General features: G+C 49.1%; 1 protein-coding gene across 5 annotated transcripts; it reads left to right on the top strand.

Annotated features, from left to right (window-relative positions):
- Positions 1 to 40,605: 40,605 nt before the first annotated feature.
- On the top strand, positions 40,606 to 64,516 carry CTTNBP2NL (CTTNBP2 N-terminal like). 5 transcript variants are annotated; one of them, XM_076357889.1, is made up of 5 exons: positions 40,606 to 40,651; positions 46,301 to 46,408; positions 56,934 to 57,164; positions 59,513 to 59,620; positions 60,426 to 64,516. In XM_076357889.1, exons 2-5 carry the CDS (start codon positions 46,310 to 46,312, stop codon positions 61,905 to 61,907), a joined length of 1,920 nt encoding a protein of 639 aa, XP_076214004.1. In that variant the 5' UTR covers positions 40,606 to 40,651; positions 46,301 to 46,309; the 3' UTR covers positions 61,908 to 64,516. The 5 variants fall into 5 exon arrangements, with proteins under 5 accessions (XP_076214004.1, XP_076214006.1, XP_076214008.1 ...); XM_076357891.1 differs by lacking the exon at positions 40,606 to 40,651 and adding an exon at positions 40,745 to 40,765; XM_076357893.1 differs by lacking the exon at positions 40,606 to 40,651 and adding an exon at positions 41,078 to 41,099.
- The last annotated feature ends 5,994 nt before the right edge of the window (positions 64,517 to 70,510 follow it).

The following is a 70,510-nucleotide window of genomic DNA, read 5'->3' as shown; positions in this document are numbered from 1 at the left end:
ATTTGATACACTTGTTAATAAAGGGCCAGTGAATTTGGTTGTGATTGATTTAACCCTTCTTTGGGGATCTTCCTTCCAGGAGGCTGAGCATGACCGAGAGGGAGAGGAGCCTTCCTGCTCCGCCAGCTGGTTTCAATGGCCGTAGGAGAAGCTGGGGCTGGAGAAGACGTAGGGTTTTAAAATATTCTTGTACTTTGGCTGAGTGGGAAGGGCTGTCCCAGGCTTGGCAGGAATCCCTCTTGGCCAGTTCTACAAAAGGGAATGCAAGGTGTCTAAACTGGCGCACGTCCGTCCTCCACCTGGAAGGACAACTGTCATGTTGGGCATGGAGGAGCATCCCAGTGCTCACCCCCCTGCCTGCCTCCACTCGCAGAACCCCATGAGGAGGAGACAGACGTGCAGAGAAGCCTTTCCTGCTGTCAGCACCCCGGGCAGGAGGGCTGCAGCCCAGCCTGCCTGTGTCCACGCTCGGTGGCAGTCACGCCAACAAAACCAAGGGGCAATGCCACCCCATCGCGGGGCTTTCATCGCTGCCAGTAATTTGCACGGGCAAGAAGGGGTGAACAGGCAGCCCCAGGCACTTTGTTACGATGGAGAACTTAGAGCATCTGCCCCGCCGAGTGGCACCTTGGCTGCTGCAGACGCCACAGCTCCAGCTGTGGGTCTCAGTGCCCCGAGCTCTGCTCGCCCATGCTGCGGTGGGTTCAGCCTGCTGACCCTCGTTAGCAGAGCCCTGGGGGGGCACTCCCCACCTCTCCCCCTTGCAGGTCTCTGTCTCCCCAAGAGGCTGGGTCATGTTGAGGTTAGTGACAGGGCAGCAGGCAGCTGCCCGTGAAGCCACCAAATGGTGCCACTCCGAGGGGGACCGGACTGTGGCTGCAAATGCTGTGAATGGTTCACTGAAAACCAGTGGGGGAAAAAAATTGCTGATTGATTTCTTCCATCTTGGCTGGAAGAAGCTGGCACTGCCTGCCCTGATCCTATGAACCCATCTATCACTGCCCTTCGGTCTGAAGTTTTCTGAGCATCACTGAGAGTGAACTCACAATATGTTTTCTCCAAACAGTGCAAATGAGCCTGACAAATACGACTCATCACAGACTTTTGTTTCAAGGTGCTTAATTAATATTATCGAGTCTATGGGTGTGAGTCAAATTTGTCCCGTCGCTGCTGATCTTGGGGAGTGGGAAGGCTGTGATTCATGGCTCCTGAACTTTTGCTCTATATAAGTTTAGTGCAGCCCAGTCATCACCAAATGAGTTGTAATCGGCTATTCCAGCCTAATGCACAAAAACGTGAACTTTCAGGGCTAAAGCCCTGACACAAGTGTTTTCTGTCATCACCCTCAATAGCGTTCCCAGAAAAAATGTAAGCAGTCAGGTCAAGAGAGCCTTTGCCTCGCTGTCCTTGGACTGCCAAGCCCTCACAGCTTAAGAGATAACTCAAAGTTGTGCTGGTTTTCTGTAAAGTGAGAATGACCCTCATTTCCACATCCCTCCTTCCCCTTAATTGCTTCATTCTCTTCCAACCTCTCAGCTCGTTAAACCCAATGGTTTTGCTCTGTACATCACAAGCTGTTCCTGTTCTTAAAAGATTCAGTTAAATGCCTTTTGCTGCTTTTGTATTGGAAATTTATGCAAAATTTATAAACAAAAAAGTCCCGAGCAGAAATATCACTTTTTTTCTTTTAAAAATATTCAGAACAGGACTTGTGGAATATCAGGAATAATGATTCAATCCAGCTAGATTTCAACAGTAAGGAGAAAAAAAGAACCTCTTGAGAACGGCCCATTGAGAAATGGCTACATTAAATACAAAAAAGAAAAAGAGTGTGTAAAACTTCCTAACTTACTGAATTCCCTGCCACAGATCTATTAAATGGGATGTAAAGGAGCCACCGAGTCCTCACGGCTTCCTAGTAAATCCCTCCTCTCAAACGAAGCCACCGGGAAGGCGTCCGCCTCTGTCCCCGTGTCCCCGTGTGCCAGCGGAGGCTGGGGCTGGTGGCCAGAGGAGGGTGAGGGACCGGGCGTGTTTCTGGGCAGGGATGCAGGGGGCAGGTAAAGGTGACCCGCACACGGGGTGTTGTCTGAAACCATCGCAAGCCAGCCAAGGAGAGGCTGTATTGGCCCGAGGGGAGAAATACAGAACGCTATTCGAACGGAAGAGGAATGCACTTAGAAGCAAGCTCCACTTTTGAGCCAGCACACAGGGTGGATAAGCCGCGCACCAGCCTGCCGGGGAGCAACGAGCCTCCTCCACGGTGCCGCTGCTGGTGTTAGCGCAGCTAATTGCCGTGCTGTCATGGCTGGGGTTTGGCATCCAGACACACCTGCTCTGCTCCCGCTCTGCGGAGCGAGGGCTCCAGCCCCTGCGACTCCCAGCATCTCCTCTCCCCGCACCAAACCGCACCTGGTTATCCAACCCCTGAAGCTCTTTGCAGCATTCAGGTTTCTCACTCTCCTTGTTACAGGCTGCGTTTCAGCGAAGGATGCCTTTGCATTAGTCAGAGCACCTCTACCAATGTCCACCACACCAGATTAATTTACACAGGAGAAGAGAAACCCAACTAGTGGTACAATTTCCAAGCAAAAGGAAAGCCTGGAAAACTGGAGCACTAGGAAAACTTGTTAATTTTTCTTTGTTTTGTTTTGTTTTTTAAATTTTCTTGGCTTTTTACGATCTCTGTCATGATTAGTACGTATTGCTGAACCCAATCAGGCTGTGCAGCACCACACATCGCTAGAAACCCTCCTCTCTCACCTTGGCGTTAGTCATCAGTGTGCAATGTGCAGGAATATCACTCCTCGACGCTCCAGGCTTCATCGTGAGGAACCCCGGGAGAGGAAACAGCTACAGCCCGAGGAGAGGCTGCACAGGGCCGGGCTGGGAGCTGAAACCAAATGCCTCCAGAGCCGGGGCCGGAGCATCACTGCGGAGCCGGGCCAAGAGCCGTCCCACCCGGCACGGCCCCCACTGCTGTTTGCCATCCTCCTCCAGAGCAAGCTGCCTTGTCGCTATTCCTGGCAGGTGCCACACACAGGATATGGCAGGTTATTTATAGCCAGTTCGTTTTCATTTTCCTCGTAGCAGGGATGAGATCCTACACAGAGAATTCACTCCCGGGGGAATCTGTCTCATTTCCACTGCGGGAGCGCTCGGCACCTCCCGCAAATGAACGACTTACCGAGACGTGAGCCCGCAGAGGCGGCACGGGGACCCGCTTCCCACCGAGGATTCACGTCGTTTCAGTGCCTGCTCCTCCTCCCCAGTTTGCGCTGCTGCACACACAGTGTTGCAGCTGTGCCAGATGTGGTGTGGTGGCACGGCCATTCTCGTCCCTTCAACCGCTCAGGGCGTGCCACTGCTAAATGTTGAACAGATGTGTTGCTCCGTGAGCATCCTGCGTGCTCGCCCAGAAAAGCTCCATGAAGATTTGGGGTGTTTTTCATTTTTTTAGTGGCTCCCATGAGGCAGCCCAGACTGGGGCACCGAGTGTCTCGAGCTGCCTGGCTCCCGGACAGGGTTTGCTGCGGCCGGCAGTGCCCTGGCCAGGGCATCGCTCGAAGCCGAGTGCGGGTGCAGGGGGAGGCAGCTGATAGCTGGTGAAGGAAAAAGACAGCTTTTGGCAGCCCCTGCTTTCCTCCATCACCGAGCCCTACACACACCTTGCAGGGGTTCACTCCCCTTGTCCTTTGGCCAGGGCGTGAAATCTCTGAGGGCCAGCAGAGTGAAATGACAGGTATTTTGTCCCAGCTGCAAGGTGGAATATTACATTGGATAGGATAGGATAGGATAGGATAGGATAGGATAGGATAGGATAGGATAGGATAGTACAGTTGGAAGGGACCTACAACAATCATCTAGTCCAGCTGCCTGGTGGTGCTAAGTGATGCTAAGGTGACCCAGACTAGACATGCTCCAGCATTGTGAAGTGATGCTTTTTAAGGAGAAAAGACCCAGGTTTCTGCTGCCTGGCCCTTGGTGGCACTGGGTGGCACTTGGCGCCGGTGCGAAAGGCGACACACCAGGCGAGGAAGGCGAGCGGGAGCTGCCAGCTCGGCAGTGAGGTGCCGGCTGTCTCTGGCAGCAGAGAGGACCTTGAGGCCTTTCATTCCTCTGAGCAAGAAATGAGCAGAAACAATCCTCACACCAACACAAACCAAGTTTAAAAACAGGACTTATTTAAGGCAAAGATCTACCGTGCGCTTGCAATTCATGAACTGCTATTCATGTCTAACATTACCCTAAGTGCTCTGCCTGCTATATTTAGTTAACACGACGAGTGTAAGATGACATACAGCAGGAGCACCCATTTAAAACCCGCGGCGTATTTCAGGGCTGTGCACACACTACCTCGGCATGTGCTCACCAGAGAAGCAACCGGCCGGGAGCCTGGCGCAAACCCGGCGACACGAAGCCGGGCACCGAAACCTGGGTGCACCCGCGCTGTTGTGCATGGTGTGCGGCACTGCGAGCTCTGGCGCCGGCCAGCCTCGCACGAGAGCTCGGCGCTGTGGGCACGTCAGAATGTTCTCCAGCGTAAGGCGCCCATGGGGCTGATTTCTTCACCGCTCGCTGGGCAGATGTGGTGCTGCCCAAGCCCCGGGGCGGTGCGGCAGAGGGGGGTGCACAGTGCCCTCCCCCAGCACCCTCGCCAGCACCTCAGTCGCTCGGCTCCTCTACAATTACTATTAATGTGTTAATTAAAATGCATTATTTACCTAAAATATAGCAGTAATGGCTTATTAATTATACATAATGTTTCTCAATGACTAATTATTTTATACCCTGTACAAAGTGGGGGAGGTGTTTTTCAAACATTAAAAAGTCTGGTTCCTGATTTTATCCCAGTGTCCATTTAGGTTTTAAAAGGCGAATGCCAAAATAGGCAAAACATGCAAAAATGGGAGTGGGGCTGCAGAAAAGCCAATTAAATCCTTCATAACTAAAAGACTCTGCAAAATCAAATGCCAGCAATCAGTTAGGGATGCTTTGAAATGTTGCAATTTGGCAATGACAGAGAGGTGAACCCCAGGAGTCCCTATCTGCCTTTCCAGATAGGAAATATATATATATATATATATATAGGTTTCCAAGATAACCTCCAAGTTATCTTGACCAAAAGAGCACGCCATGGGCCCGATCCTGCAAAGACTGTGTGGGCAGATGCCTGGGCAGAGGCAGAGCCGGCTGCAGGAACCTGGGCTGTGTCAGGCACCAGGACAGCCCAGGGTTTGTATTTTATGTAGACTGGTGGTCAGGGGCTTGTGCCCTGCTGAGGATGTCACCTTCCCTCAGCCACACAAGGATTGTCTGGAGCAGAGACCCTCCGACTTCAGAGATCTTCATCTGGAACCTGAGCGGTGCCATGAACAGATCCCGCCTGGAAAATAAGAGGATTTGGGGGCTGCAGGATTTTTTTCCTTTATGGCAAAGTATTACTTGGGGCCAGTTTTTTAAACATCAGAAGATTCAGACAGGCACCTAATGGAGTTTTCAGAAGTGCCTGACTCACATCAATTTCATGCCTATCTACACCTTTCAGGGCTTAAACACATTTAAGGATCTGGCCGGAGGATCTCTGTTGCAGCATATTTTGGCAGGGCTTTCACTCGAGATGTCGGGCCAAATCCTCAGCTAACATAAATCACTGACACAAGTGGAACTATGCTGATTTGCACCAGTCACAGACTTGAAATTAAAATTTAATTGAAAACTTAAGCTGTCGTTAATTTTCAATGAATGGCTTTTGCAAGAATGCAGCCAGATCTCCACCAGTTCAGTCTCCTGCGTGGCCATCTCTAACGAAGGAATAAAGAAATGCTTATTACGACAGCCGTGTCTGATGTGTTCTGATCCTCTGTCTTTACCTTTCCCTTCAGTACTGTCTGCTGGCACAGTTTGTGTGATCCTTTATATCAGGAGATCAGTTATTCCCATGCAAATCTCATTAGTTATCATCACCCTCTCCTACAGTGTAATTGACTTTCTGGGACCTTGGCTGTATCATGGCTTCCCCAGCTAGGGATTCTATTATGTTGCATCTTCTATTAAGTGTTGCCCTAGAAATGAAAGCAAAAAGCAAGAATTTACAAGATGGGGGGGAGGGGGGGGTGTGTGCACGCACGCATGCATGTGCCCATATATGCAGGGACATACACACAAATATTTATGTATATACCAGTATATTTGTTTTAACAGTATAATGAATTGATTTTGACTTTGGACAGGGGATTCCCACATACTGCTTGTAGCACGTAAATATTTCATTTGGATTTCTTTTGGAAGTAGCTTGCAGTCCAGAAGAATTCCTGTCTACAAGTAACATAACATCCACACCTGCTTGCCAGGCTGACTCACTGTATGAATCAGGTTATGTGTCTGGGACTCGCAGTATAAGTACAGGATACTTTTCTTCCATAGATATAGGATTTCCTGACTTTTAAACTAAAGAGCAATCATATGATATAAGATAGCCACACACCAAACGATGGCAGAATATTGAGCATCATTATTGACTGGTTTTGATTTAAAACAGCTGCCAAACATGCAGGGAGAGTCAATAAATCTAACGCCAACAGCAACACCTGGTGATTTGGGGCTGGTTACTGGGAGCCTTGGGGAGCAGTCAGGCTGCAGAAGCTCTGCTGGACTCTAAGCTGATTTAGACTGCAAAAAAGTAAGTTCTGGAATGAAAAGCTTTTAAAGAAAGATTTATCTTGAATCTTTATCTGTACTGAAAGTATGAAAAAACTTTTCTGTCATTCCTCTTACAAAATTGTTTCATCCATGTCTACGCTTCTTTTGCATTTCTGTGCTAAGAATATACTAGTGAGCCAGTTTGCTAGCAGGAGCATTCATGGAAGATGGGATTATTTTAAGAGTGGGGATAATTTGCAAGCAGTTGCACGTGCAGGTATTTTCACTGAGTCTCAAGGAATTATCTTCTGAGTAAAATTTACTCACGTAACTGAGAAAATACAATCCTAAGGGATAGGTTCATCCCAAACAGAAAAGGCACACGTCACAAAATAGAAGTGGTTCCTATTCAAAGCATAAAGATTGGGCAGCTAAGCAATTGTATGCAAACTATAGAAAAGACTCAGACACTGAGGTGACTTAAAAAACAAAGACAGCATTAGCACTGGCTGTTAGCAGGCGGTGTCTGAAGAGAAAACTCCAGGATTCAGGTTATTTGCCGCCAGCCACCCCTGCTCCGCTCGGCAGTGCCGTCCCCACAGCAGCGGCCCGGTTCCCGGTGCCCAGCTCCTGCCACCCTGCTGCAGCAAAGCTATCTGGAGCATGAAGTAACACGGACTGCAGAATGATTGATGTAACGAGTGATCTAATTTCCCAATCGGTTAATCCCAAATTAAAATCCTTGTGGTAAGATTTAGGTCTTTGCATAGCATGAAGCTGTGGTTTAAAGAAGAGCCCTTCTTACAGTGAAGTGACTCCCATTAGCAGGGGAGGGCAGCACACACTATCCCTCATTAGGCGGTACCGCTGCTCCTGCAAATGAAGAAAAATGCTTTAGACAGGATGTAACCGAGCACAGAGAGGAGACGGGCAGCAAAGGTACCAAAGTCAAGATGACTTCAGAGAGACGCAATTCCGTGCAGCAGCAGCACGCAGAAGCTATGCTGATGAGGCTTTAAAATAACACAGAGATAAATTTGTGCTGAAATCTTCATAGATGGGAAGTATTTCTCACCCCCAAAGTCTGTTGCAGGACTAACTTAATGTTAATATAAGCTTCAGAGAAAGATAGATGTTGAGAGGCAGAGGTCACGAGGAAGAGCTCGAAGATATGAACTGTGAGGATAACTGGAGGAGGAGGAGGGGAAGCCGACAGCCGTCTCTGATGAGATGCTGTGGGCACGGTGCTGCCAGGGTTGTCTGGATGGATGGATGGAGGGGAGGAAGCGGCCAGGATGTCCCCAGCCCTCTAACAGGAGAGCCCCTGGGATTCAAGGGATATGGGGAGATGAGGCTCCCCTATTTTATCGGCTTGTAAAGTGTGCTGAGTTATTTAATTATTAATAATGTGTTAGTTTGCCTGGAATGGCTTTCCAACAGCTGCATTTACAAACAGCAGGCTTGGTCTCTGTTGTACGGTTTTGTCAGACTCTTTTGGCTCAGGGAGGCAGATTTTAAAGATGCTCTTGAAATGATGCAGTGGTGGGGAGCCAGGGCGGAGGGGCTGCGGTTAACAGGCAGCCAGCAACACCCTGCTAGAGGCTTGGTGTCCACTGAGAGCCCAGTCTAAACCCGTACTGTGTGCTGGTCCGGTGAAGTTTTCCAATGTGCAATGTGTGAAAATGGACCCTCTGTGTCAGCAGCTCCCCGTGGGGTGGTCTGACAGCGGGTGAGACAGGGAGGCTGCTTGGCTTTTCCAGCGGGTTTGTTTCTAATTCCATCCCCAGCCGTTTAAAGCTATCGAGTGAACAAACTAGCAACTGCAGCGAAGTATTAATTCTGCAGCTTGGCTGTGAACTTCAGGTACTTGTCTTGTGACTTCCACTAGGAAAATGCTGAAGCGAGGGTAACCTTTTGCAAGCATCGGTTGTCTGAAAACATGACTTTGCTCCCCTTTTACAAGAACAAATGGCAATGTGATGCGGGCAGGCAAAAGAGCAAACCTTTCATGTGCTTTCTGCAGTGCGGTGCCCTGCTGCCTGACTCTCCGTCACCCGGGGCTGGACCGCTTTGGGCGAGGAGCTGCTCAGCAGATCCTGGCAATGGGGCCCAAAGGTGGCCTCAGACACAGAATCCAACTGATCAAAAAAAGGGGGGTTCTGTAAACAACACAAGTGATGCGGTTTGGTGTGTGAGGGTGCAGCCACCGGCACTGCCTCTGCCCTGGACCTCGCTGGGGGAGATGGGGCATCCCAAGGGCTTGGGGAATAACACAGAAACCAGCTCTGGATAATTACAAAATATGTGAGAATTAAAAATTATGCCAGGGCAGCCTCTTCTTGTTCTCTTCTTTAATATTAGAGTTGCTTGAAGTGAATAATTTATAATGATACTTCTCCTGTCGCCAAATTTAGGTATCTTTGGCCAAATTTGCTGTAGATTGTGCCTGGGCTGCTGTACTGGTGTGTTCATTTCCAGCAGGAATGGCTTGTCTAATTGTATCGTGATTTAAATCTCACCCTTCCTCGCACAGATGCCTCTTTCCCTCTCTGTCTTCATTCCTTCATTCCTGTTCCCACACTTCTTTGTCCTCGTTCACTCCTGAGCTCTGCTCGTCCCCAGCCAAGCGCTCCTTTCTCCACTGCTCATCAGAAATGCCTGTTTGAGCTGTTCTGCTCTCCAGTACGTCACAGTGATTTTCTAAAGGCTTCTGCGTGTGATGTTTACTGTTTCTAGCATAGAGAAAGCATCATCACCCAGTTGATAGGCTGATAGGGTTCAGGTCCGGGCACTGGAGGTCCATTCTTGGCCTTTCAAGGTTTATTGCAAACAAGGTCTGTAATAAGTTCAAACTCACTCTGGCTGTCTCTATACCTGGACAGTGTGGAAATGCAGGAAATTAGCACAGCCTGCAGACTACTCTGTTTCCTCGATGGTGGGAAGTGTCCACAGGCAGATGCTTCTCTGTGGCTTGCCCTGCGATTGCAGGCTCTGTGCAGGACAGCAGCCGATATCAGATGGGCTGAGCCACCAGGGATTGTGTCATCTTGATTCATGCTAAATGCAGAGTAATCAAACATGATAATAGCCTCAGAAAGTGCTGTGTCACAAACTGTTTAAAGCACATCTCCTTTGGATTCATTTTCACGCACTGACAAGATAGGGTCATTGAACTGACAGCAGCAGTTTGAAGGCAGAAGGTGATGTGCCTTGGTTGACCACACTCCTTCCAGGCTGTCCTGCTTCTCCCCTGGCTGCAAGACGAACTCCAGAACTGCAACAACCATCTCCAGATGCACGAAGCTTCAGTCACTCCCCGCAGCAACTGCTCGAGCAGTGAGTACTTCTGTCTTCCAGTTCACGCTGGCTTTTCCGTGCAATCCATTTTCTACTGGTGCCCACTCTGGAAGGCAGCTTTAGGATCTTCATCATTAGCGACAAACTGTGCTGAAGTATATCCGAGAGAGATAAAACACCATTGTCTCTCCCTTTGATCATCTTAAAGGGACTAAACTCTGTTTATAAACTGTCACTCATTTCCCTGTGTGACTTGAGAAGTTCTGATGAAATGCCTGGAGGTGCTACCAGAGAGATGATGAATGCGGGAAGCCAACAGCTTGGCTGCTTTTAATGCAGAGATTAATTAGGACCTAGTAAATGAGTGCTCATTTCTAAAACAAAAGAGAGAAAAATAGGGAACGAGGAAACATCTACCTGCTCCACAGCATGCTACGAGCATTCGCTACCGGTGTTCAGCACAGCCTGGAAGCTCGGTCTGGATCAGCAGTTCCTTGCAGGGCTGCTGCATGCATGGAGTCGCTTTATCCTGTAAGATCTTCAGAGCAAGGAGAGCCTCTGAGAAATCACATTACATAGAAGGGAAAGTGAGGTCCTAGCTAACAACCTCCCAAAAGCACAGAGGGAATGTGGGGCAGAGGCAGGAACAGATCACAGCATTTTGGAGTCTGTGCAGCTTCCCAAGACATCGCTGTCCTCTGTTCTCCCTCTGCAGATCTGCTGCGCACTGTCTCGGAGCCTAGAAACCCTCTGTGCCACAGCGCTCAGGCTTTCTTCTCCTCTCTTAAATTCGTGGAGGCATTTCAGCTGTATTTCTAGTGACTTGACTGTCAGTTTTAATAAACAGATTAAACAAACAGGCATGTGCCAACCACCCTTAAAGCCTCTCGTTTGCTCAAACAGTTGTCAGATTTGAACACTGGGTGATGAATTTAAGTGAAGCATATCTGCTGATTTATTAAGCACAGTTGCTCACGAAATAGCTCGGCTGGAGCAGCAGGCAGGGCGGAGGGGGGACATGCAGGCAGGGCAGGCAGCACGGGGGATGCGAGGGCTCCTGCAGCCGTGGCTGGTGCTCTCAGATGCTTTGCCCTTTGTGGACAGACTGTGCAGCTCAGTTCCCCTGTCTCATCAGTTGCAATCAATAATGCAAATCTGCAGGGACCCTGGTGATGGATCCCCATCTGCTGCAGAGACTGGGACTGGTTTTACTGGTTTGTGGCGGTCAGTGTGGGAAGCCGTGGGAAGCGCTGTGCCCCCCGTTACAGCTCTGCTGCATGCCTCTTCGGGGTGAGAGTCGGTATTTGGGAGGAGTGATGGCAGGGGAAGGGATTCAAGGTCACAGTTAAAGCCAGCGGGGAGCTGGTGTATCAGGATTATGTATAGATAGCTCAGGGCTTTCACCCGAAGGTGGTGAAGCCTGTCTAGCTCATTCTGCATAACCTGAGGTACTTAAACAGCGGCAAAAGTGAGTCCTGTGAGATCGAGATGGATGGTCAAGTCCGCTGGCAAAGAGGACTGAAGAGGGAGGTGACTGGGAGAAGCGGGTCAGGATGGGATAAGATCACATCTACACTAATGCAGAACTTAACGTGCCGCCTCCTCGTGAGGCTTGCAGCTCGTTTACTTTTCAATCAGAACAGGCCTTAAATTTCTTCTTTATCTTTTGCAGTACATTCATAAATTGTAATCTGAGATTTCTTTTGAATAATTTATAGAAAGCGCAAATCGCATTAAGCAGTAGTCACCTATGTGCTAGGAAATGGCTTAAGGAACAGGGGATACCGAGTTTAACCAAGGCCGCGGTTACAGAAGCTGCATTTCAGAGCCCGTGGGAGCCTTCCTGGGTGCTGTGAATGCGGCTTTCTGGCCAAAGGCATGTTATTGCTCCTGACGCGCAAGTGAGAGGCGGCCAAAAGCTCCTGGAATTCCTTCAGTTGTCCCGGAGATCTCATTTAATAAAACAAGCGACCAAAACCAGAAGCACATAAGTTGTGATGCTCTTGAAGCACTGTGTGTCTGGGAGTCTCTCTTTAGCTCAGTCAAGAGCAGGCGAGGCTGCAGTAACCCACCCAGCAATATGAAGGATAACAGCTCTCCTGGGAATGGCTTTTTGATGGCTCCTACACTCTTGGTCCTTACATCCTTCTCCTACTGCTTGTGCAAGCGGGCTGATGCTAAAGGATGTCCCAAAAGGCTTCTGCTCCGCAGCCCGTTAGGTGTTGCATACTGGTTATCTGCTGCCCACCGTGGACCGGAGAGGAAGCATGCGAGGCCCCGCACGGTCCGAGGCTGCAGGGGAGGACCTGTCCCATCACCTGCTGCTGCATGCTGCAAGGTTTGCTCCACATCTCAGGAAAGCCCATGCAGCAGCGAGGGGAAGGGCTGCGGGGTGACGACGTGCACACTCCTTTGCAAAAAGAAAAGCATAATGATACTTGGCTCAACTCTGACGTAGCCTGCTCTTAGCCCTTTGAGGGGAAAAGGCGTTGCTTCCTCCCTTGGGACAGACGCTGCTGATGTGCTGGGATGGTGATTTCTTGCTCCACCCCGTCCTGCCATGCGCAGCACAGCATGGATCCAGCAGAGCATCCTGGCTTCTACAAATCAGCTTCAACACTTCCAAACCCGGCTTCAAGTCCCAGCCTGTTCAGTATGCTGCTCTTGTGTGAACTCGTTTATAGGCAAAATTACACTGTCCCAGAGTGCAGCTGCAATAGCTTTTCCAGCATTTCCTTGGGTGCCACATTTACTTAGCAAGCTTAGAAAATACCCTGTCAGGCTGAGCTAGAAATACAGCTTTTCCTTCAGACTAGAGGTTTCAGTGGTCCTCAGCACAAACATGAAGAAACCGAAATCCGACGGCTTTCAGGGTAAAGTCTGTTCTGTATTTCTCATTGCCTCAACACAGTCTGGTTATTCACTGCAGCTTGTTAGGAGCAGCAGTGGTGTGGATGGATTGTACCGTGATGCCAAGGGCACCAATTTCCAGCTTGAAACCAGTGTTAACTTTTAAAAGATTTTTCTAATTCAGTAATTTTAGGCAAAAATTGATTGAACAGTCTGGAGAGACAAAGAAAAACAGCAAACAAAATAAGCAGGGATTTGAGAGGACCATTCATCCTGCGCTCCTGCTCCAGGAGGTGGTCGGCCGTTCTTAGGCAAGCCCTAGCAGACACATCCAGCTAATTCCTAAAAGCCTGCACTGGCAGGGATCCCACAGCTCCCCAATACCAGTTGATCTGTGTTTAGTGAAGGGGTGAGGCACGGTGGCTCGAGCTGGCCGTGAAAGCTGCAGGGCTGGCAGAGGCAATCCACGAGGCCCCCACAGCCGAGAGCAGCCATCGCCTGCGCGCAAGGATGCTGCCAGTCAATACTCATTAGCAGGGAGATTGTTATTGCCCTCTCCTTAGACGCCAAATTCTTGCCCAAACAATCCAGTTATATTTAAATTGCTTTAAAACCATTAGAGATAATCAATTCACATTAAAGATCTGCAATTCTTGGCAATCAATTTACTTGTCTGTCTGCAAAGTTTTCCCGGTTTGAGGAAGTTCCCCAGAGCCGGAGGGTGGTTTACAGAGTGAAATAGGTTGGTGTCGTTGGCCCCAGTCCCCTGGTGAGGGGCTCCTTGCCTGCTGGGTGAGACCCGGGAAGCTGCCAGAGGATGGGCGAGGGGTGATGGCAATGACCGCTGCTTGGCCAAAAGGGGAGGATGGAAATCGAAGGAGAAGCTGTTGTTCTGTGTATGTTTGCGAGAGGAAAAGAGGAGAGAATGGATTTATCCATCCAGCAGGTACGGATATGAACAAAAAAAATTTAAATTGATCAAAAAATTAAATATTCATAGGACATTATTCATTAAGATTCATCTTGCCAAGTGGGTGAAATGAGGCAAGGGAAGAAATTAGCTTGCTTGAGAGTGTCAAAGTGATTATGTGATTAAATTGCAATTTATAATTTCTCCTTCAAAAATGTTACTCCTTGATTTGTGTTTCTGCCCACTCTATTTTTCTTGAAGTCTCCCATTATCTGTGTATGATCAGTAAATGCATAGGGCTTGTCTTAAAGAAAAGCCTGCAGACATCTTCTGCACGCACTTGTGCAGGGCCAGCAGACCCGTGTCCCCAACGCACGTCCTCTGCCAGCTTTTCCCGTGATTTATTTTTCCTACAGGCTACTTGCACATCTCGTGACCCGCCTCCCCACAGACCCACAGCTCATTTACCCATTTCGCGTGCTCATCTCTGCAGCTGTAGGAGGGAAGCAAGCCCTCAGCCTCTCAGATTGTTGTACAGTGTAATCCATCCTCACGCTGGATACGCGAGGAGAGTTGGTGCAGAAAACCAGTGTTTTGGTGCTTGTTTCTGTAATCCCCCCCGATGCCAGGGAGGCTGCAGCTCAGCCCCTTCCACACGCACAAACTTCGCTCCTGTAGCACAGTCCAGACATGCTCAGTGCAGGCAGCAAAAACAGGGAAAAAACTTGTTCTAATATTTCATTCTCATTTAAAGAACTCAGCCTCTTGTTGTTGTTGTGCCTAACCTAGAAAGGGGAGCTATTTTTTTTGCTGCCCAATAAAGATTTAGTGGCTTGGCTGTTTGAAAAAATACAATATTAATTCATGGCTTGTTTATGAGCAGCACAAGGCTTGCACAGGTTAATTAGTTGAGGCAGGCTTTTCTTCAAGTGAATGAGCAGGCGTGGGGTTTATAGCTCTGTCACCCAGTTTATTTGTTCACTTTCTGTTTTATTTGGAAAAACACTTATACAACAATAAATAAAATCAACCATGACAAGGCTTATGTCTGTAGCAAACATTTAAGCCCTGCCAAGGTAGTAATCTGCAGAACACTTGCAGTTGTCAGCCCCGCAGGAGCTGGGTGTCTCTCCTAAGCATCAGCGGAGAGGGAGGGATGGGGAACGGGGATGGATGTGAGAAACGAGTGGGCAGCGTGGGCTGCAGAGACACCTGCAAAACACATCGGCTGCTGCTTATAGAGAGAGAAACTCTCATCCCCGAGCTGTCTCTGTGGGCTCTGCCCAGTACCACTGAAGCCGGTTAATCTTTGCTAACAGCTACCCTTCTCAGATCAAACATTATTAATGGATAGATGGGCCACTTTGCTATGAGGAGATGAAAAAGAGTTAACCTTGGCTATTAAGTCAAGCATCCAGCTCCTGGTGAAACTAAATACTTCACCACTTGTAGGGCAAACATCCGAACGAGAGCTGGAGCGTCGAGGCAGAGGGAGCTGCAGGGAGGAGATGGTATAAGGCAGTTAGCGGGGCTTGGAGAGCTTGATCCTGCAGACACTGCAGCGCTCGGAGTAGCTGCTTCCCTAAAAGAAACAGATGCAAGGGGGTATAAAATATGAAATATTTCCAATGAGATGCAAGGTTTCTGAAAGTCGGCAAATCTCATGTACAACGGTGTCCTGGTTTCGGCTGGGATAGAGTTAATTTTCTTCCTAGTAGCTGGCATAGAGCTGTGTTTTGGGTTTAGCATGAGAACAATGTGATAACACACCGATGTTTTAGTTGTGGCTAAGCAGTGTTTATACTAAGTCAAGGACTTTTCAGCTTCCCCTACTCTGCCAGCGAGGAGGTGCACAAGAAGCTGGGAGGGGGCACAGCCAGGACAGCTGACCCAAACTGCCCAAAGGGGTGTTCCATACCGTACGATGCCATGCTCAGTATATGAGCTGGGGGAGTTGGCCGGGGACAGCGACCACTGCTCAGGGACTGGCTGGGCATTGGTCGGTGGGTGGTGAGCAATTGCATTGCTTGTTTGGGTTTTTTCCCCTGCCCTGTGTTTTTGTTTCTCTCTCTCTCTCTCTCCCCCCCACCTTGTTTTACTTTCAATTACAATTTATTATTATCATTATTACTATTATGTTACTTCAAGTATTAAACTGTTCTTATCTCAACCCACAAGTTTTCTTACTTTTGCTCTTCCAATTCTCTCCCCCATCCTACCGGGGAGGGTGAGTGAGTGGCTGGGTGATGCTCAGTTGCCCACTGGGGTTAAACCACGACATACGGCTGCTCCCGAATCAGCCGTCACAAGAGAATATCCGCTGGTCAGACCCTGCCTTCCTGAGCCGGGGGGTACGAGCCATCTCTGCAGCAAAGCCTGGGCCAACATGCAGGCTTTTCAAACCAAGCACCAGGCGGCAGAATGCCCTGCTGTGGACAAGCAGTGTTACCCCTGCCTGCTGCAGAGCCCAGGGTATTTGCCCAATTGTGGGGTGCAGACCCAGCCCTCAGAGGGGATGGGCTGGAGGAGCATCTCTGCAGGAGCAGCCTGCTGTCGAGAGGAGCATTGCTCACTCGCAGCGCCATTTCCCTACCCCCTGTTAATAGTGTTGCTTTTGTAATTGCTGTTACTTTAATCATTATTCTGAGTCCCAAGAGCATCCCCCATCTATTGCCAAGCTATTGAACCGCCAAGCCTCTGGCAGAGGAATGGCTTTTTCTGAAGGAGTCCATGTCCTAATCCAAAAACATGTGCCGCTGACCTTTTGCAGTCACTGTCATAAGAGTTTTTAGGTTAGCAGGTAATACTACTATCTTCTTGGGTTGGAAGAATGACAGAGCTTTGTCTGAACCAACAGAGCGTGCAAATGCACAGGCTGGTCTCCTGCACCCAGGATATGGGCACGACCAGTAAGCCGAGAGCTGGAAAGGAGGAGTAACTCCAGCAGTGCCGGGGGGGCTGGCGGCGCGTGTAAAGGGGCACCTTCTTGACAGTCACAGAGGTGTCGGGGTCTTCTGTCACATTTCTCCTTCTCTCGCCTTTCCCCATGTGCACGTACAGCACAGCGAGCTGCGGCACAAGGAAGATGGTTGAGGAGCAGCCTGGGCTGGGGATGTCTGGGGTCAATGCCTGGCATCATTTTGGGGACAGCGTGTAACTCGTTTACCCCTTGCTTCCCCTTCTCTTATGCCTGAAACGAAGGCACAGCAGAAAGGGCAGGTAACGGAGAGAGGGAAAGGAATAGCCTGGTGTATCACTGGATCTGAAAGCAGAATGCTCCTCAAGCCCCCAGCCTGGAAAGCCAACAAGAATATCTAATAAAGCACAGGTTGGGGCTGATAAAGTTAGAGGTAGAACATTGGAAAGACACTGAGCTCAAGGAAAACTCAGCCCGATTAAACTGCTTTAAATCAGTTTACTTGGTTGTTTCTGCTTCACTTGCAAGACATCGTTATAATTACTTGGCATTGGCAAGCCATTACTCAGAGGTTCTGGGCCAGGGTAGCAGAAGACATGATTGTCTCATAAACCTAATGAGCCATATTGATTACCGGAGGATAAGGACTGAGCTATAATCAGCCCATATTCTTTATTTGTCTAGTTGTTAGATCTGTATTTGCAGCCTGGACTTGACAGTGAGTTATACGGGGATGCTGTGCGCTGTTACATTACTTCTCACATAAAGCACAGTTAAGCATTTGCATCCCCTTCCCTTGTAACCAAAATCAATAATGGACGGAAAGTGAATTTGGACCCTGCTTTGAATGCTGTCTCCATCCAAGATGATGATGGTGGGAAGTACAGCCCGGTGCGTTCGTGAGCTAATGAGAGTGGCAGTTCAGGAGTTATGACACTTCTGAAGTCATCTGCAGAAGGAAGGTCCACCACCGGTTGGTACAGGGCGGTTCTGCCGGCCTCTGCCTGTTAAAGGAGAAAGTGTTTGTGGTGGGAGCGAGTGCATGTCCCTGCTTTGGAACTCGATGTCTGCTTTCAGGATAGAAATAAACCAGCAGAGAATTGGAATTAGTTCAATTGTTAAAATCATCCAGCTCAGCCTGTCTGAAGTACACATGCCCCGATTACGCAGCAGGGCTTTGCCATCGAACCAGTTGCCCCATTTTGCGCTGCAGGGCAGCCGCCTGGTTAGGGCCATCCAGCGCGGAGGGTCCCCAGCACTCCCAGTTAAACCCTTCCAGTGGTCACCTACTAACGCTCTCCTAACAAGAGGAGAGCACCCAAATTGGGTACCGAGTATTTCTGTCCTTCCGACTGCACCCTGCCCAGACCTTCTGTGTGGACCAATGTCTTCACCTCGAGGTGTCCACCCAACCCGGCAGCTCCGTCCCGGGGGTGATATCCCCTCTCCTCCAACCCTTGGGCACCTGGGCAGGGCTGGTTTGCTCGGTGCCAGATGAAGGTCCTGCCTGGCCTCAGCGCTGCTGACACCTCGTGTGAGTGCAGGCGAGAGCCTCCTCCCTCTGTCCGCGTTTCATAAACCTCCTCAGCTCCTCTGTCAGCCAAACCTCTTCAGACATCGGCTCTGCACTGGTCGGGGGGGTGTCGTGCCATCAGTCATCCCACGCGACCATGTGGAGAAATTGGTTTTCTGAAAACAGAGGTATGGTACATCTGTGTGTGTGTGTGAGAGAGAAGCCCGGATTAACCCGTTCCCTGCTGGATCCCCTGCTCTTTCCCCGAAGCCCCGAGTGATGGGAACAGCAGGGGAACAGCTCATGGCAGCTCTCACACTGCGGTCGCTGCCGCGCAGTGACTTTCGGAGCTGGTGGGGATCGCTGCACAGCACACCGTGGCCACGTTATTTTCTCATTGGTACTTTTGAACATGAGGAAAAATTTCTTTACTGGAAGAGTGGTTAAACATTGGAACAGGCTGCCCAGGGAGGTGGTTGAGTCCCCATCCCTGGAGGTATTTAAAAGACGTGTAGATGCGACACTTAGGGACGTGGTTTAGTAGGCATGGTGGTGTTGGGTCGACGGTTGGACTCGATGATCTTAGAGGTCTTTTCCAACCTTAATGATTCTATGATTCTAATAGGATTTTGTTTTTAATTTTCCTTGCTCTGATGAATACATCAAACCTTATGAACATTTCACTCCCTCAGCATTCAGGGTTCGATCACAACTTTTTTCCCCTCTTCGCCTGGCAGTTGTCAGCACCGTGCCAGCCTGTGCTGGAGGGTGCAGGTCGGCGCTGCCACAGCTCTGCCGAGAGAAGCCGGGCACAGCAATCCCCGCAAAACCAGGACAGATGCATTTTTCATTCTGCATCCAGCACATTTCTGCCTCTCTGCTCTGAAGGAGGCACGCTACGTTTGGTGTTGCTGGAAATTACTTTTTTTTTTAAGCTAACTGAATGAAAACTGAAAGGCATTAACTCTTCTTTGCTAGGCCTGTGCAGGAGCAGGAAAATGGCAAAAGGATCTCTTGGTACTGAAATGGCATTCACTAGCCACAGAATCTTCTTCCCCCCCATCCAAAACTCGCCTGTTTCTATAGCGGTTGTTTGGCTCGGGGGCAGAAGTGGTGCAGCAGGGCTCCTCCTCTACTCGGACACGCGGAGCAGGACGGTGCCCTCAGCCCGAGGGGACCTGCACACCTCCCAGGGTCAGTTTTCTGGCGTAAGAGATGCGGCTCCTGTGAAGCTCTATTTATTTGTCACCCTCGGATTCCCACCTCTGCAGCTGCACAAAACTCCCAGTCCCTCCTAACACGCCAGCTCCTCGCAAGTGGGAGGTTTTTTCTGTAGAGCTTTTGCCAACCATCTACTCAAGAGATTTTTTTTGTTGGGTGTTTTTCTCCCTGAAATCAAGGGGAAAAAAAACCTTCTGGAAATCCTCTGTATTTTCTATCTGTGCTACAGGCTGCCCACCTTGAACTCCGAGGGGCCTGTGGTGTGACTTTCTCTGTCTTGTGTGGTCCAGGAATGATGCTAGTGAGCAGCAAAATGTGCAGGAGCCAGCTCCACAGGCTCAGCTCTCCCCTGCACCGCAGTGTTTCCAACTGGGAAATGGCTTTACCGTTCCTGCACTTACCACAGCTCTTTTTTAATTGGGAATGACTTTGAACCGCAAAATTTGGGCCTTACTCTGCGATTTATACCTTCAAATGAGCGACCTTTGATGTTGTGTTGATTAATTATTTGCTTAATGGGAGCGCTTTGTTGCCCCAGATAGTAACGGGGGCACTCGGGGGGTGTGGGGTCCTTGCCCAGAGGACACTGCAGTCCCCAATGGAGGTGGGAGCAGGATCCTCAGGGTTACAGCTGGGGCAGCCCTGGCACATTGTTCCTTACTGAATCTGAGGGTTTGGTGGTGCTGAGAGGAACAGAATCGGTTCGGATGCTCGAGGGACATGAACCAGCTGCAAAGCGCCGAGCTCAGCCCAGCCAGCAGCACGGGGCTGATCCTGTCCCTGGGGACGTGCTCAGCAATGCTAGTTGCACAAAACAGTTGAAATGAGGCAGTAGGAAATTAAATATGCTTATTAGAGCTAAAAATAGCAGCTCTGTTCTTTGGTGATGCATGAAAAAAGCCCCTTGTACCAGAAAAATACTTTGGGCCTCTGCCAGGCAACAGACGCAAGAAACCTTTTGCTGCCTCGCTGGGGGAGCTGGTGGTGCTGCCTCTGAACCTTGGAGGTCCTATTTTTAGCAGCAGATCAATGGAGGCTTTTCTGCCCATGAAGGAAAAGGCAGGCTGTCCAGCCAGCATGGCAGGTGTGAAGAAGCCTGCGTTAAATATTAATCTGTGTTAGACAAAGAGCCATTTCGTCTCTGTCACTCGGGTGACGCAGATGGAAAATCCATGCGGGCTCTCGAGGGGTGGCGGTGACGAGGACGGGCTGGGTGCAGCGGGAGCACCTCGCTGACCTGGCAGCAGTAAGGCACTGCCGTCTTTGAGGAGTTCCCCCTCCTCGAGCGAGCAATCAGCTGAATGCTTCGTTGAGTTGCGCTGATGATGGGTCCATGAATTAGGTGACAGACGTGGGTGGAGATGGCATGTTCCCGAGCAGGGCGTTGGGTATGAATCCGCTGTCTGAGGAGCTCAGTCCTAAGCATTTTGCAAGCTGATGTTAATTAACCTTGGCAATGCCCTTGTTTTTGCATTGTTGGCCAATACTACCAACCTTGTACTTGATGTGGGGAAACTAAGGCAGGCAGGGATGACGCATCTCTTCTGTGCCCTCCAAAGAGTAGCAGAGATGATGTTATCTTAGTTACCAATCCAGTCATTTAGTACACATCGCTCCTGAAGACTTGTGTTGTTCAGACAAGCTACAAAGCTGTTCTTTTCCCAATAGCTGCTTTCCTTCAGATGCAGCTTTGAATCCCATTTCTGCCCGTGCGAGAGGGAGCTGAAACGTTGGCAGAGACAAACCAGCTCCGTCTCCCTGGGCAGAAGGTGCAATGCTGCGCCCCTGTGGGAACTGGGAGCCTTGGACACCAAACCTGGGATCTCTGGGTGGACATACATGAGCTTTCTGTGATCTACAGCATCCCCATCTATGTCTGCGTGTGGCCCAGGCACCAAAAGAGGGGGAGAAAAGGGGGTCCTGGGCAGGTGTTGTATGAGACTTCTTTCTCAAACCCCTGGAAGTGGTGGTGGTGCGATTCCCTGTGACAAGGAATGGAGACAGCTGAGATTCCTCCAGCTTGCAGGGATCCTGGAGCTGTCTTTTGTACATAACAAGCAGTCAGCATCGTCACTTCTTGCAGGCAGGTTAATCCTCTAAACTTGAAATACGTTTCATCTGGAAGTAGGTATATTTGATCATACAAGGGAAAAAAAAACTAAATAGGAGCCCCATGCAAATACAAAATTATGCAAATCACCTTATATGTTAGACTGAAAGTTCGTGGTTGTTATTTCTACTCACGTTGCCTGAATGCAAATTCTAAAGTAATCTGCTAAATGTGAGCAAGCCTGACATGCATGATAATATCAGGCCAGTTCCCTTGGTCCTCTGTGCTGTAGGGCCTAAGCATTGCTCTCCGCACGAGCGTTTGGCTTTCTGCAGCAGCTGCTGAGGTTTATCGAGTAGGCTCCGCACCCCCGACATCCTTTCTTCTCGCTGAGCAAATTGTCATTTCGGAGACCGCAAAGCCAAGCCTGGAAAAGTAACTTCTTTTATCCAACAAAATAGAAACAGCGAAGCCATCAACGACAGCAGCTCTCCATTCGAATTTCCTCCTTTTCCCATCCCAGCCCTGGGCTGCTGGGGAGCACGGAAAGCTCCATCCACGGGGGTGCTGACTGCGCCTGGGGCAGCAGGGAAGTCGTATCAGCTCTTGTGCTCCAGGCACCAACCGGTGTCTGAACAATATGGTATTCAACCAGTACTCGCCTGGGCCTGGTTTGTACCAGCAAAGGGCTCTGGATCCTCCCTCGGGTCCCAGGGACTGGCTGGTGGGCAGCGGGGCATGGCGAGCCTCCCGCAGACCCTCCAAACCGCCCAGCAGGACACAGCATTCGGAGCTCCCTGTCACGTTAGGGCAGCGTGTGGCCTCTCTGCTCCATGAAAGACAACAAACAAGGAGCATCACTTCCAAAAACAATCGCCCATTAGCAATATGAAGGATCTTGACTGGAGAGCACCACTGCTTCCTTCTGTGCTGGGTGGAGCAAAAATCTCCATTAGCTGCTGTTAGTTCAGTTCCCTGCGATATTATACATATTATAACAATATTATACATCCTTTTGGACATTTTCCTTAACTGTCCTCCTGCGCTCTGCCTGGGAGGGGAGTGCTGTTCAGCACCGGCCGGGGAGAGTCTGCGCACTGCTTTGCAGGAACCATTGGCTGCCTCGACAGTGGCCCTTAGATTTACTTGCGTTGGCTTTATGGAAATTTGTCCTCTGAGCTCCCTTTTGCACTGGTGGTTTTTCAGGAAGACCTTTCACATGGCTGCAGCAGAGCTGCCACCATAATTCTGCATGCAGGCTAGCAAGCCCGGGGACTTTCAGCACTGAATTAGCAGACTCCAAGATGCAGGCAGGCTGGCCTGGAATTAATAGGGCTGGCCACGCAAGTGTCCTCTCGTTATTAAACTGAATGAGTCATTTTTTCAATAAACTATTGTATGTGCTAGAGAAAGGGCTTCCTGGGTAATAAAAACTCAGCTGTATTTTCTCAGCAGATGTAATAAAATGAGAACTTGACCAAGTTCTGGAGCAGCGTCCAAGATGTAATCCATCACCTGTGAAGAGGCTCAAGCTCCCTGTTGCACGGCAGCGTCTGATGCTGTAGGTGCTTCCCCATGAACCAGCAATTCCCTGAACCATGTAAGAGGGCTTGACCCTGACTCCTCTCGCGCTGATTTAATGCTATTGTGACTTTGCTGAAGTGCAGGGTAATTTATGCTTTCTGCAAAAAGAATATGCATTTAATGAGAGAGTTTTAAACCTTACAGCTACCAGATTGCAACAGTCACCCCGTGTCTTTCCCAGGTGTTTCTCACGTGTACCTGTAATGCATTAGCCCGTTCCCTGCGGTGTTCATATTTAAACAAGGACTTGCCCTTGCATTCCATCTCCTGCACTGACATCTCGCTGGAGTCGTCCTGCTGCACCTCTGCTCCTCCCTTTGTAGAAGGAAAGTAATCTTTACCAGTCACCGTATTAATTTTTTAAGATCTAGATCTGAAGAGTAAGAAATATTATTGAATGGCTGGCCCTGCTGCTTCCTTCTGCCTTTGTGTTGTTAAATATGTTAGGGAGAAAATACCAGCCTTGGGTTTTACTGCTGCCCGGATCTTGTTTGGGTTGGTTTGTTTTCAGAAATATTCTTTTTTTTTTTCTTTTCCCCTCACTGCCATTGTGAAAATAGCAAGTGCCTGAGAGAGGAAAACTAAATATGCTTCTGGTGTTTGACTCTATTGTTTATCTTGCGTTTTAATCTCTTTGCAGAGTGCACACATGGAAGAGCTCTTGATTTCCCTCCCGTTAATGTCTGACAGCTCTTCGCAATGACTGTGCCCTTCTGTGTTACGCTCACAGGGTCTCATTTCCTAACTGGCAATGGTTGAACGCATCAGCCCGCGCTGCTGATGGACGACGAGCTGATACAGCCCAGGGCTCAAGAAGCAGGGACAGGCACGCCAAGAGCAGTTCTTTAACAACTGCAATGCACCATGTCAGCAGCCCTGACCTAACACCCAGGTGCAGAAGGAGGTGACATTTCCTGCCCCACGCAGCTCATGCTCGCTGTTATTGTCATTATTTATTGATAGCGTTTAGGTCTGAGGCTTGGCTGGCAGTGAGAGCGGGCTCCTCGCAGCCTAGCACAGTTTGGTGATGTCCCCTCTGGAAAGAGAGGAGGCTGCAGGGGACAAAGCCAGCGGCTTGGTGGTCCTCAGCACGTCGTTCCCAGCAGCAGGCGCTGAGGATGTGGGGTTGCTGCCCGTAAAACTGTCCATTTTCAAATGCAAACTGCTGAGCTGCTGCCCCACACTCCTTGGTAGGGTGTACATCTGCCTGAGCTCATGTCCGGGGGAAGCAGTGTCTCTGGTTAAAGGATGAGAGGTTTGACGAGAGCACAACCAATTTGTGAGGAGCAGAACAAGAGGCCACGGCGTTAAAAAGCATCCGTCTGTTACTGCACATCCATCGCGCCGTGGCTTCCTGCGGGCAAAGATGCATCCCACCCCTGGCAGCACCCGGGAGGCAGCCAGCGCCGGGGAGGGCTGGTGGCTGGACCCTCCAGCTGCGCTTTGGGCTGGTGGGACTCAGCTCCCGGCTCAGCTGCACGGCTTGGCCGTGGGCCCGGCTGGGGCGTGCAGCCTCCTCCCCGCTCTCGGTGCGTGCAGAAGCACTGGGAGGTGGCTGGGGCATCCAGGTGACCCAGGCACGAGGACACGGGGACCCCGGCTGTCAGCAGGAGGGGAATGCAGCGGGGGCACAGGGGTTGGGACAGCAGCAGCGTGCGGCTGCCTGGGCTTGGGGCATCGCTCTGAGGTCAGATGAAGAGCGAGCGTTGCAGATTATCTATATTGGCAATTTTAGGATAAACTGCTGCTGGGATCCTTCCCTGCAAAAGCCAGAGCCTGTGAATGTCAAAGGTTTCTGAAAGTCAATAACCAGAGACACGTCTGCTCTAGGCCTTCCGTGGAAACTTGGGGGCTTGGAGGGGAGAAATGTCAGACGAGCAGCTCTGATCTCACTTCCCCACACTCATGTCAAACTAACCCCTAATTGCCTCTCGTCTGTTGGAGCCCACGCCAGCAGGCTCCAGGAGAGCCGGGCTGGGACAGCCGGAGCTGGCAGAGGGCTCTGTAAAAAAGGAAAAAAAAAAAAATGACCTGTGCAAATCTGTTTCTCATTTTCTGCCTTGTTGAAATGCTGAGTGCGAGGGGAGAGCCAAATCTCTTCTCCCTGAGCAGAAGCCTCCAAACAGCCAGTCTGGCTGCAGGTGAAACACCACCAGCAATGTTGCTTTACCTGCTCTCACCTTTGCTTACGCTGCGGTGTGTGTGGTGCTGGGGACGGTGCACGGCTCCTTCCCGTGCCAGCCGGGACGCTGGCGGGGCAAGCTGGGGGACAGAGGAGCTGGGGCACCTGGGTGCCCCCACCTCGCTGCCCATCAGTCACGCCCAAGCCCGGTTACGCTGAGAAAGCAGTTGAACAGAGTAAACACATAATTAGTAAATGTTATCGGAGCATTACGTATGTGAGCGGCGCATAGCAGAAATCGTGCTTATAAGCAGCCTCCAGGACTCTGTGCACTACGGTTTAATCAGGTATGAAATCACATTGATCTCATAGCTGCCTGCCATAAGTTATTTATAAGTGAAGTCCTAATACAGACTGGGGCTCTTATTATTCCTCCTGACTTGCCTCATTGCCTGTGGCCTTTAAAATGTTCCTTTTACATCTTCTTCCTTCTCTTCTTCCATTCCCCCTTCGCCAGCTCAGAAATAATCAAAGCAGGACCCGTGTTCTCGGCTGACTTCTGCTCCTCTGTCGGAGCCGTATTAGTGCTGGCTAATGTCTGACACGTTCCTTGGAAAAACAGGAATCTCTCTGAGGCTCTTGGGATAAGAGATTTGCTAGGGGCAAGGGAGGGAGGGAGCCTGGCACATTAAATGGCTCAGAAATGCCCCAAGTTTGCTTTAACCTCTCCGGCCGGAGTCTCCGGGAAACGTTTCCTCAGTCCCGCAGTACCCGTAGCTCTTCCCCGCCCGCCCCTTCCCTGTAAGGATGCTGCTGAGAAACAGTCAGAAAATCCTTCCAGGCAGAAGTAAAGTTTCTTTATATTCTTTCGTATTCTCTCCATTTCAGAAGACTCTGTGTGTTGTGGCTGAAGTTGCTGTTTCATAAAGATACCTCTTGGGAGGAGGGGGCCGGGTGGCAGCAGATGGGGGCTGTGTCCCTGCTCTGCCACCGGGCTCTTTGTGCTCCGAGATGCACACAGCCGCCCTGTAATCCAGTCCAAAGGTCTATTTTGTTGCAGGATATATTTGTTGTGTATATATGTTAATTTTGCTTGTCAATCAGTATATAAATTGGACCGGTAGCAATCTATCACTTGCCGTGGCTGCACTGGCCTGGTGTTGTCCATCCCACCCCGCAGGTGGTGGGATGCAGCACTGCGAGCGCTCCTGCTTACGGTGCAAGGTGTGGGCAAAGGCAAGCTGTCTTGCAGAGGGGCAGAGGACGTGCTTTGAGCAGCTACAAGGAGTTAGGCTAGAAGGCATGCTAAAAGTGTCGGGGGTTATTTATTCTCAGCATTTTTGCAAGTCTTGGCTTTGAGAGGGGGCCGCAAATTTTGAGGCAGTTTGCTGGCTCCCAGGCTGTGGGTCTGCTGAATCTCCTCTGCCTCTTGATCCCGATCGCCAGCAACTCTGCATCTCCACAGCACTTCACAGATGACAGGAAACCACCTTGCGGCGCACTCACCCTTGGTTTAAGTAGCCACTAGTGAATTAACCCAGAATTTCTGGCCTTAGTATAGTTTTCCCAGTTTGGGGGAGGGAGGAGGAGTTCAGCACAACAGCAGCTGGTCACGAGAGGCTGCTGGAGGATGGATGCTGCGGAGCACTGGCTCACTGTTTTCTTTCTGCCCCATTGATCCCCATTAGGAAAGCCCTCAGTGCAGTGCTGCCTGCTGAGAGAAACCCTTTTCAGCACATTAAGATAACAGCAAAGCTGGCACACAAATAACAGACAAAAGCCAAGAAATGCAGAATCAGAGGGAGCTGCTTGAGGATTTTGCCATTGCTGGCAGACTTAGTGTGGAGAGCTCAGAAACACAGAGGCTAGGGATGAGGCAAGGGCCAAATTTCTGTGGGCAGAGGACACTCTATGAACGTGCAAGTGGATAATCTGGATAATGTGACACCAGGATGTGTCAAACATAGGAGCAGCTTTGGAAAGCTTGCACTCCCAGCTTTGCCTGGGCCATGGCAGGAATTTAGAGCTGTGCAAGATCCTACCCCGTGTCTTGCAGATGGCTGTGCACAGCACCAGCCAAGGTGGAGAAGCAGCAGAAAGACCCCAGACGCATGTGCTCTTGCAAAGCTGGATCCAGCCTCTTCCCAGCACTATTCCCCCTCCCGTGACAGCAGTTTCCCAAGGACTTGTGTAGGGGAGGCTCGGGAAAACTGATTTCTGGAAGCGGCTGGAGGAAAATCTAGATCTTGTGAGCTTGGTTTGTAAAGCCCCGAATGTGAGGTTTTCAGAAGAGATGTAAATATACACCTCCAAGGGCAAGTCTGGGATTACAGCGCTCTTGCTGCTGCGAGGAGAGGTCCGAGTCCTGAATTTATTTCTTGTGGAGATGCAGTGAGGTGGTTTTTAAAGACATATTTAAAGTCAGGCCACATATATCATTAAGGATGTGGGATTTTAAGAAGCTTTATTATTAATTAACTTTTATATTACAGTAATGCCTAGGGAACCCTAAATGAAATCAGGGTCCCATTATGCTAGGGCTGAACAAACATGCTGTGCAGTGCAGTCCCTGCTCCAAAGAGCACACAAACCAGATCGACTGAACAGGCAAAGGAGGCAAACTGAGCCGGAGACAAGCAACCCGACCAAGTCTGGGGCAAGTCCTCAGTAGATGTCCCAAATGAAACATTGCTATGTCCTGTGCAATAGCCCTTATGGTTTCCTCTGTTAATTCTTCTTTATTGATTACCCCCTGCATTTGAAAGCATCAGCCTGTCTGTAGAGCTGTCCTTCTGTTACTGACCTGCCCCGTGGACGGTGCAGGTGGTCACACGTGGCCCTGCGGTGCCAGAGCTGGCTGTCCTGGGCTGGCTCCTCCACTGCGGGACGTGGGCCTGTGACCTTAACCATCAGTGTGAATGGCACTTGGCAGTGCAAGAGCCCTGCTATCCATAGGTATGAATGCCACTGAAACATAAGGTTACCGCTGTAGGCACCAGCTGTTCATCCCCTCATTTTGATGAAAAAAAAAAACAGTGACGCATGGAAACTAGTGGCTGCTGTCCTGCAAAGAAAATACACCTCTGTATCTGCACTGCAACAGAGGCTGAAATGTGAGCAGTTCCAGTTATTTTATCTGTTTGTGTTTCTGCGTAAACCAAGACTTAGCATTAGCATCTTTTTTTTCCTTCAGTGATAGATCCAACACATTTTGCAACCTGTCTGCAGGCGCATTTTCTGTTGCATTTCCCAGATGAAGGAAGATGGAGTGCAGAGTCGTCCCCGTGCTCCTACAGTGAGTTAGGCACAGGGCAAGGAGCCCAGAGCCATTGCTGCCTGTGCTGCAAGGTTTGGTCCTCCTCCAGAGAGGGTCCCCCCTCTCCAAAAGTGCAGACTTCTCCCTAAAGATACCGAGTTCCTAGAGCAGCCAGCATTTCTTATTTTCAGATAATACCCATAGAAAATAAAGCTGTTTTCTACTGACTTCCTCTGTACCCCGTGATGCAGCATAACTTCTAATTTTTGCATACTTGGTAACTGACTGCATGCTTTGCCTGTTGTGTTTCCAGAAGACATATGGTAGGCGAAGCACTTCCCCTGTATTCCCCAGATTCAGCTCTTTGCAGTGCTGATTCCACCACCGGCAGTATTTCAATAGGTGAGCTGCATGCTTCGGCAGGTTCCTTTTCTAGAAACTTTTCTGCTCTGTGATCCCCATTCAGTGCTTGTGAAATGGCCAGCAAAGCCCTTCGCCCCGGGCTGCTGCTTGCTCCCAAGAGCTCCTTGCACGCGGGTCTCACCCAAGCCAGGGGCCAGAGACATGTGAGGAATGAGGGGAGGATGCTGCCTGCCAGCACTGCGACGCGCAGGCTGCAGCCTCGCCGAGCACTGAAAAGCCGCAGCTTGCAGCTGGACTCCTCCATCCGATCCTTCTCTTGGGATTCAGAAACTCAGCAGCCCAGGCCCCAGGTCCAAACCTCCATTTCTGTGAATTTTGCTCCTCCGTAGCAAGGTCCAAAGCAGAACAAACCTGCACATTTGACGAAAGCTGTTTGCTCCCCATGAGCGGGGCTGGCGGTGCTCTCCACGTAGCGGGGTACCAGCTGGCTGAGTTTTTGAGTTAATTACTTCCTTTTGAATGTTTCTGTGTTTGTTTTAGTGCTGTTAGGTGTACTATGCTGTAGTACAATTAATCAAGTGACAGGATGCTTACAGCCCTTGTATAGGCATCTTTTATTAACTGTTATTTAAATTGAGATCATTTTGCTCATTACAATGGGTTCGACCAAGCCTCCCCATCCCAAATCTCCGAGCTGTGCAGTGAGGCTGGGAGAGCTAACCCTGCATGTGAATGTTGCAGACGGAGGTTTTTTTCTCCTATTTTAAATGCAGGAAGAGATGCTCCAAGGCTTCAGACAGTAATGTAAAATAACAAATGAGTTTCCATGAGGGAGAAATAAAACAAAACTAACCGGCTCGCAGGCGCAGCGTGGCTCAGCTCACCCCGGCTGCTCCAGACGCAGCAGCAGTGCAGCTCCCCCCGTCTGGGGCTGGAGCCCCAGCTCAGCCGTGCGGGTGATGCTGCCGCTGCCACAGGGCGCGACGTGCTCCTCTGTGGGGGCTAATGCAGGGTGCAGAGCCGTGCTGCTGGGCGAGCAGGCTGCCTGATGGCCAGCAAACACAGCCCAAACCAAGAGCATTTCCAGCTGCATCCCAGATGAAAATCCAGGCTGGGTCCTCACCCTAGGGAGCACCTGTCTGCAGAGGATGAATGGTGCAAAGCCCTGAAAGGTTACCTCGGCTGTTAATTGCTGAAAAACACCTTTAGATAGAATATTTATAAGGAAAAATGCTAACGAGTGCTCATCCCAGCTAGAAGGTGCCCCAGCGCAGCACTGCACCGGCCCCGGGTGAGTTTGCAGGGCCCTTGTGTAAAGACCGTGGGCCCCCAGCACACGCTGAGGTTATTTTCTCATCATAAGCCTCTCGATTAAAGAGGAGGAAAAATCATTGTGATTGCAATGTCCAATTGTCAAATATGGTCAGCCTGGAAATCAATCCAATAAAAATGGAAAGCAGGGTGCTGAGGGCAGGGAGGCTGGGCTGGCAGAGGCAGGAAAAAGGGTTTGCTTGGAGACTTTAATTAAAATGCCATAAGAGGTTTTCAGGACACAGAGCAGCTCTTCCTGCTTTGGTGAAGAGATAAAAGCATCTCAGTAAATGCTGACACGCTTTGGAAACGTTTTACTGTTCCCAGGACAGCTGGGAGATGCTGTTTGCAGAATCCTCCTGGGGGCTGCAGAGGGGCCCCGGGGCTGGTTACATTTGTGTTCGATGTTTTAGCACAGCTTTCCCAGGGAGGCGAAGCCGCAGCATCCCTGCGACCCGCAGCCCCTGCCTCCGCGTGGGAAGGAACTGTGGCAGTTGCAGGACGTGGAGCCTGGCAGGCTGGGGGCAGTTCGGAACTGCAAAAATAGGGGAAAAAGAAAGACACCCCGGCAAGGTTTCCAGATACTCCTGTTTAAAGTGCGCTGGAGCCTGGTCTGGATTGCTGTGTGCTTAAGTGGGCAGACCCTTGCTAGCTGGCAAAACCAAACGGATCCTTAAGTCTGTTACTCAGAAGCCAACCAGGGTGTGCTCTGGAAAAAACATTTGGTGAACACCAGAAACCTTAATGCGACTGAGTCTGTTGACTCATTAAGCTCAGCTCTGTTCCTCACTAAGATTGTACAGTCTGAGAGCTCTGGTGCTTAACTGGAGAAGCTGTTGTTGTGTCAAATTACCTTTAGAAATATCATCGGAAAATACAAACGTTTTCTTGGCAGTACTTGAGCAAATGTACTCGTGCGCATGCAAACTGTCACTATCCAGCTACCAGAACTAGAAAAATGATGTTAAATAGTTCCAAAACCTCCTCCATACAAAGCAGGTTTACAGTGATTTAGAAGTTATAATAAATAGATTTTTTTAAAAAAAAAAGCCTGAGGTGTTTCATTCCTGACACATGGTGAAGGCAGGTAGTTGGGACACAAGAGAAATACAGCCTGGGAGTAATGGCAAGAATAGGTGCCATGCGGAATATCGCTCATTGCTCAAAAACTGACTAGGTTTAAATATTCAAATTAAAAATAAGCTGAAAAAGAGAAGAGACCATCTTCACTATCTGAAGTAACTAACGTCAATATTCCAGGGCTGCACCCAGCAAGGCAACACTCTACAAAACAGAATAATTTTTTCCCCCAGATTACTCAGTAAAGTAACAAAATACAGATTTGAATAACCTGTAAATACTGCATCTGTCCTGCAGGTACTTACTTAACCTAATAAAATCCTCTGTTCTGGTAACAAGGTGGCAATTGCTGTGTGAAAGCAAACAGAACTCGCTCTGTTTTGCATCATTCAGAAAGAAACGACGAATCAGGAGATGACGAATACATACACTAACTGCCACACTTCAAACTGCGCATCTTAAAAGTATAATTTTCATCTAGGTGTAGAAATTGTCTAATGAAGCATGCCTAATTTTGGAACGGATTATTTTTAGTATCTCTCATGAATCAGATTCATTGTCAATAGCCCAGCTACTTGGCAGTGCCGAGGCAGGAGGCTGTTGCCTTTTAGCTGGTTTAGTGGCAGGGCTCTTCCCTCCACTTAAGTCCCTCCTGTTCTGTATTTGAGACCCTGCCATGAAAGTCTCCCCTGAGCAAAGCCAGGCATCGCCTACTCTCAGCGGTAGGCAGGGCGTCTGTCTGAGACTCAGTTATGCTCCATGAGCCAACTCTGCTGCTCCTGAAGCAAGTGGTGGAAGGAGCATGCCCAAGTCTAGCTCGGAAAAAATTTATTTTGCCCACATATAAGAAAGTTTCTTCATGACGCAATGCCCTCCCAAAGTATGGAGGACACGAGTTCCGTGACCACCATGTGCACGATCCTGCTCTTCCTGAAATCCCAGGGAACGTCATTCTCAGAGCAGAGGGAGGTTTTCCTTCAGCCTTCTGAGGCAGAAGAAAAATGCATGTCATAAAAATTAGGCAAAAGGAGGCTGTGTGACCAGACCGAGATGTCATCTGTAGTTTGATGCTGTTGCCTGCTGCTGTGTTAGGCATCCGACTGTTTCCTCCTGCCTTTGTGTCTCAGGGAGAAGTGCCTCCAGCCTGGCCCAGTAGCCTCCCATGTAAATGGGCTTCACAGCCCTGTTCCCAGTCAACCTGCTGGAAACACCCAGACCTGCAGTCTGAATCAATCCATGCAGGACGTGCTCCTTGGCCAGTGCCGCGACCTGTCGCTCTGGGAAGACCTGCAGCGGTGCTGGACGTCCTCCCCTAGAAGGGAGAGAAAATACCGTAGCAGATGATCTTGCACTCTACATTGGCTTTGCTGGCCTTGAGCACGTGCCTTGTACCATTGGTCTGAAAAGGGTTATTTTGAAGAAATGGCTTAGAAATTGCTATGCTGGACACAATCGTGCTGTTATCGTTCCAGAGAAAGAAGTTTATCTTCTGCGAGCAAAACGCATCTATTCAACAAACTGTGCAGAGTTTAAGCTGTAATAATAGACTGGTGGAAAAACATGTAATTTGCCTTCATCTAATCAAGAAACCAGGACAGAGTTAAAGCAATATATTTTTTTTACCCAGTGCCAGTTGGAAAAAATTGGAGCTTATTCTGTATTGTTTTGGCCTGAAAATAGGATGCAGAACCCTTCTGCAAATGCTTTACATTAGCAATTAGCTTGTGCATCTAACTGTACCCTGTATAAGCTATGAGGTTTGCGTGTAAGCTGAAGGGCTTGCATCTCACCTACTGTATGCGATACCAGTCACACCTTCTCAGAGGAAAGCTCTGGGCTGAATTAGAAAAGAGGCAGAGAAGGGCAAAAATAGAGATAAGATTTAGGGAAAGACTTCTGTATGAGTTGGTCCTAACTAGATTATGACTGCTCAGCTTGCAAAGGAGATGCTGGGCAAGGGAGATCCAATAGAAACGTGCAAGAAGCTTCAATATTCATAAATTCAAATTCAGAAAACCTCTCCAGAAAATCACAATTTGGTATGGTCACCCCTAACCCTAGCTAATTCAAATAAGAAATATTTCAGTTATAACAGGAAGAAACTTTTTGGAAGTTTGGACTGGCCCAGGATAAGCTTGTTTTGCATTTTAGAATAATTTGATTTAATAAATGCCTTTCACATCAACTGAAAGTAAACTGGAGGACCACTGAAGAATTCTCTCTTCCCGGCTCTGTCACTGTGCAGAACAGCTGATTCCTTTCGTTAGGACAACCTGCTTCTAGACTGCGGGTCATGTCACCTCTGGCAAGCTTCTGTGTAAGTTTACTGTCACTGCCGGCTAACAAGCCTGTTCTGGATACAATGCGATTTTTTTTTTTTTTTCTTGTGTGGTCCCTTGGCAAAATGATCCATCCTAGTCCCGGGATTTCTGTGAAAGCCAACCCTGACAGGTGAGCTCCCAGGCTGCGTTTCCCTAGCAGATGCCTGCGGTCGCAAGGACAGCCTCGCGTGGGAGGGCTGCGGGAGGACCCAGAATTGCTGCGAGCTTTGGAAGTGAGGACTAATATACACTGCTGCTGCCCGTGAAGCTGTGTGAGCACCGCACAGTTCCTGGTCTTCCCCCCCCTTTCCACTTAGAGGGATGATTAGAAAACATTAGCCAACCAGCCCACTGCTTGGTCAGGGACAATTTGTCCTTCCCATTTCTTGTCCTGGTTTTCACGCTTCTCTCCTCTCTGCTCTGCTCTCCCGACTGCAGAGGCACAGAAATCAATCAGGGTCCCAGGGCTCTGGCAAGCAATCGTCCCTCAGAGAAAGCAATTTCCCAACACGCGGAGCGTAGGGTAATTCAAAGAAAGCGAGACCATGGGCTGTGTTGTTAGGTGAGGGTCATTTCCAAGTATATTTCTGTTTTCTACTTCTTTCACACCCTGGTCTGGCAAGAACAGTATTATGTGCTTTGCAGAAAGAGCCCGGCATGGTAAATGAGGTGGCAAACAAACTCCTGCTTCTTATCAAAGCATTCAATCACTGTCAGGAAAGTCATCCACAGCAGCTCCTGGAGTGCTTTTTCCTGGTAAATTGCTAAAGAAGTTCAGGAAAGCAAAGTGACATTTCTTCTTGCTGTCTGTAATTAATATTTTAGGTGCAGCAAGAAGCTCCCTGCCCGGGCCAGGCCAGCTGTCCTCATCCAGCAAGGCTGGAGAGCTGGCCCATGGCAGGGAGTTCAATGCCACGTGCTCGGAAGCAAAGGCTGCGGGATGCACGGACGGGCCCCGCGCTGCCCCGGCTGCTCCCCCAGCCTGCCCCTCTGCTCCTAGCAAAGTGACATTAAGTCTGCGTGAAAGGCTGGTGGGTGAATCAGTGGACGAATAAATGCTCAGGGAGAGAAAGAGAAATTATCTGAAGAGATTAGAAAGCCTGGGATGGTTCCTGGGCTGGGTCTGCGACAGGACTGGGCGAGGACTTCATCTGTCAGCTTCATGTGAGACAGCATGTGCAGAGCAAAGCTGGGGCAAACAAGTCATTACTGGAGACGTAACGGCCAGTTCGTTCAGCTGCAGAATTACGTGAATGCAGGCAGCGTCCTGAGGGGTCTTTTTATTTAAATATGTACGTATGAATACGTATGATATGTATGTATAAAGACAAAGAAGCAAATTTTATTTCCTTTTAGCAGGTACTTCCATTTATCAGAAATATCAACAAAATTTCTTTTAGTTTTTTCATAGAAAAAATTAGTTATTAGATCAAAGTTGCATGAAGGATGCACCGAAAGCAGTCATTTGGTAGCAACAAAGAATCAGCTTCCCAAATGAGAAATCTCCCTCTTGTGTCATAAAAAAGACATTTCTCTATTACCTTTGGAGAAGTGATGGCTGTTAAATCTTACATAATGTAACATAAGCCTTTCTGAAGAGCTGAGAAAGCCAATTCAGATGGAGCTAGAGTGCCAAGGAACGAAAGGGGAGCACTTAGCAATTGAAATTGCAAATTGCCTGATTGGAAAAAGGGTTTTCCAAACATCCTTTGAACTGGAGCTGCTTCTTAGCTGCTCTAATATGTTCACTCCAGCACTTCGCATCCTTCATTGAAAGGCAGAACACTCGAGAGACGTAAGCAGCAATAGCCCAGCTTCGCAGGCAGGGAAACCTTGGCCGAGAGCCACTTTCCCGCTGAGCCGAGCGTCCTTTCCCACAAGGTCGTAACGGAGGCTGGGAGCAGCAGCAAGATCTCCCGCGTGGGTTTTATAATGACATTTGTACTAACGACAGGTGTCTGCAGCTGCAGGCCCTATGGCCCAGGCAAGGGCCGGGCATCGGCAGCCGAACTCCAGCACGGCGCGGAGCGTGCTCCCCGCGTCCCTGCAATCCTGGCCTGACGCTGGGGATGGCCGGTCTGCGCTACTGGGGATGCCAGTCTGGCAGCACTTGGGCTGAGAGCTCCTCCGTGACAAGCCGCTGAGCATCCGCCAGACACAACCAGGGACCCAGGGGCTGGACCCAGGGCTCCCGCGGCCCGTCGCTCCTCCCCGAGCGAGCCGATGCCCGTCAAAGGCCTTTCTGGTGCAGAGGAAGGGCTCGTGCTGGTAATTCGGGTACCGCAGTGCTCCCAAGAAAGGGTATTACTCAAGGGATAATGCTGAAAGGATTTTCCCTTTTTTGCACGCTTACTTTGGAAGACTGAGGCTTTGTTTACTTATATACCATATATTTTTGTGAAATGCTTCATTCCTGTTTCCCTTAGGTATTAGTGGATTTTTCTCAATAAGCAACAAAATAAAAAAGGAGTTTATAGCATCTCTTCAGCATTCACTTGTTTAAAAGCAAACAATACCCCAACGCTTAAAATCAAGGGTGCATTTTTAAAAGCAAGGCAAGGCAGTAACTTCTACTTTAAAAAGCCCTACAAGTTTTATGAAGCTATTTTACACGGCTCCAGAGTTTCAGGAGAGAAGAAAAAAACACTCAGTCAAAAACAGAATATATTTTTATAGCGGCAAAATTTCTAGAATGAGACTATAGATCTTCTGCTAATATGGGGAGCCTTCAGAAATACACACCCACATGCCAGCACAAACAACACACAGCTATAGAGATGGATGTCATACGCTATTTAAAAAGAAAAAATATGTAACTCCCAGGGAGGCAGGGCTGGCTCTTTTCCCAGATGGATTCTTGTTCCGACAGCGTCACAAACATGACAGATGTGCGTCTTTCTAATTGTTTGTATTTGTGGTTTTTCTCTCTTGCCTGCGATACTTCAGGAGAAGTCACCTCTCCCCTACCACCGTGTTCCCTCCTCTTTGGCTTTTGAAGCTTGTTTGGTCGTTGATGTTCTCCAGCGTGACACGAGCCTGCACCACGCTGGCTGAGGGTGGCTGTACCCCTGGCCCGTTTCCTCCCCTGGGCTCCCCGCAGAGCCGAGACCTTCCGCTCCCACCCCTCGGTCCTGCGGGACCCCCGCCCCAGCCAGCCCGCAGCCCCCCCCCGCACAGCTTTTAAGAGCTGCTCGCTCTTATCTTTGACTCGTGTCGCACACTATGAACAGATACAGGCAAACCAGAACCACCTGCACATGCTTGTGCTTATCCTGACATATGGGCAGGTACTGTAGTGATTCGTATCTCCCTCACCTTGGCACTTCTCTGCTGTTTCCTTACATCAGAAATCCCCGCTGCAGGCACTCTCAGGCAGGCACCTCATTTTTCTGTCCATATCTGACATACCTGGCGCTCGGCTGCATGCTAAAAATAATAAACAAAAATAAGGTGGCCAAACAGCCTGGAGAGAGATGTCTTCCAGACCTGAAAAGCCACCTCCTCCTGTGGAGCTGATTTATTTCCCCTCAGATGCAGACCAGTGGGCAACTGAATATATTTTTTCTGCACGGGCGTATGGGCTCTGCTAAGAAATGTTTTTTCTCTCATCTGTACTAATTTGCTGGGTTTCAAGGCTGCAGTTGTTCGGTTTGCCCTCCCTGGGACCACCTAGGACGTTTAGGACTCTCAGTCCCTTCAGATGTTTGCTCCTCAGCTGTGCTGGGTTCGTCCAGTGTCCTCACCGAGCCCCAGAACAGAGAAGCTTTTGGTGCCAGATGTTCCCTGATGCAACTCATGCATCTGTGACCTTTATGTGCTCAATTCATCACCAGTCAATCGTCAGCCTCATGCAAAGCTCTTTCCGCACAAAGGTCTCCTTTTTCCTGTGTTTCCAAGAGTGGGATTGGGCAGCAACAGGAATGTTTGCAGCAGCAGCAGCAAAGAAACGACCGCCTAGCAGAGGTTATCACGCAGATAGTCTATGCCAACCTGGAAATACAAACCCTTCCTTGCTATTTTCAGGTGCAAACGTAAATAACGTTTTAGTTATATTTTGTGGTATTTGGAAAAACAGTTCCCGTGCGGCAGTTCTCGAGAAATCAAAGCTCCCGTTCAGCCCCGTGGCGGGCAGAGGCTTCTCCCGCCGCCGCCGCCGCCGCCGCCCCCGCCGTGCAGCGAGCGCTGCGGACACGGGGGGGAGCTGCAGCCACGCGAACGAGGACGCGGTTCCCAAATCCACCCGCGTCCCGGCTGCAGGGATTCCCAGCCCGCCGGCTGCCGCTTGGCCGCGCTGACCCGAGCTGCGGAGAGCTGCGGGGCTGCAAACACCCACCGCTGCCCTGAGCCGCACCCCCGGGCATCCGCCTCGGTCCTTGAAGGCCTTGGAAGCATTTGATTCTCGAAACGCGATCGACTTCTTAAAGCCACTGCAAAAGCGCAGGTGGTCGGGAAAGTCCCCCGTATCAGAGTGCGTGTTCATTGCAGCGATGGGCGAGCGTGAACCGCCCGCCTGGCCGCAGCCACTCGATAGGGCTCTCGTAGTCTCTACCCGCTTTTTTCCCTAAAGCCTGGTTGGGTTTTTTTTCCAGGGAGATGAGATGCAGCGCCAGCTTACAGCCTAGATCTCCTTGGCAGGCTCCATGTCCTGCACTCGCAAGATGTGGTGAGTTAAGTCAGCTTTTGTTTTGCCTGACTTCCTTCCTTCGTGGCACTCCGCTAGCCCCCTTCCCCTTTTCCCCAGCCGCAGACAGCGAGCGACCCTCCTGCAGACAGCAGGTCTCCCTCTGCCAGCAGCCATCTCTTCCCCCGGGGCCGCCTGGCCCTCTCGGAGCACAGCCCTCCTCCTACACCCTCTCCAGCCCATCCTTGCTCCACCAAGGGCTTCACCCAGCGCCGCCACTTCTCTAGTGGGGGTGGAAAATCGTGCATGGGAAGTAAAGAAAAGCCTGTGAGCAGGAACCTTGATACGAGCTGCTACCATTTTTCATGTACGTGATAAAAAATGCCCTAAAACTATATTCCAAGGATAAAAGAAGAGACAACAGGTGAAAAGCAGAGAGCCGGGAGAAGCACAGTGTAAGAGAAAGGTAATCGCAATTAGAGATCTTAACGTACCAGCTGCCTGGCAGTGCCACAAGGGCACTTACAGCCTAGCACAGCTCAGAGGAGGTAACCCGCGTGCTTTTTTTTCCCCTGAGAAAAAAAAGCTCTGAGATCGCTAGACCAGAGGCTCTGCAAAAGTTCCAGTATTTATCAAGGCTGGGAAATAGTGCTCAGACAACCCTGTCTAGACAAAACCATCTTCTGAACATACTAGACAGGAGGCTGCAATGGTTAGAGGTGAGGTTTATTGCTGGCATTGTCACTGTGTAAAGTCCTGTCACTATGTGACACTACTTTTTGCAGTGGATTCAGAAATTTCCACTTCAGAAACTGCTGGTTTCACAGCACGTGTCACCATCCGACGGTGCAGGCCCTGCGCTGCAGCGCCGAGCGGACCCAGCGCTCCCCCGCAGTCAGGCTCCCAATGGTGGGAAAGGCCATGAAAAAACCGTTTTCAGCTCTTCAGAATTGAGCGCGTTAGCAATGCCGAGCACATCTCGTAGGAAGGTCAGAGACAGAATGATTTGCCACGTTCTCCAGAGGAAGGGTTAGTTCTCGTTTCAGCTGCCACGCCGGCTTAGCAGACTGCTGGGTAAGCAGCTCCGACAGCAAAAAAAAAACCTGCTGCCCTCAACAGCGTCAGGCGCCCAGCAGTGGCCCCGCGCCGGCTGAGGCACCCGTGGGCGACACTCCCTCCAGCAAGCGTCTCCAACGTATTCTGGGCTCTTTCCTCAGCCGACGGCAGGTAAATAAATCTAAAAAACGCTGAGCTTCCCGCGGCACCTCTGCGCAGCGCCTGCCTCTGCCATCACAGCGTCGCTCGGCGCTTGCAAGAGATCATCAGAGGGAAGCTGTGACCAGGCTGGTGAGGGGTCTGGAGAACAAGTCTGATGAGGAGCGGCTGAGGGAACTGGGGTTGTTCAGCCTGGAGAAAAGGAGGCTGAGGGGAGACCTCATCGCTCTCTACAACCACCTGACAGGAGGTTGTAGCGAGGTGGGGTCGGTCTCTTCTCCCAAGTAACAAGCGATAGGAGGAGAGGAAATGGCCTCAAGTTGCGCCAGGGGAGGTTTAGATTGGATGTGAGGAAAAATGTCTTTACTGAAAGAGTGGTTAAACATTGGAACAGGCTGCCCAGGGAAGTGGTGGAGTCGCCATCCCTGGAAGTATTTAAAAGACGAGTAGATGAGGCGCTTAGGGACATGGTTTAGTGGGCATGGTGGTGTTGGGTCGACGGTTGGACTCGATGATCTTAGAGGTCTTTTCCAACCTCAATGATTCTATGACAGACGGCAGGTGACGTGCCCACCCCGACGGCCTGCCCAGGTGAGTCAACAGTACGTAGGGCAACGCAACAGTACGTAGGGCAACTCCTTCAGGAGCAAGGCTGAGGTGTCACAAAACACCCTTCGGCAAACCGTCAGCCTCGAGAGCGAGGCCACGTTCAGGCCCGGGCGCCGTGAGGGGAGCAGGGCTCAGAACCGCCGTGAGGGGAGCAGGGCTCAGAACCGCCGTGAGGGGAGCAGGCCTGCCCCGGGGCACTGTGAGGGGAGCAGGCCTCAGCCGGTGGAGGGGGCACCGCCCCTCTGCCAGCTCCGGGCTCCGCGGCGGCTCCCGCTCAGCTGGGCCGCCCGGGGTGGCCGCGCTCGCTGGGGATCCACAACCGCTTCCCCGCCGCCGCCCGGGCTGTGGGCGAGTGACGACGCCCGGGACGGCGCCACGGGGCGGGGGCGGGGGCACCGGGCGGGCCCCGCCCACGGCTGAAGCGCCCTCGCCCGCGGCGGCCGCGCCCCCGCCCTGACCGCCCGCGGCGGAAATGACGCGCCAATCACGGCCGCCCGCTCGCTCCGCCGCCGCCGCCGCGAACAAAAGGGATTTTCGGCCCCCGTCCCGCCCTCCTCGCCCCGGTTCCGCCGCTTGATTGGCTGCCACTGCCGCCGCCGGCCGGCCCACGCCCTCGCCCCGCCTCCCCCGCGGCGGATTGGGCCGCGGGCGCGCCCGGCGGCGGCTCTGATTGGTGGCCGCGCCGTCCCTCAGCAGGCGGGCGTGAAGGGGCGGGGCGGCTGGATGGGGAGCGGAGCGGCGCGGTAGCGGCGGCGGCGGCGCGGGCCAGGTCGGTGGGGCGGGCGGGGGGTGCGGTCTTCGGTACGGCGGTCGGCGGGGTCCCGCTCCGTGCGGCCGGGCCCCGGTCCGGCCCGGCGCTGCCTCTGCGGGCGGGCCGCGGCAGGTGCGGGGTGTCCCGGCCCGCGGCCGGCGGGTGCCGAGAGGGGCGGTGGCGGGGCCGGGCCGGGCCGAGCTCTGCTGCGGGCGGGGGCGGCCGCGGCCGGGACCTTGACGGGCGGAGGCCGGGGGGGGGGGCGGTACCGGGGGGCGTCACCGGGAGCTCGGCGTCGCCGCGGCCGTCGCTGCCCGGGGCCGGGCCGGGCCGGGCCTGGCGGGTGGGCGCTGCCGCGGGGCGAGTGGGAGCGAAACGGCGGAGTCGGCTGCTGCCCCTGAGCCCGCCCCGGGACCCGCGGTCTTTCCCGCGGCCCGGCCGCCGCTCGCCCCGGACGCCGAAGGAGGTCGGGGGGCCGCGCCGCCCCTGCTGCGGGCCGGCGGCTTCCCCGGGCTGCGGCCGGCGCGGGCTCCGGTGCGGCGTTTCCCTTTGTTCGCCGCGGTTGTACCGGCCCGTGGCAGCTCGGGAGCCACCGACCGACCGCAGCCCGAGCCCGGCCCCTGCCACCCCCCTCCCGGGACGGCCGGTGCAGGTGCCCCCACCGCCGGGTCGGGAGGGCGCGGGGAGCCGGTACCCGGGGAGCGACCGGTCAGCGCCTTCTCTCCAGCTGCCTGTGAACGCGGGGGCCGAAGGAGCTCCCTAAGCCGGGGTGACCCCGGGCGTTCGCTCCGTCCCCGAGCACAGACGTGCTCCCGTGGCCGGGTTACGAACGGTCGTGTGGCGGGGCGGCGAGGCCGGGCTGCGCGGCGGCTGTCGGTGTTTGCCCTCGGTCGGGGCTGGGCTGGGCTTCTCTCGTCCCTTGGCTTCTCTCGTCCCTTGGCTTCTCTCGTCCCTTGGCTTCTCTCGTCCCTTGGCTTCTCTCGTCCCTTGGCTTCTCTCGTCCCTTGGCTTCTCTCGTCCGCCGCCCCCGGGGATGTTGTGGAGTCTGGAGGTTAGAGGAACTAGGTGATCGTTTTAATTTTCTCCCAAGGAGCTGCAGTTGCCGCACGCTGGTTGTTCAAGGACTTTAGCAACATTTTGAACGTGGACGTTACGTATTTGCTTCAACCAAAGTAGTACTTCAACAAATAACTGGGCGAGGAGGGTTTTGGGGGGTAGGTGTCCTTTCTCCTTTTAGTCCTAAGATACAGAGGTGGGGGATTTAAACACTGCTCATTTTAACCTGATCCTCTAAAGTTCTGATGCAACGCCAGGTAGCATTGTGGGCGCACAATTATAAAGTGTATGTTAGTTTTTTTATGACATAAGCGTATCACGTAATTATTTTAACAATTCAAACATCATGCTACACATGCAGCAGCATTTTTAGAAACTTGTCTGTCAAGAGTTTTCAAACTACTCGTTTAGGTTCTCGTATGAATGCGATTACGCCCATGCAAGCTCCTGGAAAATATCAGTTCCTCTTTAGGGACAGGAAAAAAAAAAATTGAAGCTGATTCAGGATTATAGACATAGCGGCATTGTTGCATTGGCGTAGCTGTAACCGTGGCTTATGAAAGGAAATACCCTCCTTCAGAGGGAAAAAGGAACGAGAAGCTACGTTCTTCGCAGTATTTTTAAAAAAGTAGAAGAGTTCTGAGCCAAGTGCTTGCAGCGTATCTTGAAGCTTCCACTTGACAAACTCCCCTGGCTGTGCCTCGGGCTGTGCGCTCCGGCTGTTCCTTGGTTAGTGCCCGCTGCGTAGTGACTCAAACCTTCGCTGAAGTCGGTGGGTGAAGTTCTTCTGCGCTAGCAATGTTGGTTAACTTGGTTCGTGCTCACGTGTATGTGAGCCTAAGCGAAATGTAACCTCTAATGGTTTCATAATCATCGCAGCGTGATTCAGTGGTGGAGGAGCTGCCACGGTCTAGAAGCTTATCTCCTTTGTTCCTGAAGTGGCACATGCCAAAGATAACTTACCCTGGTTTGTTAGCTTGCATGGTTGTATGTACGCTTGAACTGGTCTTGGTATTTATTTTCAGTTAAATACTGGGAAATAACTTTCAAAAGAAGAGTTTTATCTCTTTCAAGGGTAGGTATGGGTCTGCTGAGGAGACTCTTTAATGGTTCATAGCACAGCTACAAAGAAGTTTACCTTTAGGCAAGCAGTAATTCATTATCTTTGTTTATGCTCTGAACTCTTGCTTATTGTCCAAAAATGGTGGTATATCTCAGACTCAGGGAAAATATTTATACCATCAGACTAAACAATGAGGTCCTTGTGGTTTGTGATCTTGTGTGATTGGACTGGCCAGGATATTTCACTGAATGTAAAGGGGTAGCATGCCCTGGGTATTGCTAGATCTTGTTTCCAGTGCTGTGAAACTCTATCTCTTGGTTAAAGGGTTTGAAATAACGGGTCAGGTTCCCCAGCTGACGACTACAGATCTGTTTGGCAGAATGGGACTGTTTGCAAGGGAGAGAACTGGGTAATTGAATAGGGTTGGTGTGATCTTTTATTAAAAAGTGGGACGAGGGAAGGCACAGGGACGTGTAACCGGAAAGCAGCCTTGGAAAGGTCAGCTCAGGAGCCTGTGACGCTGGAGGGCCAGGAAGGGATTCGGATTTGGACAGAGGAGGAGGAGCTTAGATATGTGCTTATTAGCTCTTTGATCCAGAGATGCTTCTTGTTCTTGTAAAATAATAATGTAAAATGAATAGAGCTCTTTTCCCGTTTTTCAGCTCCCTAGTATTGAGCGGCCCTAAAAGGGGACACTTGGGACTGTTATAGATTCAGCGCAATGGGTATCTGCCAGTTGTGCTCTAATGCATTAAAAAGTTCCTTGTAAATCATTGCAGAATACAAGTGCGATTCAGCGGGGTTTTTTAGGGCAGTGACTTTATTTGTAGCATCTGCTCCCAGTCTGTCGCCTCAGCAGCGTGGGATAGCCCATGCAAACAGAGCAGTTAAAGGTCTTCTATAGCAGCAGGTTGCACACAAGGAAGCTGAGGCTGTACCACTTACATATCTTTAATGTTACCTGTTGTTGTATAAATGATTGCTGTGCCAACTGGCTCCTGCTCTTTACTGCTGTAAGTATTTTTACCCATATATTTTAGGACAGGGCTTGTTTATGTTATTAAGCTGATTAAAGACTATAGCCATAGAGGCATGTTAAGAATAGCATGGCTTATTTCTATAACACTGTGAAGTACAAGTCACAATGGGAGTATTTAGAATATAGCATAGAAACGATTACCGCCCAGACTAATTGCTTTAAAATATCAAACTGCAGTTGGTAGCTGTCCATGCTCTCAGAGTGTGCTGTTCGGTAGCTAATGGAGAGATGCAGCTGCACGTTCCCATGTCTTCTCTTTTTAAGAGAAAAGCACAGACGCAGTCACGTTGAAAGTCCATGTTCCAGGTTTACTGTCCTGGGGTAACGGAGTTAGATGACAGGCTTTGTTCTAAGATCTCAAAGAAAACTGCCTTTTTAGTTCTGGTTTATAATGCCACAAAACTAATATAACTTGATGAGAATCTGGCAAAAAAAGCTGTTGCTATTTCCCATCAGTACTGATTCAGTCTTAGCACCTCGGAATTTAGTCTGAGCAAGGACTGAGATGGTTTTGAAATTAAGTTGTGCATCCCCTAAGCAGACGTTCAGATGTTCCGTATTTAAAACCTGCCCAGGGAAGTGATGCAGCTCAGGCTTAAGTACCAACATAAGCACGGTAAATGTTGAAGGCTAAAAACAGGCCCCCTCTTTTCTCACCCCGTATGGCTACTTATTTATGTATTAACATTAATTTGCTGCTTCTATTGCACTCTCTCCCTTTTTGTGTAAGATGAGCAAGTTGTCAGTCACACTCCTTCCATGCGATCTCAGCTGGCCAGGCTCCCTGTGGCGACAGAACCGTCAGCAGATGTACCCGAAGCTGAGGGAGATGGTCAGGTTCACGTCCTGGACGACTCTCTGTAAAGGTCTGTCAGCTGATGTGAAAGCGTAGCTGTTGCTGAACAGCGACCAACGCTGCCCTGGCCCGCTGAAAGGGGATTTGAGTCAATATAGTCAGTTTCCTAAATGACACTTTTGTGTCAAGTCTTGATCAGGCTTTTTTTTTTTTAAATTATGACAGATGTGAACAGGCTTACCAAACACTCCGCTCCTGTGTTTTGCTCTTGAACATACGTTAATGGATCTGCAATAGGGAACATACATGCAATGCTGACAGATCCGTGGTGTCCAGTTAAATTGGTTTTGGAACAACCCCAATACCCCGGACAGTCCTGGTCACTTCCACTGAAGTTTCCTTGAGCAGCCCATGCCAATGGTACGGCTGGCCAGAGAAGTCTGTAAGAAACGTTGCTGCTTTATGGAATTTCATGTAAAACGCTGTGTGAAGCAAGAACGCGACTGCATGATGAGCAACTTGCCTGCTTAGCAGAGGGGGCACGAAGTAGATTTCTGATTCTCTTGCTGTGTGAAGGCTACCTACTCCTCTCTGTAAGCAGAACTTTCTATTCCCAGCAACTGGAAAACTGCTTTGGCATAAACAAGACAGAACTTGCATTTGTGTGTAATTCTCCAAGGCACAGTTATGCAAATCAGTTGTAAAGCAGCAGTGACTTCAGAAAAATTAGAGTTGAGTTGAATGTTTTAGTTGGATAGGTTTCTCTAGTAAAGGTTAAGTTAACCCTTTAAGACTTGCCAATGAAGTGGAGTTTGATACCTCTGAGTAGCTGCTTCGTGCTGTAGCATTTTCTGGTTGATACAAAGAGTGGCGAATGATGGATGTGACTTGGACTCAGATAAGTATTTGATTGTTGCACGAAGCACAAGAGTATATCATCAACGGGTATATTTGCATCGGGGACAAGGATTTAGTCTGTGAAATTATTGCCATTGTTAACAAAATAATGTAATAAAAGAGCTTATTACGTGGCAGCATTAAGTGTATCGGCAAAGATGCTGGGGAGAAAAAAGCTTTTTGTATATGCAGTTCAGATGGTGGATCTTTGTTCTTATGTGAGCAGTAAAATTGTATTTAATAAATGATGGTGGTATTGAAACAGTTTGAAAGAATAGTAATTAAATGTGTGTTTTTTGTGGCATTGATTTTTGTAAAGTGGTTTGGGCCTGTTCCACTAGTAATGCTTAATGGCATTCCTAGGAAACCTATCGTAGCACTGAAATGTTAACTTTACCATTAAGTTTGTGTAGCTGGCTCAGTTTGGACCGCATTCATCACAGCTTTTCGGTCTCCTTTCAGGGATGTTTGCAGCTGTGTGATCCAGATGTGTAATTTCCAGTAGTATGGCTTTTAAATATCTCTGTTTTTCCCTCTCCTGTTAACTTTGGCTGCTTCTTGGTGAATATTACACTGTCGTGTTAGCCCATACGTTCTGCCTTCCCCTTGGGAAAAGGTGAAAAATGCATCTTCTACGACTGGTCTTGGAAGTTAAAGAGAAAATGTTTGCCTTGTGTATTCTCCCCTTTCTCCCGCGGGGCAATTTGCAGTCCAAAAAACTGGAAGCTGAAGTTAAATGGAAATTATATGTCATAGCTTAGAACACTGATTTTAATGTACAAAGAAATACCTGGTAAACTATGTTCCATTTTTCAGGTTTTCAGGATGAATCTGGAAAAACTCAGCAAACCAGAACTACTGACGCTGTTTAGCATTCTTGAGGGAGAATTAGAAGCAAGAGATCTTGTCATAGAAGCCTTAAAGGTATGTTGTAAGTACCACAATAAGAGACAAAAATGACAACAGTACTACTATAGGTTCTGCAGAGCGCTTGCATCCAAGGTGAAGTTCAGAGGCAAAGATTTATTGCTGGTTCGGAGTCCCATTTTAATATCAGAAGTATTAGATAATAAATGCTGTATATCATTCTACGTCTTGGAATTCATTATTGAAAGCTGGCTGCAAGAAGCATTTCAGTGCTGAAATACAGTGTTACGCATGTGATTTCATCCTTTCTGATAAGGAACCGAGTGTTTCTGCTGTTGTGAGAAATGTAAAAGGTCTACGTGACTTCCTTCGTTGGGTTTGCTCTCCTTTAGTAAGGAGGGCTGCTTAAAGCAGAAACTCTCCTCGCCAGGAGGGATCACAGACTAGTCTTTTAGTGAGAATAACGTCACACTAAGAAAAAAGCATCCGTGGCTTTGTATTGTACTAAGCCAATGTAGGCTGGCACTGCTGCCGAGAGCCGCAGACCTGTGCGCTCAGCTACTTATTCTTTCCCTTTGCTGGCACAAGCATTAGTGTAACCTTCCAGTGAAGTAGATAGCAGCTAAAACTAACCCGTCAAAAAAGTTAGTTTCAGCCCGTGTCAGTGCAGCTGAGGTCATGGTTGTGTGAGCACTTGTGATGGGACAAGGCAGGGGGTGGTGCTGGAGCAAGTGGAACCTCTTCTTGCAGGGATGGCTCATGCTGCGGGAAAACTGTGGCCGAAGTGGTGTTACTGTATGTGGCGTTAGCTCTGTGCTTCTGCTTCCCTTGTTCAGGTAGTATGGGCTGCGGCACTCCGTGGCCGGTTTGCTGTGTTAATGTTGAGCCTAGACAATACTCCAAAAATGTGTAGTCCGTGTGTAATACTGCTGCTTTTTGGAGGATGCTTAGTTGACGCTCGGCCTCAGTAAGGTGGAAAACAAATAGTGGTATAAATGATGGAAAGGATCAATTTTTGAAGAAATGAGTTGTGACGGGGTCGAGTATTGAAGGCTTTTTCAAGCTGAACTGTCACCCCTCATAATGTTTAAACTTTCAGCTGTTTCAAAAGAGGAATGGCAGCTCGCAGGCCTGAGAGCTGCGGGGACTTGGTTTTCCAGCAAAAGCTTCTGTAGCTTGATTCCAAATACAAACCCCTTTTGGGCGGACGGAGGGAGATCCTTCTCCAAAACAGTCAGGACAGTTATGTGTTTATTGTTAATTGGTTTTGCATTTAGACAGTCTTTTTGTTTTGGAGGAATATTGTTACCCTCTCAAAACTATTGATCGGGTGGAAGGCTTGGCTCCTCTCTTGGAACAGACTTGCCAATCTCTCCTCTGTCCTGGGATCAGTCTTCTAATTCTGTGTCGTCAGAATGTGTTACCAAACAAGCATCAATTTAATATCGCCCTGTGAAATGCATGTAATGGAGCACGGAGGGACCGATGGGAAGGAGTGCAGCAGCTCCGTTCCAAAGGCTTTTTAACGTGTACCTTCCGATAGCAGAAAGCAATTATCTTTCCTGTTGAAATTTAACCTGCAGTTCCCTCTTGCATGAGAGATTAATATAGTTAGAATACCCTTTGACATAATTTGTCAAGTGCTCATGACGGAGAAGAAATTAAATGAAATTGTAACCTATACTTGATAATTATGTAGTATAAGATACCAAGCTAATCAAAGGTTAGTGCATGTTTTCCCTCTTCCGTAAGGGATACACGGTAATGTTTCATCTTTAAGAATGGGAGGAAAGCTGAGGGTGGTAGGAAAAGGGCAGTTAAAGCTTTGAATCAGAGCTGGCTCTTGCTGCCCGCAGCCCTGCCTCGGCTGCCCGCAGCCCTGCCTCCTGAGCGCGACCTCGCGGGAAGATGAAACCCCTCCAAAACTGGCCTGTGCCTGCGGCAAATGGTGAGATGGTGTAGGTCTCCAGCTGTGCTGTTACTCGGGTCCAAAAGCTGTGTTCAGTAACGCCGCAGCTCAAGTCTGGCTTCCTGCTGGCAGAGGGCTGCGTTGCCCTTTCGGTACGTGAAAGGAGAAAAAGTCATGTAAGGACTTAATCTGGTGGCTGGACAGAGTTTCAGAAGCAGAAAACTCCCAGCTTTGTGTTGTCCGTTTATTTGGAATATACAGTTAGAGAAATTCTGGCCTTACTGTGCTTTTCTTTTTGTTTACTGATAGTAACTGTGGTAACCGCTTCACAGTGCTTCACCGGCTGAAATAGTTTTATTGTGTGTGACTGTAATTAAAGGAAAACCCACCTTCCTAATCTCTTTACTCACGTTTTGAAACATATACAAATGCTGCCCTGAAGAAAAAAAGCCTTCTAAGACCGAATGAAAGATTGAAACTCTGAGAGCATTGAGGTTGACTTGCACGCGTTGGATAAATTGAGCTGCAACGTACACTGAGAGGGGTCGAAACACGCGGGGCTGGCGGGAGCGTTGGTTGTTCCCTGCACAGAGGAATCATCTGACTGTGGGCTCACAGCCGTCTCTGTGTTCCCCGAGTGTTATGAACAGCGTATTCTGCCTCTGCAATCAGATTGCTTTGGAGGCGTGGTAGTTTTATATTAAGTGCACGTGTACGTTGGAAAGAGGCGGAGTGGAACCTGAACCTTGTTAGAGGATTGCATGATCTTAAACAATGGCAGTGTTTTTCTCCAGCAGTTACGTGAGACACATAGGTGTCAGTGGTTAAAAATCAGAGCTTTATCTGCCTATTTACTTCCCATATAGTAAGAAAAATGCATTTCCCCTCAATCATGGGCTAATTTGACTTCTAATTCAGATTTAAATGCTTCTGAACTCTCTAGATGTTTGAGGCAGATCCTTTGGTACGTTATAGGAAAGAACGAGCACTTGCAGAGAAAAAGAATACCTTAATTTGTAACTTTGTAATTTGATTATAGTACAGTCTGCAATAAATGATATTCCTGCATGCTTAGAGAAAAGCATTTAGCATCTGGCATCTAGCAGAGAGAATCCATGCGTGCAGATGACAAAGCCTAAAATAGTTTTCTTCTCCCTCATGATACCAGGCCCCTTGTTGGCTGGCACCGGCCCCGTTTCTCACTGTGTCAAAATCAAGCTTCTGAGCCTGGCTTTCCAGAGACTGCTTGCTTAACGTGCTCCTTTGCTTTCCTCCCTTTTCTTCACCTCCCCTCCCCAAATCTTCACCCTTTCTTCCGTGCTGCTGGGTTCTGCCTGGGTATCTCTTTGCACCCTGCCCGGAGGCGGCATCCCTCCTCTGCATGCTGGGAGAAAGGGTTTAACTCCTGAGGTTTATTTGTCTGGTGCTCAGGTTCGTATTATAAAGAGCAGTTGTTAGGTCACCTCTAATTGATGCCTCTACCATATCACGACTTGCCCTTGCTGACTTCTCTCCTTCACTGTTTTCTTCTGTGGTTTACTCTTTTTTTTTTCTTGTGTTTTGTTTTTAATTGAGCGGTGGGCATTCGTGACAGGGACCATCATCTCTCCCTGTGCATTTGCAGTAGACCTGGTCTTGACTTTTGACGTCCTTTTCAAATTGCAATGTTACTTCAATTCAAACGCGAGATACAAGTATAAAGGATTAAGTGAACAAATCTACGGTATTCAAAATATTCTCTTCCAGTGCTTCAGTTTGCTTCCTCTATTTTAAAACCTCTTTGAAAAAAAGCTTGCTTTTTTCCCTGAAAGTAGCTTCCTGTCCACTACATAAATCTCAATGTTCTTCTCAGAACAGACCTTAAGTCTCACTTCTTATTGTGCTCCTTTTCCTGTAGTTATAATTGTATTTAAATCATCCAAAAAACCAGATGCTGTCAGAGAGTTGCATAACACTACGGGCTAGATTCTCGGTCCTTATTGCCATGTAGAAAGGATTGCATGCGTGAACCACAGGTTAGTCTTCTAAAATAGCACACCATGGTTGGAAACAATTCAATATTTAAATAGGTCTCTATCGCTATGTTAGAGCACTTTGTTCCCTGACCCCTGTTCTTTAAATTAGAATTTTCCATACATTAGAAATGAAGTTCTGTTTACTTTTAGAAAACAGGAAACAGCTTTCTGGCTTACTCTTTCACGTTAATAAGGCCTTAGGCAGTTTACACTGGAATAGAAACTATCTATTTTGTGTTAATGACTGGGAGCTGGTATTCATTGCTTTGATTCTCAATTCAGTGATTCACTCTATAAAGCAGTATTAATGCATTGCAAAATTAAGTGTTCATTTGTCAGTGGATTTAGAAATTAAGTTTACAGTGCAGTTTCAAAAACTAGAAGTCTACCTCTTGTTTAAATAAAAGTTCAGTAATATAAAACCTTACTGCAGATGCTAGTAAATCTTTCACAGATGGGGCAAAATGGGCTTTTGCATCACTTATAAGCAGCTTAGATCTAGCAGTATTCCCATGGGCGCTGTCCTCCTGGAATGTGGGCTTTTCTTACAGCTTTTCTTGCAAGTTTGGGGAATTTTTTGTTTATTTCTTGCTTGAAGCGGCACTGTTTGCCAGTATTTTTTTGAAAGATTGATTCTTTCTACCTTCTCAGTACCCAGATAAGTCCTGAATGAAGGAGCAGGGGTGGGGGAATGGCTTCCATGCTGGAATGGCTCCAGCTCTGAATTTCAGCCGTCCGGGTGTCGTCAGGCTCCCTGTTTTAACGGTGACCAAAGTGCAGTTTGTGAGCACGGTACAGCCCCCGGGCCATCGTCACAAGTGTGCTGGGAGCTGTGCGTGGCCAAGCTCATCCTGGGATTTGTACTGTCTGTGCTACAGACCAAAAGTTCCCAGGAAAAGGAGCTGCAGTTTTGTGCTGCTTGATATTTCCCAAGAAAATTTCTTACATTTTTCAGAGCTGATAACAGGTCTTATGTCTTATGTGGGCACATCTGGGTAGCTCTCGTTTATCTGGTTTGTTCACTTGATATAATGATGGCAATTAAGACAGATACTGTGTTTGAGCAATATAATTTCTGCTGTGTAGATCTCTGCTAGGCATCGCTTCAGAGCTGGAGCTAAAGTAAGACTCAGGATCCCACTCCAGCATTTTGACACTTATTTTCCTGCAAAGCAAGTGGTCCCCACCCCCATTTCCCTTCCCTCTGTCAGGGATTGCTGTGACCTCAGCTTGTCTTTATTCCCAATATCTGTCTCGGAGGAGAGAAGCTAATAAGGAAGTTCAAGGCAGTAAGAAGCTATATAAAGATTATACTACACTCTGCAGCATAAAGGAGGAACTTCTGTGCAAATTATTACTGGACAACTGCATACGCAGCAGCTACAGTTAATTAACATTGTGTTTGTGCTGTGCCGAGGGTTAAAACCTAAACTTTAAAATTACAGGCAAGAGTAATATTCTACTTTGTGTCCAAAAAAAATACTTGAAACAAGTGTTGGAAATTCCCTGTTTGATGTTCCAGTAAAACAAGTTGTAAAGATTATTGAAGGCAGGGAGAAAATGCTGTCTCATAAACAAGGTTTCAGAAAAAGGAAATCTTTTATTAAAAAAAAAAAAAAATTACACAAATAGATTATGGGAAACATTCATCCCAAACCAGTCTAGAAATCCCAAGAGGAAGCAGTAGCTTTTCCCTGACAAAGCGAAGCCTTTGCTTTGCCTGCCTGCACAGGAAACATCTCTTCAGTTGTGTCAGATACTGCTTCTGCTCCATAAAATCAGAATTACCTCTTTTCAAACGGACTAGCAGTGGTCAATTACCCTAACTCGAGCTAAGAGCCAGACAGCTTAAAGCGGTACCCTCTCTGCGTGTGCCTAATTCTTCTGATCGTCAGGAGTTTTATTTTTAAGAGTAGTTGACGTGCGTAGCTGCTTCCTTTTTTTAAGAGCAGCCCAAGCTTACATGTTATCTTTTTTCCTGTTGGGGGAGGGCAATTTAATAGTCTTCAAAATCGCCAAATAGTCCATTTAGTTGCTTTTGGAGTTTCAGTGTTTTGATAGGAAACGCGTAAGTCTGCATATTTGAGATGATACAGGTGGAGATACTAAATTAGAGGATCTTCTAATTGCAGAAGATTGCATCTTCTTTCAAAGCGCAGTTGATGTTGTTGGAAGTATGTATGTCATCTCTGGTTTTCCAGATTAAATTTTCCACTTCTAAGTTAACAATGCTTTTTGTAACCTTATTTCCTTATTATTGAAGCTTGATTTCCTGTGGATTTATGTGCTTTAATAGGTTGATACTGGGATCTGAGATCTAAGTTGTTTTTTTCCACTTTGGGTTCATTAATAGACTGTTTCTATTCCATCATCAGGTTGCTTCTGTTTTGAAAGTTGAACAAAACCTGTATTCAAGACTGAATTCCAGTTCAGACAGGACAAAATCAAAACCTTTGGAGATGTTTGTACGTGACCTCCAGCGTTACAAGTTGAGCTGAAGAGTTGCCTCAGTGAGGAGCATAAGCCATGGGAGAAGTCACTCGTGTGTGACAGCTCGATACCTGTATAAAATAACCTGTGCAGATTATGGCACTGAGACTTAATTTTAGAAGAGCTGTCCTGATTGTTTTAGTGACAGAGGTGGCTGCTCAGTGGGACCCGTGGCACAGAGGTGTCGGGGCAGCCGCCTGAAAATCCGTATTTGCATTTCCAAGTGCATGGTGGCCCAAATGCCAAAGCACTGGATTTGTTTTTGTAAACTAGATGTGGTCGGTGTGGGATGACCTGTTTAAGACTTTTCCTGGTCTAGACAACTTTTAATTAAATGTTTATGTTCTGCTAGCTACTGAAGAAGAATAGCTGGACTTCAGAAAGCTATTAATGTTATGATAGTCTCAGCTGTTTGTCATGCTAGTTCAGGAAAATACTTAATTGCTCAAAGTAGCAAGGAAGAACTTCTTGTTCTTTCCCAGGCAGGAAATAAACCACCCCACTAAATTCAACAGAGCTCAGAGCCCAGTGCTGCAAGGAGCAGAGGGAAAACATGGCTTTTGTTACACCTTCAGTACTTGCAAGAAACCAGAGGTTATAGGCAGTGGGTGTGACCTTAACCCTAGTTCTTTAAGCTTTTATTAGAAAGAACTTGCCCAGAAGTAAACTCTTCAAGCGTCCCCCCGTTTGCTTACACTGTTAAAGCACAGGCACCCCTCTGAAGGGTTTCTCCCATGTTTCTGTGTGGCTGTAGAGTGACCGGCACCGGGGTGGGTTGGGTATAAGGGAAGAGCATCTTTGACATCTGTCAAAGCAGTTAGGCCAGCTGGATGAATATCCCAATTCGTATTTACAGACTTTTTAATGTTTGAGTCACTTAAAAATTCCATACACACTTGTAGTGAGGTTTGGTTGAGTCATTTTTATAAATCCTTCAGAATAACTGAAGACTCTCAGCCCCTCAAAAAAAAAAAAAAAAGCCTGTAGTTTTTCCTGTGATTCATTAAACCAGGGGCAGCTCATTATCCAGGGCCACCCTCCCATTTCCAGGGCTGATCTTTTCCTTCCTCTTCTTTTTTTTTTACGTAAAATTAGAACAATATCTTAAGCTCTGATCAAAGGTGTCCACTGTTCCTGGTGGATATCCCTGATAAAGAGGGAGGGGTATTTGTGAGTGTGAGCTGTTCCTCTGTATTTGTTTACTGCAAGGGTTAAAATACAACCCCAAACCAGTATCATAGGACAAATGTCCCTAATTGGGTTTGGCCATTGAGGAGATATGGAAAGAAAAGTATTTTGTTTTGGCTTTGTTATGCCTCTTGTCAAGGTAATGCATACACTTCTCCCTTTGAGAGCAGAGATTGACTTTTTTTAATTTTTTTTTTGTGCTAATCACATGGTTGCATCTTAGAATATAGGCAGGACCAGAAAATCTCATCAGCTATTTGAGTTAAAGCAAAGCTTTATTGTTTATCTATCAGTCTTCTGACCTATAAAGCTCAGTTACAGCAGTTTGTGTTTCTGTTTCAGTATATCTATCTGTACCAACTGGTGAGCGGGGTGGCGTCTGGAGCATCGCTACTGCTCTTCTGTGCTCGAGGGAAGCATTTGCGTTTTCAATACAGTTTACTGGGACATCAGAAAACAACCATTCCAATAAATACTGGCTTCTAAGTTGTCTTTTCGTTTTAGTCAGACTCAGTCTTTCCTATCTAAAAGATGTCCTTAAGCGGTCCCATAAGAAATGGGTAACAGTTAGCCATTGATAGTTTGCCATTCTTGTAAGCTGAAAGGGTTTCTGAAGAAGCGCGCAGCGAGGCTGACGCAGTTTCGCTCTGTATTCAAAGCAGATAGCTTGTTTTCCACCCTGCCACAGCCAAATGCCGTTTCACAGCATCAGCAGAGCTGGGGCTTTGTGGAGCTTGTGCTAAGAGCCCTTCACCAACTCTGAAAAGCTACCGTGTTTAATTTGGAATGGCTTACTTTCTGTTTATGCTCGTAAGGATGCCCAGATGTGAGCAATGCATACCTAGAAAGCCGAAGCACACCTGGTAGCATGCAGGCGGCATTTGTTTGGAGCAGTCTCCCGAGGCAAAAACATGTCATGCGTGTGCTCTGTCCAGAAAAGTGTATCGTAACTTTCCTCTGTAGGTCACACAGTGCTTTGCTAGTTAAACATGCTAAAGTGTGCTTTAAATTAAACTACTTTAAAGGTGATAGCACACTGTGGTTAAAGGTGCTGGGGCTCTTGCATTTCAGAGACAGGTGGTGTAGGTAACCGGTGCAGAGGAAAGCCCACATCTTTACGGCCTCACTAAGAACGTGCCTATGCAGAACAGTACGTAATCATTTATGTGCTCTAGAAAAGTAAAGGTATGAATTATCTCATAAGGGCTGGTTACCATGACTATAATGAATCAAGAAGAATCAAATTTAAACCTCAGATTTGGAAGGTTTTCTTCCTTGGCAGGGTGCATCAGCTCTGCCATGCATGGGATTGTGCTGTCAGTGTACTTGCGGGAATGAAACACCGTCACAGGTTTTTCACAAATGCATAGCATTTAGCCCGTAACCGTTTCGGTTGAAATCAATGATTAAATTTCTTGGAGCCGAGGTAGGTCCGTTCTGAGGGCTCTTTTGAGGTCTGTTTTCCCTCTTATGTTTTCATATGGTTTCTTACCGTGGTGGTATACATGTAGGTAATATTTTAATATCTGTGTGTTTATGAAATCTTGTTTCGTTTTTTAGAACTTCACAGTAGTCATTTGGTAGGATAAGGCTATCGGTATCCTAACAAACAGATTTCCAGCTGGAATGGCTGATTCTAAATGTTGTAAATGTAAAGCCTAGTACATGTGAGCTTCCTTGATTCTTACATGTCACCAAAAGAAAACTAATCATTCCTCTCTTGCTTCTTGAGAAACTAAACTTTGTTTAGTCTGGATGAGAATATTAAGGATTTTATTAACAATTTACAGATTTATAGGCTACTGCAAGGAAAAAAAACTCTCTAATTGCTCAACATGAAATTCTTTGACGGTGACATAATCAAGACAACCACACAACTGCTCTTCCACTGAAACAGCAGTAAATGATTAAATCTTTTGTTGCGCAAGAATTGATACTTACCTTCTTTCCTTTTGCACAGTTGTGGAATGTAAGTCATGGAGATAGGTAGCAGGTAGCTGTGGTATGAGGATGTTAGTAGACTGAATATATTGTGGAGATGCTGTGTTTTTAAGCAAGACTTTCCTTTGTTTCTAGTTTGTTTGGGGCCACTTGGTTAAAAGACATTGTTCAACTGGAGGGACAGTGGGAAATTAGTCGAGCACGTGCTTCATGTAACCCCCCCACACGCACTTTTCAGACTGCCTGTGAATAGTATGTAGTTGCTTGTGTTCCAGCTGTGGAAATGCAAGTGTTTTTTGCAAATTTTTTCGAGACTGAAGTATCTTACCTGGAGAGCAGGTGGCTTCTAGGAGCAGTTGTGAAGCAGGGGGGAGATCCAGCTGTGTGGTGCTGGTTCAGCCTGCGGGAGCTGGGCTCACTGGCATATATTTGATCCTTCTAGATTTTATTGTCTTTTGTGGGGGACCATCAACTTTTGCCCATTTTAAATGTATTAATGAGGGTTTTTATTAGCTGGGAGCCTAGCTGAAACCTTAATTGTTAACAGTTTAAAAATCCCTTCTGATGATAGAAGGGTTATTGTCCTCTCCATACTCTTAACTTTCCATAGTCTTAACTTAGTTGATCAGAGTCTGCATTAATAGTATGTGCACCTAGCGTGTTAAAAACATGGTGTTTGTCCCCTTGTTACTGGTCTGATCAGAAATGGCAAGCTCCAGGCGGGCTTTGCAGATCACACAGGTGGCATGGACTGCACTGCTGTTCAGCAGGCAGGTCACTTGACCAGTTTGTCTTATGAATTACTGTCTCGTTCTTGCCTATTAATCAAGGACCTTTAACATGACACACTTGTGTGTTTTCCTGTCTGAATATTCTTAATCTTATAGCAGATAACAGGATATGAATCAGACTGTTTTAAGATCTCTTTATCTCTAAGTCGAAAACTGGGGAAGAGGAATATTAACTACAAATTACTTTCTTCTTTAACTAGCTTTCTATTTTAAGTATATTGAAATGCAAATTTGTTTTTGTATTGCAGGCCCAGCATAGAGACACGTTCATTGAAGAACGCTATGGGAAGTACAACATCAGTGATCCATTAATGGCTTTGCAGAGAGATTTTGAGACCCTGAAAGAGGGAAATCATGGTGAAAAGCAACCAGTGTGCTCCAATCCGTTATCTATTTTGAAAGTGGTGATGAAACATTGCAAGAATATGCAGGAAAGAATGTTATCTCAACTAGCTGCTGCGGAAAGCAGGCACAGAAAGGTAAGTTTTGCTTCAAATAGGCTGTGTAGAAGTTAATAGTTATATTTTTATAATACGTTAACTTCAGCAAAAACACTTAAATGCTTTGAGTTCTGGTAACTGAAAGGGCTTTGCACCTTTGTTTAAACTTCTCACTCAATACGATGCAGCTGGTAAGCTTGTTAATTGTAATTCCAAAATTTGAAATATATGCAAGATGTTCTTGTTAGGACACACAAAAAAGGAACTAGCTTATTCACAGCTGGGAGGTATAGTGCTTACCAAGATGTAAGAAAGGATTTCTGGAAGACTGAATTCTCAGCAGACATACCACTGTTCTGCTTGTGACTTGTTCTTGGTGACTGTTGAAGAGCTGGTACCAGGTGCTTATGGGAGCGCACCTCCTTGTGCTTTCCTGAGGAAGTATGGCATGACCAAAACTTTTTCATGCTATTTGGCCTCTTTAATAAAGCACCTATTATTCTTCATATGTAGCTTTAACATACATTGACACCAATTAAGTGCTTGGTCCGCGTGTCAAACTGTACTTCCACAGAGGTTTGCTCCTCCAGCATACCGTAGTTTGCTAGAGGAGCATAAAGCTGCACACAAGTCCAAAAGCAAGAGTCCACTGAACTCTGCTTCTTGGAGTCTTGCTACAACATAGTCTCTTTATGTAACTAGTTAGCTTTTAAAAAAAAAACACGTTTACATGTTTTTGTCCTGCAGTAAACTTAAACAAGTCAAAATGACTGAAGTATTTGTCCCTGCTGTGTAGTCAGGGCAGAGAATAATTACCTAAGAGTACATCGCTGGAATCTGCGACTGGGAGGAGCTCTCTGGAGCACCCCTGCAGTCACCTGCATTGCAGCGCTGTATCTTAACCTCTTCACATACTTCTTTTCCATCTTAAAAAATAGCTGGTATTTTTGCTTTTACTTGTGTCAGTGGCAGACTGTGAGGTGGTGCCGTTACACTGGTGTCTAGAAGCTATCAATGTCAGATCTAGGTGTACGTTTGACTAGTGCCTGTGCCAATACCATCCTGTATTTTTTCAGGTATGTCACTCTTGCTTTGATTAAAACTTACTAAATCATGTACAAAGATCTCAAGCACAAGTAGTTGCGTTCTGTTTCTAATCAAAAAGTTCAAAGTTGAACCCTCTGTTTCATTGCTCATCAGCATGTGGGTTTATTTTCCCATAGTCTGTTTTGATGGGGATAAGACAGAGCAAGTTCCTTTCAGTCTGTGAATAATCTGAAGCATTTCTGTTGCAGAAACCTTTCTATGACATAAGCAACCAGCCAGCTTGACGTTTACATCACAGACTGTGCTTAGGGTGGGCAGCTGGAGGTATCTTAAGCTTTCGGTTTGTCCTCTTAAGTCACTGGAAGTAACAGCAAGGCTGTGTGTTTCACTTTTCAGCCAAGTATCTAGCCAAATCGTGCTATTACAATCAGATACTTTTCCCCTTCTCATTCTATCCTTCCTGTCTCCTTCTGTAAAAAGGTTCCTTGTGTACTTAAAGGTATTTAAGCATTGTTTGGAAGCTTAAATTTCAGGAAGACTGAGGAGCTGCTGAATTCAGGGTGAGCATGTGTTGGGAGAGCCTAGAGTTTTGGTGGTGAGGTACGGCAGAGTCTCTTGGAAAGTTTGTATTCTGGCTCTTTTGTTGAGTTAACAGAATTTCAATTATTCATGTAATTCAGCGTTAAAGCTGAAGGAGCTCCTTAACTGGGTCCTTATGGCAAGCAGTTTCATTTCAAGAGCTCATCATGTTCTTAAGTGGAAGAACAAATTAATGTTCTTTTAAAATAAACTTTGCACTGCAGTCCTCAAATCCCCTGCAAGAAACTGGGGGAGAAGCCTGTATGCGAATTACTGCTGAAACCGTAGCAAGGATCTTCTTGTTGTAATTGTTAGTGCCCTGGGTCCCCTGGATGCGCATTCTTCAGGGCAGTGCCTCTGCTGCTGCTGGGGTTTATGTTAATGGTCCTGCCAGGAAATTCTGGTGAGGGCACCGTACAACCAAGGACGGATAACGTGAACTTCTCAAGGCTATTCTGCAGTCTGGACGAAAAGCATGCAATTTAGCTATTTAATAATAAAATGAAGATACATACAGCGTGAGGTTTTCCTAACTTCTTTCGCAAACTGACTTAACTATACCAAATAATAACGTAGTACTGTAACTTGTCCAAAAGCTGCTTTTATGTGATTTTGAGTTGGATTCGGATGTCTGAGGCTGCAGTGGTTTCTCTCCCGTGTCATTTGGCTTCGGACCGTGTGCGAAAGCGCCGATCTCTCCCTGTGTTACGCCAGCCTGTAAGTGTGCCTGGGCATCAAAGTGACCGATGTTTGTTTGGCAGGTGATACTGGACCTGGAGGAAGAGAGACAGCGGCACGCCCAGGACACGGCGGAGGGGGATGATGTCACCTACATGCTGGAGAAGGAGCGGGAGCGGCTCACCCAGCAGGTACGCTTTGGTAGCCGGCAATTACCCAACCCACGGAAAGCTCGGGCTCCTGGGTGGTGAACGCGGTAGTGATGTCTAATTGCACCTTCGTGTTGAAAGAGTAGTAGGGACCTCCCTCCTCTGTGAGGCACTCCTAGCTTTTATCATTTTGATACGAAAAACAACCTTAATTTTTCGGGGTGTTTTGGCAGCTGAGCAGTGCTGAAAGTTATTAATAGGCAATCAAATGCTTTGAAATCTTACTTCAGCCTGAAATCTGAGAAGTTCTCAAGAACAGGGCTGCACTTAGAAATGATAGGGCTCTCTTGTACTCAAAATTCAGAATAAGTCATGAAAGATCTCCTGGGGGGGTTATTCAGAGATTATAATAAATATTTAAGCTACTGTTCTCTGTTACTCAAGCGCTGTGGACTTACTAAACATACATAACACATCAGTATCTTAAAGTCTAAATGCCTTTAAAAGGCAAATGGACAAAGCAGTAAATGAGGTGGAAGGTAGCTTTGCTCCAGCTCGCCTGTTCAATCAGTGCATGGCAGACTGGGTGTATATCTCACTAAAAGTCAATTGAATTTCATACATGATAAAACTACTAGTATACAATATATACATGCAACCTGAGTCATACAAGACTGTCTTGCAGATACCTGGGGCAAGAACCTCTTTCCTAGCCGTTGCCATCTTTTACCGTGTAATTTCTCTAAGATACATAGTAACCTCATTCCCTTTTGGGGCATTATACTCCATTTACTTTTGGGAGGTTTTGTGGTTCTCTTACAGTCCTTTTTTTGTTCTTGTCTTCCAGTTGGAGTTTGAAAAATCCCAAGTGAAAAAGTTTGAAAAAGAACAGAAGAAGCTGTCAAGCCAGTTGGAGGAGGAAAGGGCACGCCACAAGCAACTGTCTTCCATGCTTGTAGTGGAGTGCAAGAAAGCCACTGCCAAAGCAGCTGAAGAGGGGCAGAAGACAGCAGAATTGAGCTTGAAATTGGAAAAGGAGAAGAGTAAGGTGAGTAAACTGGAAGAGGAGCTGGCGTCCAAGAAGAAGCGGGGTTTACAGATGGAAGCACAAGTAGAAAAGCAGCTCTCAGAGTTTGACATTGAAAGAGAACAGCTGAAAGCCAAGCTGAACAGAGAAGAAAACCGTACAAAAGCACTCAAAGAAGAGGTGGAATGTCTGAAGAAAGCCCTGAAAGAGCTGGAGGCTTCTTGCCAGGAGCACAGTCCTACCGAGCCTTTGCAGCCAAGCCCCTCGGTGATGTCCAGAGGTATTGCAACTGACAGTCCCACAGTGAAGTCTATGTCTTGTCAGACAGAGTGTCTGCAGGCAGACCGAGCAAATCCTGCCAGCACAAGCAAAGCTGTACACACCGTGTTTCCCAGCCCTACTACACCTACTCATTCCTATGCAAAATCCAATGGTCATTGTGATACAGAGATGCAGACGGGTAGTGAGCTACTGCAGACAAATGCAGCAGAGAACCAAGTTCAGAAGGAGAAATCTGCTTGTGCAGCCTCAGAAAACGCAGTTGAGAATGGAAGTTCTCCTGTAAGAACAGAGTCACCGGTGCATCTGATGTCCCAGCTCCCTTCCAGTGGGGTCTCCCTGTCTCCCAGCGGCACAGCTGCCTCCTCTCTAACACCTTCTCCCTGCTCCTCACCAGTTCTGACTAAACGCTTAGTGGGAGCTTCAGCAAGCAGCCCTGGTTACCAGTCATCCTACCAGGTGGGGATCAATCAACGTTTCCATGCAGCTCGGCACAAGTTTCAGTCTCAAGCTGAACAGGACCATCAGTCAAGTGGTCTGCAGAGCCCACCGTCACGGGATTTGTCTCCTACTCTAGCAGATAACTCTGCCGCCAAGCAGTTGGCCCGCAATACAGTCACTCAGGTCCTTTCCAGATTTACCAGCCAGCAGGGACCTATTAAACCTGTCTCCCCTAACAGCTCACCTTTTGGCACAGACTATCGAAATCTGGCAAATGCTGTGAGCCCCAAAAGCGAATCCGGTCACTCCCCAAGCCCTGGCAAGGTTTCCAGTCCGCTAAGCCCGTTGTCTCCTGGAATTAAGTCACCAACCATTCCTAGAGCAGAAAGAGGGAACCCTCCACCCATTCCTCCAAAGAAACCCGGCCTCGCTCAGTCACCTGCTGCTCCTGCTCCACTAACTAAAACCTCTTCCCAGACATCCTCTCTGGGTGCCCCCATGGACGTGGCAAGTAGCTGCTCTAACAACGCTGTAGTGTCAAATGGCAAAGACATTGAGATACTCCTGCCAACTAGCAGCTAGTCTCCAGAAAATGTGAATGTGACATTCCATGGCTTAGCATCCTAGAGCTAAGACACTGTTTCTCCACTCCATGTTATTTATTTCCATAGTAGCAGATTCTGTCTGTATAAAGCATTTAGTATATTTTTTTCTTTTTTAATAGGTAGGAAAATATTTTTGTTTATGAAGAAACCTTAACTACAGCTATACAGTAGCCTCAAAATGTCTCACGGCAACAGTCAAGTCATTAGAGATAACAAGAACCATAATCATGTGGTGGGACCTAACTATCAAACTCTAATGGGACTGAAATGCTACTTTTAAATTATGCAGAAATAACTTTTGCAGACTTTTTACTCCAGATGAACATTTTATAAAAAGTGCCTGAACTAAGCCTGCAATATGAATGTGATTCTCTGAAAAAGGTGAGGAGGGGGGACCATCTAGCTGCAGAAACAAATTCTTCTACGAGTCCTGAATGTTGAAACCAACACTGTTTTTCTTTTTAATTCTTTCCATTTGCTAAAATAAGTTAGCAAATGTGCTACAAATTCTGCAAGGTGACCACCAGATTGACGCAGCCAGCCATACTTTGTCCTTTAGGACATAGCTCCTAGCTATTTGAGGAAGCACACATAAGCTTCTTGGGGTAAAATTTAGCCATGATACAATCCAGATTACTTTTCTCTCAGTATTCATTGTCCATGTAGTTCTTTTTGCTCTCCTGTAACACATTCTGCAGAGATGCCTGGGTGCTTTAAATGGCTAAACTCTGGTTTCTGGTGTGTCACCTTGAATTTTCAAGCTCTTCAAGCATTCTACTGTTGTGTGTAGAACTTCTGAGAAAAGGATCTTGCTATTACTTGACAAAGATCTCGCTATTACTTGAAAAAAATCACTAGTCCATATGATACAGGTTTTTTGCAACAGTAACGTGGGATCTTCTACTATAAACAAAAGCAATAATTTTGTTCCTCATCTCTATCAGTTGTGTCCGGCTGACCTGGATTTTACCCACTAGTTAGCTATGGGATCTTGCTGGCTTTCCTTGGCTGCAAATACAGAACCAAATCATTACTGTCGTGTAATTGAATTATGTATATATGTGTAAGTAGTTTCACACACATACATACTAAATACACAATGTATTAGGAAAATCTTTATCTATTCTTGATGTTCTGCCTAATATGAAGAAAATGCAATTCATTGAGATTAAAAAAAATGACTTAGTGAGTAACTGCCTGTTTGAGGCAAATCATGTGTGTGAAAAATTATTTGGGCCCAAGGGGGGAGAAGCAACTGACTCCTGTGCAGAAGCGTTTGCTGCAAGAAGTGTAGTCCTCACTGCAGACGTGCCGCGTGTGCTGCCCATCGTTCAGCGGCGCAGCATGGTTGGTTTTCTGAGTCACTGGGGCGAGAAATACAAGACAAACACACCACAGGTCAGTGGCAGAGGCTGAGAGCACCCTAACCCTGAGTTAATTATCTCAGGTGTTGTATGTGAACTGATCCTAAATTTAGAAACTGGACTTGCTGCTCAGTGTCAGTCAATGTTCAGCGTTTCTCTCTGCAGCAGCGTCACCTTTACGCAGAGCACAGCTACCCACTGCCAGAGACGCTTTCTCCTCTGTCATCTTTCAATATTTAATTAGACAAAATACATCCACCTTTATTGTAGGAAAGATCCCTGCGGCAGCTGGGAGGATGCACTACTGTACCTGACCTGATAGGTTCCTTCTAGCTTTGAGTCTCGTTTTGTAGGACATCAGAGCTCTTGTGCTGCTTTGAAGTGGCTGTTGTCTGAAGTGACCCTGCTGTTCTCTCCCGCACAGCCATGGCAGGTATTTAGACTAGAACAAGAGGTTTTTACAGACCTTTTAGTAGCCTTTTAAATCGTGGTATTATGTGCTACTGTTCCCAGTCCAGTGGAACGGGCTGTGTACGAGCTGTAGGGAGACAGAGGCAGCCTAGAGATAAATGGGCAGTGACTCTTTTGGAAGCACATTTATTACTTTTTTAACTTTTAAGTATCCACAGCAGATTTTTCCTCTTGATGAGAGTAATTGTAAAAACTGATGGGCAGACGGATTTTTGGCCCATGTATCACTTCCGATTTAAAAGTGAGGCTTTTGTATACACTGCTTTACGTGTTTCTTTGCTTTTACGTTAATCTAAATGGTATTATCCCCTTTCTTTATCAATAGCTCTATAGAGAGAGATATACTATGATGAAGTCTATTAGGAAATGCACTGAGTACTGTTTCTTCTAAAATATAATATGGGAAGGGGGTATGCAAAAGAATGTATTTTTGCTAGTAGCCTATCTTCTGAGAGAAACTAAGCACAAGATATTAAAATGGATCCAACTAATTCAGTAAGACATTTAGAGTTAGTATTTAACTGTTGATGTAGATTCTGTGTGGAAGCAACTAAATATTTCTTCTATAACTCACATCTGTTATAAGCAGACATTGTTGCAGAGTTTGTCACTGGCTAATGGAGTATAATGAAGTGCAAAATGTATACACTAGTATTAATTCATTAACACTTGTAAATTTGTAAAGCCAAATGTACCAAGCTGAAGTCTTTAATCATTTTTATAGCTGATGGCATTAAACATGTTAAACATTCATATTATCAATAAAGGATTTTATTTTTAAGATGTGCAAATTGCTTAAGAAATTGGAGTCAGGACTGTGTGTGGACTGAGGCTGCCTAGCAGGAAACAGTCCAGGTAGTGATAGCTGGGCGTCTGTATTCATGTGGAAAATTAAGCTTTAATGTATGCTCTGAAATGTCAGGAGAAAGCACATTTCTTCGGAGTACAATAGATAATGAGCAATTGTGGCTGGCTGCAGTCCGGGCTGAATTGCTCGTCCATCTCCCCACCTCTGAAACTGGTGGTGCCGTCGCCTGGGAGGTTCTCTGTGGCAGCAGTGTGCTTCAGGTGACACGGCACAGCCAGCTCTGGACAACCGTGGCTTTTAGGCATTTTTAAGTAAAAACAATTTTCCTGGATTACCTCTTTGCCGCAGTGTTATGGTATTAAACCGATAGTACTTTGGGGGTATTATACTAACAAACACTTCGGGGTTTTGGGGGGAAGTAGGTGTGCCAGCGCGCTGCTGACGTTTTTTCAAGCAGGATACAGAATTTCTGACAGGACTCCCCTCAGCAGCGTCGGCACTCCTCTGCCACGGGGGAGCACAGCTCGGTTATGTCACGGGATACAGCTGAGAGTGTCCCAGCCCAGTAAAGCGGCTACAGAAAAGTCCCCTTTGCCCGGGGTGCAGTGTGTCCATGCGAGGAACCAGCACGTTTCTTCCCTGCGGAGCTGGGGGCTGCTCTAGGTGCCTCCCAGCCCAACTGTAGGGAACAGTCCACAGCTGCTTTGTCTCCCTGATACATGCCTCAATAGTGACCTGATTTTCTTATCTTTACATCGGTTCAGTTGAACAGGTTTTGCAACAACCTGGGAAGAAGCTCTTTGTTCATCTCTTCAGGCTTGATGACATTTTGGAGGAGTGCTGCGCGAGTGATGGTACCTGCTTCCTTCCTGTAACCATCTTCTCCCCTGACGCCGACGCCGAGGAGCCCAGGCAGGAATCGGAACGGGGGTGCGTCCCAGCTACAGCCCTGCTTGCTTTTTATAGCACAGAGGTGGAAGGTCCTTGCCCAAGTCTGGAATGCCTACAAACCCTTCTGCAAACACCACTGTACTATGTTTCTCTTGCCCTCTGATATGCCATGCTGTGTACAATGGGCGTTAATCCCAACTCCAGCTGTGGGTGAGGCTTAAGCCCATTTATAGTGCGATGAGCCGAACCCGGCCCTGCGTTCCCTGCTCCCAGCCATTTTCTGCGCAGGAGAGAGTGAGTCAGTTCCTCAAACACAAGGCTTCTATTCAGTCCCCCCAAAACTCACCCACGTGAGCTCTGCCTGGCTGTGCCCCGGCTGACGGGGACGCGTGGCTGTGCGTACAGTGCTGCGTGCGTGTGCACGGAGCAGGGGGTGAGAAGAGGGGCCGCAGGGGGGTTTGCCATCTCTCCCTCGTGCAGGCAGCAGGCACGGCTCGGTGGAGCGCTACAACCATGCTGCGACGTGCAGAGTAATCCCTGCACCGTGGGAGCGCTGCGGCTGCATCCTCTGACCCCCGGCCATCCGACGCTCGCTCCTGGGGCAGATGTGCCGCCTGCCCGCCCCGCTCCAGCCCCGCGGCCGGGCCCTGTTTTCTCGGTGTGAAGCCAAGCGTTACCGAGAGCTGGCAAAGGCCGAGTCGCTGTTTCTCTTCTGCCAACGTCCCCCCGGCTCCCCCCGCCCCCCCCCATCTCCCCGCGCCGCCCCCGAGGCTGGTCGGTGTGGGAATGCCGCGTCCGTACGGGCGGGTGCGGGCAGCCCCGGACCCTCCGCCCAGGGCTCCGGGGGCGGCGGCGGGCGGAGCGTCCCCGGGGCGGGCGGTGCGCGGCGGGCCGGGGCCGCTAGAGGGAACCCTGCGCCCGGGAACGGGCCGGGGAGGCGCCGGGGAGGCACCCGGGCCCGCTCCCTCCTGCCTGCGCGGCCTCGCCCGGCTACCTGCGGCCGCTCTGCCCCGACTCCGCGCTCGGCAGCGGCAGCGCCGTACCCGGGGAGGGGAAAAGGGCTGCGCCTGCCCCGCCGCAGGGCACCCGCCGCCGCAGGGCATCCCCATCACAGGGCACCCCCATCACAGGGCATCCCCATCACAGGGCACCCCCATCACAGGGCATCCCCATCACAGGGCATCCCCATCACAGGGCACCCGCCGCCGCCGGGCACCCCCATCACAGGGCACCCCCATCACAGAGCACCCACCGCCGCAGGGCATCCCCATCACAGGGCACCCCCATCACAGGGCACCCGCCGCCACAGGGCATCCCCATCACAGGGCATCCCCATCACAGGGCACCCACCGCTGCCGGGCACCCCCATCACAGGGCACCCCCATCACAGGGCACCCCCATCACAGAGCACCCGCCGCCGCAGGGCACCCCCTTCACAGGGCACCCCCATCACAGGGCACCCGCCGCCACAGGGCATCCCCATCACAGGGCACCTGCCGCCGCCGGGCACCCCCATCACAGGGCACCCGCATCACAGGGCACCCGCCGCCGCAGGGCATCCCCATCACAGGGCATCCCCATCACAGGGCACCCGCCGCCGCCGGGCACCCCCATCACAGGGCACCCCCATCACAGAGCACCCGCCGCCGCAGGGTATCCCCATCACAGGGCATCCCCATCACAGGGCACCCCCATCACAGGGCGCCCGCCGCCGCAGGGCACCCCCATCACAGGGCATCCCCATCACGGGGCATCCCCATCACGGGGCATCCCCTGTTACAGGCTGTCCCACCAGGGCAGACAGGATTTACTGCGTTGTCATGACGCTCTCAGCAAGAGCTGGCTCCCTGCACAGTCCCCAGCGGAAGCTCAGCCCTGGAGGATTCCCACACCCAGCCGCTGTCCCAGGAAAACATGCCAGCTCCCCAGGGCTGCTCCTGGCTATACGCTGTGAGTCCTGCCGACACACTGGCTTCATGTGCCACCTCCCACCCTCCTGTCCCTGGCTACAAGCTCCTGCAAGCACAGACGAAACGGTGTGGAACAGAGCCTGAGAGCAGTGCCTGCACGGCCGGGGACACGGGCTGCAGGACGGGTGTGATGTCAGGTGCTGGCAGGGCCATGGCTGCCCTGCAGGGAGGGCAGGGTGGCTCAGAGCTGCTCGGCCAGGAGCAGTGCTGCCGGCTGGGCTGCGAGAGCTGCTGTGCGTTGCTACCGGCCTTGTGCTTGGCAATTTTCCTCCATGGAAAATGGGTGATAGCTGACCAGCTGATCCCATCGGCTCTACTGTTATCAGAATAATCGCAGAAGTGCCAAGAGAAACTGTAACCAAATAGGCTCAGCAAAACCAATCCAGTCCTCCACCAAGCTCCCAGGAGCTTTGGTTTGCTAAATTAATTGGCAAACCAGGAATGGATTTGTTTGGGCTTAGCTCACACATGTTCGGGGCAGCTGCATGCTTGCACCTCTCCCCGGGGCTGAGAACTTGCGCTGCAGGGTCAGTCAGCAGCTCCAGCGCACAGGTGTGTGCAGTGTCCGGCCATGCTGCCCCAGAGCATCTTATCGGTGAGAAACGACCAGGGGCGAGCAAAACTGGAGCAACGGCAGGGCAACGAACTGCACTGCCAGGGAGAGAAACCTGCCGGGGGGCCTGCGGTGGGGTGTTGGGGGACGCAGGGTGTCGGTGGGGCTCTGTTGGGTGATGGCAAGAGCGGGGCCGGGGTGAGCACATCATGTAACTGCAGCTCCCGGGAGCGTCCCTTGGGAAGCCTGGCTAACCTGCACTTCTGCTGGGAGAAAGAGCTTTTGCTTTGGCGTGCATTCACCCTGTAGCACCGGCTTTGGGCTGTCCCGGCCGCGGTGCCTGCGGACGTGATTTGTTTGCACAATCCAGCCCACAAGCCAGACCTGGCTCTCGCCCTCCACCGGGGCACACACAGCCAAGGAAGGCTTCAAGCGCTGAGTGTTGTTGTGAAAAGTTTTCATGCTACAGGTTTAGCACAAGCAAACATGCCAAGAAGCTGAGGTCTGCTTACCCCACTTTCCTGCCCTGCTATTTCAGCCTCGGCCACCACTGCTGATAACCCCTGGGCGCCGTCCAGGCGCCGCAGTCACCGCCACGGCCTCATCACCCGTCAGCTGCCAGCTGCGGGCAACAACCCATCGCAGCAGTCGGAGCAGCAGGTTAAAGGGTCCGGAAAATCAATTTGGGGGCAATCATCTCTTTTGGGATGAGGACAGAGAAAGCAGCAAACACAGGGCTAGATTCAGAGGTCGAAATGCCACGTGCCTGGGTTTCAGTCCTCTACTTCCAGTTTGTGCATCCTGCTGGTGTGTGTTTCCCAGCGCTGTCTTGTGCTGGGTCCTCTGCTCAGCCCTGTGTGTCTGTACCTGCTCAGCTGTTACAGGCAGATCCTGCCCTGTAGCCGCAGGGTTGCAAACTGCCTTCATAAAATCAGTGTGCGTGGCTGCAGCAGTGTTTGTACAGATGTAATTGCAACACAAACCAAATTCGGTTCAGCTAATTAGGAATCAGTGGATGTCCAGCTGAAAACACATTCCCCCACAGCTGCACGATTTCGGCTCCTCTGGGCCACTGTTCCCATGTACTGTGTGCCTCGAGTCTGCTCTTGGCTCTGGCTGAAAAACCGGTGGCTGGGAGGGGTGGTGAGGGGCCAGCTCTGCGCCGAGTGATCAGGCGGGTTGCTGAGCCCAGTGGAGAGCCGCACTGGATGCGGCCAGGTGATGCTTTGGAAGCTGAAGCCAGCGCTGGATCCGGGCTGGCTCCTCTGGTCGCAGCTTGCTCCTGGGCCAGGCGGGTCTGGGGCCATGCAGGGCTCGTTCCCCTGGGGCAGGGGGCTGCGGAGCACCCTGCCGCAGGCTCCAGTCCTCTGTGCTGCACTCCCATGGGGTGAACAGCTCTCGAGTGCCGTGCGGAAGAGGGAATCCAGCTGAAGAGCTGATTCTGATGGTTTTCATCCTGCTCTGAAAGCAAGAGGGGAATGTGTTTCGTGGGAGTCCAAGAGCTGTTTACATGTTAATGAAGCAGCTCCATGTCCTGCTCATGAAGAGCCTGAGGAGCAGCACGTTCACTGGGCCTGGGCACGATCTCACCTTGTGCCTGCACGCCACGGGCAAAGACCCCACCCCGGAGCCCCCACGCTGCCCAGTCGTCCCCCCCCGCTGCCTGCCCTGGCCCGGGGATGGGTCTGCTGCCACCAGCATCTACAGCCGGGTGCCAGAAATGGTGACATTATCCAGAGCATGGGGGCCAGCAGGGCTGCAAATCCCAGATAAATCCTGGTGACTTGGAGGATGGAGCGCGGGATCTCCAGGGTGTCCTGGAGCCACAGCTGCCCACAGCCACATTTTGGGCCAAGCAGGAGTGCAGCGCTCAGGGCATTTAATGCAAGGTGGCATGGTGACAAAATGGACCGAGACAGGCACATGGCTTTGCCACGAGCAAGCGGGGGGCAGAACCGGCCCCCCTCTCTCCCCTACAGCTTGAGCAGCTTCCCGGGTGGGTTTCTGGGAGCCCCTTGGTGTGCAACCTGCCCAGACCCTGCTGAGCCTCCCGAAAGCACGGCCCCACCACAGCCCGGGGGCAGCCCCATCCTCCCCAGGGGCAGTCCTGTCCTCCCTGGGCGCAGCGAGGGGCCAGCGGCTCAGCCAGCGCAGGAGCCCGGCTCTGCCACAGCTGCCTCTTGTCTGCAGGAGCCTCACGGGCAGCGCAGCCTCGGCGGTGTGATTAATCTTTTGTCACGGAGGAGTAGGGAGAACCAGCAATTAATAAACCCCCGGCTTAGGCAGTAACACGGCTCTGCCATCCCCGCCATAAACATCGCCCTTTTACTGACTGTGACTCGGGATGTGCCGACTGCCGGGCACGGGCGCAGCACAGATGTTATTGTAGGGGCTGCCCGTGGGGAGCAGGGTCAGGGCTGTTTGACGAGGAGGAATCGCCATCGGGAGGATGTTTGTTTTTGTAGCAGCTGGATGTGTCTCGGGGAGGGATGGGAACGTCTTCTGTCACTCGTGGGCCGGGAG

The sequence above is a fragment of the Aptenodytes patagonicus genome, chromosome 22, assembly GCF_965638725.1.
Source record: "Aptenodytes patagonicus chromosome 22, bAptPat1.pri.cur, whole genome shotgun sequence".
Lineage (NCBI taxonomy): Eukaryota > Metazoa > Chordata > Aves > Sphenisciformes > Spheniscidae > Aptenodytes > Aptenodytes patagonicus.
Note: the sequence above shows the minus strand (reverse complement) of the source record. Positions and strands in the feature narration are given on the sequence as shown.

Bases quoted from the DNA above. Each gene is read 5' to 3' on its own strand.
- CTTNBP2NL (XM_076357889.1), top strand. From the start codon at position 46,310: ATGAATCTGGAAAAACTCAGCAAACCAGAACTACTGACGCTGTTTAGC. The intron at 46,409-56,933 runs GTATGTTGTAAG...TTTGTATTGCAG, and splicing joins TTGTCATAGAAGCCTTAAAG to GCCCAGCATAGAGACACGTT. The intron at 59,621-60,425 runs GTACGCTTTGGT...CTTGTCTTCCAG, and splicing joins GGGAGCGGCTCACCCAGCAG to TTGGAGTTTGAAAAATCCCA.